This window comes from Aegilops tauschii, chromosome 4 (assembly GCF_002575655.3).
Source record: "Aegilops tauschii subsp. strangulata cultivar AL8/78 chromosome 4, Aet v6.0, whole genome shotgun sequence".
In the NCBI taxonomy this organism is placed as follows: Eukaryota; Viridiplantae; Streptophyta; class Magnoliopsida; order Poales; family Poaceae; genus Aegilops; species Aegilops tauschii.
Window position 1 is genome coordinate 501,121,206 of NC_053038.3, and position 70,544 is coordinate 501,191,749.

The window sequence follows — 70,544 nt, forward strand, 5'->3', positions numbered from 1 at the left end:
TAAGATAGACCCGCTTGAAGACTAACTCAAATTTCTCCCCCTTTGTCATCAAATGACCAAAAGGGTCGAAAATGAGGACTAACGCCCCTGAAGAATATCAAGGTGATGAAGGAGCGTCAGCGTTGTTGGGGTCGTTTGTTGTAGTAGGGCCTGCCGCCATGTCGTCCAAGTCTTCATGTTCATCAGTGTCACATGATGAAGAATAGGAGCTGGCCACCAAGGAAAGAACCTTGACCTTCTTGTACTTCTTTGGAGGAGGTGCAGCCCAGTTAAGATCTTCCTTGAGACCCATTTTCTTCAGATCTTCTTCACCATATATGTGTGACAGAACAGCCCAGGTGCGGTTGAGGGTTTCATGAAGGTAGTAGTGGTTTTTCTTCACTGCATTGTGGGTAGCAGTCATGTTGTGAAGAATTGAACCAAACTGGTGTTTGACCCATTTGTGATTGCGATCAACCTTCTGGTGAAGACTAAGGAGAAGCTCACGGTCAGTCATCACCCTGGGTGCTGTGCCTTGAGGATTTTGCTTGGGTGCATTGGCGGCAGAGTCATGGGTGGCAGAGTCATCATTGGTGGAGTAGGATGCAGCCTTGCAAAATTGTCCATCCAATGGACGAATGCCTTCATCAATTACAGCAGTAGCCTTGCCCTTTTCATCAGCTGAGGAAAATGTCCATTTGAGGACTTCGATCGGGGGCAAGTAGCTGCAATGGTTCAGTGTATCAGCTTTATAGTTGAGTGAAGACCTTGTTCTGATGAATCTCATAATCCATGGTGCATAAGGCTTCAACTCAAATGGTGACATTGCGACATTGGCCAGAGTCCTCATGAAGAAATCATGGAAGTTTACGGGAATGCCATGAATGATATTGAAAAGCAGATTCTTCATGATGCCAACGACTTCTTCTTCATTCGAGTCGTGGCCCTTGATTGGACTCAATGTCTTCGTCAAAATGCGATAGATAGTCCGAGGCACATACAGCAATTCCTTCACAAGGAATTTTGTTCTTGGGGCCTGACCTGGCTTCAAAGGCTTCATCAGCACTTGCATATAGTGATCGGTAAGCTCAGGTTCATTGTAGACGCAACAAGCACCTTCAAGGGGCGGACTGAGAGGCAAAGCACGAAGCAATTCAGTAGCTGGTGCTTTGTAGTGAGTGTTTTCAGACATCCAGTCCAGCACCCATGAATTCACATCTTCAGAATTTCCGGTGATGTGCAGCGTCGCATAAAATTGAAGAATAAGTTCTTCATTCCAATCACAGATGTCAATGCAGAAATTTAACAATCCAGCGTCGTGAAGAACACTTAGGACTGGCTCGAAGCATGGCAGAGATTCCATATCCACGTGAGGAATGTGCTCATGATCGAAGACTTTGTCCTTGTCGAACAGCACTGAGGAATAGAAATTTGCCTGGCTGGCAGTCCAGAAACGCCTCTTCCTTATGCGAGCAGAGTCATAAGGGTTGTCAGTGAAGAATACATGCTCGCCAAAGAAGGCATCAGCCTTGAATTTTTGCTTCCTTGAGAATGGATCCTTTGGCTTGGGCAGAGGAGTGTCAGTCAGTTGCATGATGACCTCAGGAATCGCAATCTCAGGTTCTTCAGGCTGAGGAATTTCTAGTTCCTCTTCAGTGGCAGTCTGGTTCTTCAATTCTTCATTCTCATTTTCTTCAGCAGTGGTGGCTGGAATGTCTTCATGAGCTTCATCAGATCCCATTTGAACTGTAGTGACTGGGGACTGAGGAATTTGCTGTAGTGGAGTGAAGAGTGGAGAATTGGGGTGCTGACTTTCCCAAAAGTCATCATTCACCATAGGTGTGGTACAGCCAATGTCCACATCTTCATCTTCAATTTCTTCAACGCCAGCCTCTTCAGCAGTAAACTGAGGCATGGGCGAGGAAACAACTGGTGTTGAAGGGATTTGATCCGCTTCAGTTTCTTCATCCATCTGCTCTGACGAAGCAGCAGAAGGATTTTCTTCATCAGATCCGCTAGGGATCTCATATTCTTCATCAAAAGGGATAATTTCCTTTGATGGCATGGAGGAAACTGGAACAGCATCAATTGGATTTGCAAACGAACTGGTCAAAGGCTTCATCTTCTTCGGAGCTGAAGAATCTGAAGTAGCTGATGCTTTCCTTTTCTTCACAGCTGCACGCTCTGCAGCCTTGGTCTTCTTCACATCTGATGCAGATGGAAGGATCGGAGTTGGGGTAGGCGCAGGAGGAGCAGAGGAATTTGGTTCAGTTTCTTCAGGCACAACTGATGCAGTTGCCCTGACCTCTTCATTTTCTTCAGGCGCACCGCTAGTGGATGCCCTGGCATTTTCTTCAGCGGCTGAATGCAGTCTTCAGCCCTGGAACTCACATTTTCTTCAGCAGCCTGATTATCATCAGCGGTGCTGGCATGTTCTTCAGTTGGCTGAGCAGATGCATCAGCCTGAGGAATTTCTTGTTGCGATGGGGCTGCAACATTGGTGGTGAACTTCTCAGTCAGTTTGACAAACCTGACCTTGGCTCCTTTCCAATCAGCATAGTAAGCGTTGAAATCATCGCTGAGGACTTTGATTTCAGACTGGATCTTTACAAGTTCATCAGTTGTCATAGAGACAACGTTGTTCTTCAGGAACTTCTCCTTCCTGTACTGTGCTTTCTTGAGCTGCCTGGCCTTCTCATATTTCCATTTTTCTTCTTGGATGAAATGGGTCAGCATGTGACTTTGGCCAGGTGTCAACTTGAAATCAGGCATAGGAGTGTTTGGGTCCTTGTGCCAGAGGTCAATGTAGTCGAGGATCAACTTTGGATCCAAAAGCAGTGGCACATCTGTGCCCTTGGCTCTAGCGGCCCTGACTTGCCTGTCTCTGATGATTTCAGCAAGTTCTTCATCATTAGCTTCGTCTTCTTCAGACCGCACTTGGAAGGCGACTTACTTCTTGTGAGGACTTGGGCGAGAGCCTCGTCCAGCAGTGCTCTTTGTCTTCAGCAGAGAGGGTCCTGTTGAAGAATTAGGTGCAGCTGAGGAACTAGCTGAAGCTCCTGAGGCAATGGAGATGCCTGTAGTCCTTTGGCACGTGGCAAGATGCACAGGTGCTGAGGATTTTGTCGGAGCAGCTGAGGACTTTGGAGGAGCAGGAGCGGCTTGAGGAATTGGCCGTGAGGGCTTAGCTGAGGAAATTGGCCGTGATGGCATTGAAGAAGAAGCACTTGGCTTGTGCGCAGGCTTCTTTGCCATGGATTTCTTCGGCCTTACAGAGGCCTCAGCAGCAGCAGTGGAGTCTTCGTTGAATTTCCACACTGCATCTTTTGCCTGTTTGGCCAACTTGGCCTGGCGCTTGGCCCATTCTTCAAGAAAATCCTCACCGCGCTTGATGCTAGTGGGATCTGCCTCTTGGCCAGGTGCCAATGGTGGTCTTGAGAATGGAGGAGTAACAGCGAATTTCTTCATGTATTTTGGAGTCACATACCTGTACTCCCTCCACTCTTTTGCCCATCTCCTTTCTATCCTCTGAATGCGCACCTTGCGCTGATTTTTATCTTCCTCAGGGGGTGTGCAGTACCCAGCATAAATGTCCTCAGGGATTTCAAAGGCAGTATTGACCTCAGGCCTCTTTCCTCCTTTCTGTGGCTTCTTTCCATCAGCCATTTTCTTCAGTTGAGGAATTTGAACAATTGAACTCTCTGAAGAAGTATGCAACTTTTCTTCAAGGAATGCTGCAAATGAGTTAAGTTGATGAGAACCTAGTGATTCAGCAGTGGACATGAGTACCTATGAACAGAGTATAGTCGCGAGGAATTTGGAGAGGTCATATGCGTTCTCAGAAGGTTTTTCAAAAAGAACATGTTTGAGGAATTTGACCAGACGAGTCTTGAAAAATTTCACTAAGCGTTCTTTGTCTTAGGTTCCAGAGTTGTATAGATCGAGGATCCACACAATTGAAGAATCTTGAAGAAAAATTATTGCTTAGAGAAACGAATCAAGAACAGATGATATGTGAGGTGTTTAGTGTGTGAGGATTTGAAGAAAAACACCTTTGAAGATTTTGTAGTAAACATTTGAATCAAAAAGGGCAGTAAAAGTAACTTTTAATTACCCTGAATGAAGAACGCAATGGACTGGGATGTGGAGAAGTGAAGCTCGTCTGTGCAGATCTTCCACGCCCTAACTTGGCGGAGGAAGACGGCTACGGCGGCGGCGGAGTGAAGATTTCCGCGGCCGGCGCGAGTACGGCGGCAACGAGGTCGAGGCAGTGAAGCTCTTCCTCACCGGCGACGATGATGTAGCGGCGGCGCTAGGCTTTGAGAAGCTCGAGCTGGAGAGAGGTCGAGCGGAGTAAAAGAAGTGAGGAAGGGGAGAGGGGGTATTTATAGCCATGCTGAAAAACGGTTCGCCCGAAGAAATTGGACGAACGTGCCCCTGACCCTTCTCATTCGCATGACATGTGTCACCCACGTACTGAGAAGTGGAGATCGTGTTAGATCGTGGGTGAATAGATAAGTATATCGTGGGAAGCGGAACGGTTTGAGCGGCAAAGCCGAAAATTTGGATAAGATAAGTTAAAAGTTCCGTTCGCAAATTCTTCAGCTGACAAGGACACACTGAAGATTTTGAACGAGTTTCAAATAGAACGCACATGAAGAATTTATGAATAGATTGGGTTGAGTATAGCATAGAGGGGGAAGGGTCCGATCACATTCACTTAGCAGAAAAACCAACTTGAAGAATTAGCCATAAGTGAATGCTGTAGAGGACATAAACTCGTGTGTGTGTGTGTGTGTGTCTATATATATATATATATATATATATATATATATATATATATATATATATATATATATATATATATATATATATATATATATATAGCACGGCAGTTTGGGACACCTAGGTGCCCAGGCTCCTTGATTTTCCACCACTCGATTGCATTTAGATGTGTGCTATTCCAACGGGTATCTGTATTAATGCATTAATCGCTAATTGGATACCATAAATAAGGCTCATGCGCACCATGCATGGGAATTATTCCGTAGTAGAAAAAGGAAAGAGAATGGCATGCATGTTAACGTTGCATATTTGGAGTCATTAATAGAAATAGGAGAGAGAGAGAGGGAGAGAGAGAGAGAGAAATCAGAAATAAATGCCTCTTGATTTGTATATATTCATGTTCTTAGGTATATGGAGATATTTTTCATGCGTATAATAATAGGAGGTATATAGTATTATTATGTGGGACATATTTTCCAATATTATCGAATTTAAACAAATGGTATTAATGTGTTCAAGGAGAATAATTCGTAGTTCACTTTTTTGCGGGTTCATAGTTCACATATTAGACCAAAAATCTCAAGCATATCCATAAATTTCACATACCCACAGTTGTATTGTGGCTGTAACATTTCCCCGCTTTTACTATCCGATATCTATTAGAAAACTATTGTGCAAAAATGCAATGCATTCTTTTTTCACATTAGAAAAGCATGCCAAGGAATCGAATACCCACAAATAATTTTAAATATTGTGGGTATGTCATATCCAATGCATTTTACATTATAAAAGTAAATAACTGTGATATACCCATAAACCATATTCCATAAAATATATACCCATTTTATGTGACACACGTAGCAATCATATAGCGCAAAAATAAAAAGTTGTTATATTTAAAATATATAAAGATTGGTATAACCAGAAAACTAGCAAAACTATCGACATACCTAGAAATTAACAACACACAATATAAAAAAGGACATACCCATCAGTTCTTTATACATAGTGGAGAGTATGTGATACGTAAGATAAATATATCATACAAAAAATGGCTATCTAGTAATTAGGATATAACATCATTTTTGTGTGGGGATAGAATATAACGTCCATACGGAAATTTGAGACTCAATGTAAATGTTTTCAGAAATTAGAAGGTATAATATGCCCACATATGTTTAAGACTTTTAAGAAAATTATAAGGTATCATATACCCACAATACGAGACCATACGTATGTGGGTATATGTTTTTTCATCGAGCCCAACATATCGTGTATCTCCATCAGTTCTTTATATATAGTGGAGAGTATGTGATATCTATGATAAATATATCATACAAAAATATGCCTATACAATAATTAGGATATATTTTCCATTATTATGCTGGGATAGAATATAATGTCCATGTGGAAATGCGCAAGTATAATAAACACACGTATAATCTCATGGGTACGAACCTACATATGAAGTGGAATGACCGTTCCATACTCACAAATATTTCTTGGGTATATCAATTTTGGCTATGTAATTTTTGAGTATATCACACCTTAATTATCATCTTGGTGTACATAATTTTTGGGAGAAATATTTCTTAGGTATATCATTTCTCTTTATCATACCTCGGGTATATCATTTTTGGGATGTATATTTATTTGGTATATCATTTTCATCTATCGTACCTTGGGTATATCAAGCATGTCATTTCTATTATGGTATGTATTTTTATTTTTAAATGATTCAAAGGACGATCATGCATGGAACGGAAGTTATGGATGCATGTATTGTTTGGAAACAAATGCATGCGTGCTAGTATCACATATGGAAAATCTTGCATGCAAAATTTAATGGGTTTGAATCCACGAGGTATCACATACCAGATGTTGACTTGCGATCCACACGATCACCAGCATAGTCAGAGTCAGAATATCCAACGAGATCAAAAGCCGAGCCCTTGGGGTACCATAACCCTAGTGTTGGTGTGTGAGTTAGATATCGAAGAATATGTTTCACAGCCTTATGGTGTGATTCCTTCGGTGTAGCTTGAAATCGGGCACACATGCAAACACTAAGCATAATATCTGGCCTAGGTGCACATAAGTACAATAAAGAACCCATCATGGAGCGGTATACCTTTTGATCGAAGTCAATACCATTTTCATCAGTGCACAGATGGCCATTTGTGGGCATCGGAATTTTGACGCCTTTGCAATCTTGCATGCCGAATTTCCTCAGTACATCCTTGAGGTATTTCTCCTGAGATATGAATATGCCATTGCGCTGTTGACGAATTTGAATACCTAAGAAGAATTTCAACTCTCCCATCATAGACATTTGATATTCTTCACTCATCATATAGGCAAATTCATCACTATAACGTTAGCCAAAGATGATATCATCAACATATATTTGGCACACAAACAATTCATCATCATATGATTTAGTGAAAAGAGTAGGGTCGAGTGAACCGGGTTTGAAGCCTTTCTTCATGAGGAATTCCTTCAAAGTATCATACCACGCCCGAGGGGCCTGCTTGAGGCCATAGAGGGCCTTATTTAGTCTCAAGACTTTGTCAGGATGCTTAGGATCTTCAAAACCTGGGGGTTGAGCAACATATACTTCTTCCTCAAGCTTACCATTGAGGAATGCACTTTTCACATCCATTTGATTTAAAGTGATATCATGATGGTTAGCATAAGCAAGTAATATGCGAATAGCTTCAAGTCTAGCAACAGGTGCAAAAGTTTCATCGAAATCAATTCCTTCAACCTGTGTGTAGCCTTGAGCTACTAACCGTGCCTTATTCCTCACCACAAGGCCATTTTCATCTTGCTTGTTGCGGTAGATCCACTTTGTGCCAATGATATTGTGTTTGCGAGGATCTGGACGATTGACCAGTTCCCAAACGTTGTTGAGCTCGAACTGATGTAATTCTCCTTGCATGGCCTGAATCCACTCAGGCTCCAGAAATGCTTCATCTACCTTAGTGGGCTCTGTGATAGAGACAAAAGCATAGTGCCCACAAAAGTTAGATAAATGTGAAGCTTTTGAGCGTGTGAGAGGACCTGGTGCTTCAATGTCATCGATGATCTTCTCAACTTGCACTTCTTTTGCAACGCGAGGATGAGTAGGTTGTCATCGAGGAATTTGATCAGCATTTTCTTCAGCACCATTTTCTTCAGCAATTTCTTCAGGTGCATTAGGTCAACGTTCTTCACGTTCTGGAATGAATTCTTCAGCAGATTCTTCAGTCGGAATGACATCCTCAGTAGCCTTGAACTTGATAGTTTCCTCAGGTGCTGGTTCATCTATCACAGAGGGTAGGTGCTCTCTTTGCGAGCCATTAGTTTCATCGAACCGCACATCTACAGTTTCAACAACCTTGTGAAGAATGGTGTTGAAGACTCTGTAGGTGTGCGAGTCCTTTCCGTAACCAAGCATAAAACCTTCATGTGCTTTCGGTGCAAATTTATCATTGTGATGAGGATCTCTAATCCAACATTTAGCACCGAAGACTTTGAAATAACTCACATTGGGTTTCTTGTCAGTGAGGAGTTCATAGGCAGTCTTCTTGAAGAATTTGTGAAGATATACCCTGTTGATGATGTGGCACGCAGTATAAATTGCCTCAATCCAGAAGTGACGAGGCGTATTGTACTCATCAAGCATAGTGCGAGCCATCTCAACAAGAGTTCTGTTCTTGCGCTCCACGACGACATTCTGCTGAGGAGTATAAGGAGCAGATAACTCATGAGTAATACCAAGTTCATCAAGATAGTCATCAAGACCAGAATTCTTGAACTCAGTTCCATTGTCACTTCTGATGTGCTTGATCTTCACACCAAAGTTGGTTGAAGCCCTCGAGGAAAATCGTTTGAAGACTTCCTGCACTTCATGTTTGTAAGTAACAATGTGTACCCATGTGTAACGAGACTAATCATCAACAATAACAAGCCCATAGAGAGATGCGTCATTTGTGACAGCTGAGTAATGGTTAGGACCAAAGAGGTCCATGTGAAGCAATTCGAATGGTCGAGTAGTGGTCATGATAGTCTTCGTTGGATGCTTAGCCTTGGTCATCTTTCCAGCTTCACAAGCTCCACACAAGTGATCCTTGAGGAATTTGACATTCTCAATGCCAATGACATGCTTCTTCTTTGCAAGAGTGTGCAAATTCCTCATGCCTGCATGACCAAGTCATCGATGCCATAGCCAACCTTCTGAAGCTTTTGCGAGTAGGCACACGGCCGGTTGCGGTCCTGTAGAGAAATCAACAATATACAAGTCTACTCTCCTAAAGCCTTCGAAGACTTTGGAATTGTCAGCTTCCATAACCACAACACAACGATACTTGCCAAAGACAACTACCATATCAAGATCACAAAGCATTGAGACAGACATGAGGTTGTATCCTAAGGACTCGACAAGCATGACTTTGTCCATGTGTCGATCCTTTGTGATTGCAACCTTACCTAGACCCAATACCTGACTTTTGCCTTTGTCAGCGAAGATGATATGCTTTAGATGCGATGGTGATAAGGGAGCATCAATCAATAGATTCTTGTCACCAGTCATGTGATTTGTACATCCACTATCGAGGACCCACTCAGTGGCTTTGGGTTGATCATCCTGCAGATGAATTAGTGCAGCTTACGAACTTCATATACTTCATCAGTGAAGAATATGACATCACAATTCATCAGACCAATTTCATCAAGCAATGTAACAGTTAAAAATAGTATGAGGACGTGAGAAATGAAATTTCATTTCTTCATGATTAGCCTGCATCCTTTCAGGCACTCTTCAGGTCTCCAGCAAATTCTTTAGACGTTTGAGCACGTCTGGAGACCTGACCCTGCAGAAGATATTAGTTCTTTTTCTTCACCACCCACATCCGAAGGGGTGGCAAAGAGTTCATCACTCTGCGAGCTCCATACGAAAAAGGTGGCATAGAAGCCAATCCATTTCGTTTCACATAAGAGAAGTTAGGGTAAGCATATGAATAAGTAGAGAAATTCTTCGAGGACTTATGAACATAATGATTAGAAGAATAATGCTCATATTCATAGCCCTTGGCTCTTCCCTGCGAAACAGAGTTGTTAGCACGATGATGTTCATATGAGGACTTTGATCCTCTTGAGGAATTTGATCCATGTAAGGAATTTGGTCCGTATGAGGACTTGGATCCATATGAAGAATTTGATCTGGGGTTCCTATTCTTCACAGGTGGTGTCATGAGGACATTCACTTGAAGACTTTCAAGGCACCTTTTGGGGACCCAGATTTTCTTCATAGGGGAACCGTTCATGCAGTCAGTGCCAACATATCTAGCAAATGTTTCACCATTCTGATTTTTAAACAGTTTGTAGTTGGAGTCAAATGACTCATCAGAGGAATGAGAAGATTCACATGTAAAGTCAGATAAATTAGATGGATCAACTGGAGGTCCCTTTGCAGCAACCCATGAGGTTTTGGGATACTGCTCAGGCTTACAATATGTACTATCAGCATTGAGTTTCCTCTCAAAGGCAATACCCTCTTTCCTAGGGTTCCTGTGGAGGATTTGCTTTTTAAGCACATCACAAAGAGTCTGATGCCCTTTGAGGCTTTTGTACATGCCTGTCATGTACAATTCCTTCAGCCCTGCATCGTTAGTGATACTAGCAATGTCCTCAGATGAGGAATTAGTGATAGCAGAGACAGTTGAAGAATTTGTAGCATTAGAAGCATTTGAACATTCAGGTGAAGAATTAGCAAATTCACGTTCAATGCATTTCAAACATGGAGGAACAAATTCTTCCTGAGCAGCGCTGATTTGTTGAGCAAGTAATGAATCACGCTCCTTCTGAAGATCTTCATAACTCACTCTTAGCTTCTCAAGATCTTGCTTTCTTTGAAGAAATTCATAAGAAAGCTTCTCATGATCAGACAAGAGAGTGTTATGTGACCTTGAAGGGTGTCATACTTAGTATGAAGTCTCTGAAGACTTTCAGTCAAGGTTTTAGTGCGATCCATTTCTTCACCCAACATATCATCACTTTTGTCTAGCATGTTTTGAACCTTTTCAAGGGCCCTTTGTTGTTTCACAGCAATCTTAGCAAGTTTAGAATAGCTGGGCTTAAGGTTTTCATCAGATTCATTTTCACTTGATTCAGATGAGGAATATTTGAGTACCTTGGCACCCTTTGCCATGAAGCAGTAGGTGGGAGCGTAGTCATCATTGCCTTCATCAGCCTTGTTGGTGAGGTCATTTTCTTCAATGTTGAAGATAGACTTGCTGACAAATGCAGTAGCGAGGGCTAGGCTCGCCACACCGGATTCGGAATCCTCAGATGCCTCCTCTTCCTCATTTTCTTCAGATTCAGCCTCAGAGTCCATTTCCTTGCCAATGAATGCCCGAGCCTTCTTGGAGCTGCTCTTCTTGTGAGATGAAGACTTTGAGGATTTTGATGATGAAGATTTTGAGGATTTCTTCTTTTTCTTTGCATCATCAGAACTGTAATCCTTGTATTTCTTCTTCTTTGATTCCTTTTCCCACTAAGGACAATCTTGAATGTAGTGTCCTGGTTTCTTGCATTTGTGACAAAGCCTCTTCTTGTAGTCACTGGATGAGGAATCATTACTCCTTGAGGGTCTTCCAAAGCGACCACGTCTTGAGAACTTCTGGAATTTCTTCACTAGCAGTGCTAGATCATGGCTCAGTTCTTCAGGATCACCAAGGCTGCTGTCAGAGTCTTCATCTTCAGACTCAGAAACTGCCTTGGCCTTCAGTGCACGTGATCTGCCATAGCTCGAACCATAGAGATCTCTCTTTTCAGCAAGCTGGAATTCATGAGTATTTAGCCTCTCGAGGATATCAGCGGGATCAAGTGACTTGTAATCAGCACGTTCTTGTATCATCAAAGCTAGAGTATCAAATGAGGAATCAAGCGATCTCAATAATTTCTTCACCACCTCATGGTCGGTGATGTCAGTGGCACCAAGTGCTTGAAGCTCATTTGAGATGTCAGTGAGGCGATCGAAGGTTTGTTGAACATTTTCATTGTTGAGTCTTTTGAAGCGGTTGAAAAGATTGCGAAGAACATCAACTCGAGAGTCACGCTGAGTTGAGACTCCTTCATTCACTTTGGACAGCCTATCCCAGATAAGCTTAGCAGTTTCCAAAGCACTCACTCTTCCATACTGTCCTTTGCTCAGATGGCCACATATGATATTCTTCGCTTGAGAATCGAGTTGCTTGAGTCTCTTCACATCGGCAGCGTTCAGTGAGGGTGAGACAGAGGGAACACCATTTTCCACAACATACCAGAGATCGTTATCAATTGCCTCAAGATGCATTCGCATCTTATTCTTCCAGTAGGGGTAGTCCGTCCCATCGAAGGTAGGACACCCAGCAGAGACCTTGATCATACCTGCGGTCGACATAACTAAAACTCCAAGCGGTTAAACCAAAATCACACAGAACAAGGGAGTACCTTGCTCTGATACCAATTGAAAGTGCGTTATATCGACTAGAGGGGGGTGAATAGGCGATTTTTATGAATTCTTCACTGAGGAATTTGTGGGTGAGGAAATTCCTTAGCGAAGACCTACTTGCAGCGGAATAAGTACTCAAAAGTATGCATAGCAGAACACAAGCATAGTCATCATGATGAAATGAAGACAAGCACAGAGTACAGAAAGCGTAAACACAGGATAACACGGGATGAAGACAAACAGACTGAAGAAATTGAACTGAGGAAATTGAGAAAGTCTTCAGTCAAAGTCTTCAAACACAGATATGAACAAGCATACAACACAGTAATGAAGAAATGAAAGAGTTGAGGAAATAGAACCAGTTAGCTTGGTGAAGACAATGATTTGGTAGACCAGTTCCAACTGCTGTCTCAGTTGTACGTCTGGTTGGAGCGGCTAGGTATTTAAACCTGAGGACACACAATCCCGGACATACAGTCCTCACCGTATTCTCCTTGAACTAAGGTCACACAGACCTCGTCCAATCACTCGTGGTAAGTCTTCAGGTGACTTCCAAACCTTCACAAACTCGGTCACTCGGCAATCCACAATTTCCTCTTGGATGCTCTAGACCTTGACGCCTAACCGTCTGGAAGAAGCACAGTCTTCAAAGGTAACAAGCGTCAGATCCACGCAGGATCAATCTCTTCAGTGATGCTCAATCACTTGGGGTTTGTAGGTGTTTGGGTTTGGGTTTTCCTCACTTGATGATTTTCGCTCAAAGTCCTCGGAGGATGGGATGCTCTCAAATGACAAGTTTCAGTTTCTCTCGGAGCAGCCAACCATCTAGTGGTTGTAGGGGGCGGCTATTTATAGCCTAGGGAGCAGCCCGACATGATAAGACATAAATGCCCTTCAATGATATGACCGTTAGGTGGATAAGATATTTTGGGACAGCTGGCGCATAGCACAGCAACGGTCGTAAATTTGAGGCTCAGATTCCTCGGGGCTATCATGTTCCTCACTGTGTAGGCAATCCGCACTGGCGAATTCCTAACTCCTCAGTCAGAACAAATTCCTCAGAGACCAGAAGAACTTCGTCTCTGTCACTGAAGAATATGACTGAACTGTATGAGATTTCCAATGGCTTCACTCGAAGGGATTGGTAGGTGTAGGATTTTGAGTTGAGCATCACATGGAAATTTTTCCTTAGTATTTCCTCGACCCCCTTTAACAGTACGGTGTTTCCTATGACTCAAGAAAGAGAAAATGAAACTACGAAAACAAAAGTCTTCACGCTTCATGTTCCTCAAATGAATACCAAGTCTTCAAGGTCACACCAATTTCTTCACTTTAAAAGTCTTCAGAAAGTCTTCAGAAATACCAAAGTCTTCAGTCGAAGAACTTCATTTTTAGGGGTCGACTTTCTTTGTAAATATCAAAGTCCTCATAGACTTATAGACCTGTGTATACTCATAAACACATTAGTCCCTTAACCTATAAGTCTTCAATACACCAAAATCACTAAGGGGCACTAGATGCACTTACAAATGGCTTTGAAGGCTCAATTCAACTTGGGCAGAGAATGCTACGACGCGATGATGACAGTATTCGGACGATTTCTACCCAAAGACCATGTGCTACCTCCAAACCTGTACCAGTCAGACAAAATCCTCCGTGCTCTTAAGATGCCCTATGAGAAGATACATGCCTGTGAGAAAGGATGTGTCTTATTTAGGCTTCAGTATGAGGAATTGAACTATTGTCCCATTTGCAATTGGTCTAGGTATGTTGTGGTAGACAACGGTATGGGTGAGAAGACGCAGACCAAAATACCCGTTAATGTTCTTCGGTATATGCCAATCGTACCAAGACTTCAACGTCTTTTCATGGTCGAAGAGACGGCCAGACAGATGACATGACACAAACTGGGCAAAAGAACCGAACTAGATGCAGATGGGAATGTGATGATGGTGCACACATCGGATGGTGAAGCGTGGAAGCGCTTCGATGCATTACATAAGGAAAAAATGGCAGATCCAAGGCATCCTCGAGTCGCCGTCAGCACAGATGGGTTCAGTGTGTTTGGTCAGATGGCAGCCCCATACAGCTGTTGGCCCGTGTTTGTCATTCCACTCAATCTCCCCCCCCCCCCCGGGGGGGGGGGGGCAGATTATGTAACGAAAGAATATTTTCCTGACGTTGATAATTCCAGGGCCCAACTATCCGGGGAAGAATATGAATGTGTACATGCAGCCGCTTAAGGACGAATTGCAAGAAGCTTGGGATAATGGGTTCAATACATACGACACCTTTAGCAAACAGAACTTCATAATGCGTGCCTGGTACATGTACTCGACGCATGACTTGCCGGCGTATGCGCTATTCATTGGCTAGTGTGTGCATGGAAGGTTCCCGTGCCCCACATGCAAGGGAGCTCTTGAGTTTCGTTGGCTGACGGCAGGGCGCAAGTATAGTTGCTTCGACTTGCATAGACCGTTTCTACATCCTGGCCATAAGTTGAGGAAAGACAAGAAGAACTTCATCAAAGGTAGAGTTGTCAAACACTCTGCACCACCTGCGTTGACAGGCCAACAGACCCTAGATCAGTGAAACGCTCTCGAGCCAGATCCAGAGCGTCCAGGGTATTTCAAGGGGTATAATAAGGAACACGCCTAGACTCACAAGACATGCTTCTGGGATCTGCCTTACTTCAAAGACCTCCTTTGCCCACACAACGTCGACGTGATGCACACTGAAAAGAATATCGCCGAAGCCATTTTTTGGTACATTGTTCGGCATAGAGGGGAAATCAAAGGATAATACTAAGGCTAGAGTCGATCAAGAGGAGCTATGTGATAGACCGTTACAAAACATGAAAGAACCAAAAGGAAAGGGGATCAACTGGACGAAGCGAAAGGCATGGTTCAATCTTGGAAGGCCAGCTATGAAGGAAATTATTTTGTGGGTGAAAATGCAGTTGATGGTCCCTGATGGGTATGCAGCAAATCTAAAGAGGGGAGCGAGTCTTCAAAAATTGAAAATATTTGGTCTAAAAAGTCATGATTGGCACATATGGATTGAGCGGATAATGCCGGTGATGTTGCATGGCTTCATCCCTGAGGAGGAATGGCTAGTACTGGCAGAGCTGAGCTATTTCTTCCATGTTCTTTGTGCGAAAGAACTATCACCTGGCCTCCTAGAAGAAATGAAACAGTTGGCGCCGGAGTTGATCAGCAAGTTAGAGAAGATCTTTCCGCCAAGCTTCTTTAATCCAATGCAACACTTGATTTTGCATCTCCCGACCGAGGCACGATTGGGGGGGGGGCGTGCAAAATCGTTGGTTCTACTCAACTGAGAGGATGCAGAAGAAGCTTCGAGCAAAATGTAAAAATAAACGTAGAATAGAAGCATCGATGGCGGAGGCATTCATCACTGAGGAGGCGGCAAACTTCGTGACAACACACTACAAAGCCAAAAATCATCATTTCTATAATCCGAAGCCTCGGTACAATTCTGACGAACCTCAAAAGGGTCAATCCAACCTTAGCCTATTCAAACGGAATCTCGCACCAGCCAGTGGTTGGAAACCAATAAGGTTGGATGTTGAAGAATGGCGGACCATTTCGTTGTATCTCTTCAACAACCTAACAGAAGTGCAGCCGTACATCGAGTAAGATCTCGGTACATTGTTTCACAACTTCTAATTCCTTTGAACTTCTCTTATTCCTGGATATTTGATGCAGTCGATATGTCGCCATATTCTCATATGGAGCGGTGATCCAAAAGGATTCCGTCGAAGAGCATGAGCTTCTGGCAAAACAAGGAGACGGATATCCCGGTTTCATCTCTTGGTTCAAAAAACGGTAATTTCCATTAGACCCTTTCTTTTCTTTGGCTAATTTGCGACTAATGCAACAATCCTTTCGTATTAAACTTGTAGGCTAATTCAGAGATTATGGATGCCGAATTGAGACAAGTAGCTAATGGTTTTGACTATAAGGTCCGTTCATTTGACAAATACGACATCAACAGGTATCGCTTTCGTACCTATGGCAAAGAGCTATCTATGGCCGACCGAAAGTCTACAAATTGTTGTGTCTCTGCTATCGGCGAAGGAGGTATCGAGTATTATGGAAGAGTTGAAGCAATTTATGAACTTGAATTCTATGGTGAAAACCCACCAAACGTCGTAGTCTTCAGATGTTATTGGTTCCAGCCGAGGGAGACTAGAAGGACTCATGAACATATAGGGCTATTCGAAATCAAACAAAGCACCCATTTGGATGTTCCCGATGTCTATATTACGGCTCAATAGGCAACCCAAGTTTTCTATCTACCGTGGGCCTGTCAAAGTTATCCAAATCTCAATGGTTGGGACGTCGTTTATGAAGTGCCGCAACGTGTTAGACCACCTCTCCCCAATGAAAAGGTTTATGAACCTCACATTAACGAGGACACATATGACAAAGGAGAATTCTTCCAAGAAACACATCTTTCCAAAAAACGTTTCAGGAACCGTTCTACTCCACCCCAGAACATTGAAGTAGACAACGATAGTGAATCCGACTTCACCCCTGAGCCGGAACAAGAAGAGCCGGAAGAAGAAGAAGTTACTGCTGCAGATGACCTGTCAATGCTTGAACGATTACGTAAAGGTGGCCTTCCACATGATGATGCATTTATTAATGATGATGATGAGCACGTCATTACCGATAGTGATGATGATGATGCTTTTATTAATGATGATGACGAGCACGTCATTACCGATAATGATTATTAGGTATTCAATTTTTTATGTTGTACTTGATTTATATAGTTATTTGTATGATTGTATGATTTATATAGTTGGTATTTATAATTTTCTTACTTTGTATGATTGTTTCTTATACATAGTGCCATGGTCTTGATTTCCATCCCGGTCGGCCCTCGCCCGCTTTATGATTCGGATGTGGTAAATTCTCTTTCATAACTATTTGTTGCATTTCGCATTTATGCAAATTATGGCCATCAAGTTGACATAGAGATATTTTAATCTAGGAGGTATGTGAACCAGAATTTGAAACGGACCCTCTTGTCGAGAAGTTAAATTTAGTTGAAAAAGAAAATGTGTATTTGAAAGAAAAAATTAAAAGAATTGAAGAAGAGAAGATGATATTGGAGTTGTATGTTGCCGATGCCATCGATGATCACAAGATGAAGATGAATGCAATGCGCTTGAAGATGGATGCAATGCGCCTGAAGCTTAAGAAGATTAGAAAATATGCCATTGATAATGAGGCTTGGTATCATTATGCCGTTGGATCAATTGCTACCTTAGTTGTGATCTTCATCACACTTGTTGTGATGAGGGTAAGTTTTCTCTAGTGTTTTGCTTTACAAATGGATACTTAGCTTATTTTCCTCCTAAATGGCATAATTACCTAAGTTAGATAAAAAATAAGCTATACTTAGCTTATTCAGTTCATTTATGACGTACTTAGCATACTTAGGTAAAAATGGCATGATAATCTTTGTTAGCTCCAAAATGGTATAGACTTAGCTTATTTGCCTCGAAAATGACATAATAACCTTACTAAGCTCCAAAATGACCTATTTACCTACCTTAGCTCTAAAATGACCTACACTTAGCATTTTTACCTAGCTTAGCAATAAAATGACATTTTTACCTACCTTAGTTAGAAGAAGAAGAAGATAAAGAAGAGGAGAGGAGAAAAAGAAAGAGAAGAAAAAAACCTTCTTCTTCTTCTTCTAACTACTCTTATTCTTCTTCTAACTAGTCTTCTTCTTCTAACTTTCATCTTTCTAATTTGCAGATTTGCTTTACATGAGGAAGCTTGGATTCATGGAGTGTACTATTCTGATTATGTTCAATATGTATGCATGGATATGTTGTTGGAAACTAGTTTCTGGTTATGCATGTATATATGGATATGTTGGACTTTGTTGAACTATGTTGGATTTGATGAAATATGATGTTGGATATATATGTTGTTGGATTTGATGAAATATGATGTTGGACTTGCTGTTATATGTTGTTGGATATGTTCCATATGTATGCATGTATATCTCTGTTTGAAACCCTGTCAAATTAAATGGATTAAAATAAAATCAGGGGATATGTAGCCTCTTTGTCGTCCGCTAGCGGATGGCAAAGAGGACACGTGGCAGTCACCTGTGCAAACTAGGAACACTGGCTGCCTATTTGGTCATTTTGCCTTCAGCTGGCAGACGGCAAAGTGACCAGCTATGCCGTCAGCCAGTGGACGGCAAAGATACATACCTCTTTGCCGTCTGCCGGCGGAGGGCATAGCTGCACACGTGGCAGCGTCCCAGTTCTGCCTACCTGAGCTCTTTGCCGTCCGTTGGCGGACGGCAAAGAGCGCCGTTAAACCCCTAACGGCTCTCACGCCACCGCACTGCCGTCCGTAGTCTTTGCCGTCTGCTGGCCTCGGATGGCGGACGGCGTAATCTTTTGCCGTCCATTTCTGGGAAGCGGACGGCAAAGAAGGCCTTTGCTGGCATGCGTTCATCCGGACGGTTTGCCGTCCGCTAGCGGACGGCAAAGAGTTTTGCCGTCCGTGAACCAAGCCTTTGCCGTCCGCCATGGCGGACGGCAAAGAAGCTGATTAAAGTAGTGATAAGGTCTCCCTTTATGGTACTCTAACATCTCTTGTAAACTCTGCTGGAAAGCCATCCATTCCTGGTGCCCTATTATTTTTCATTTGTGCTATCGCCTCAAACACCTCTTTCTCTGTGAAGGGCGCGGACAAAATCTCATTCTCGTGAGTCCCAAGTTGAGGTAGATCCCCAACCACATGTTGCAACACAAAATTCTTCTCTGGTGCTCCAAAAACGTTTTTTATAGAAGTTAGAGATATACAATTTTAGGTTATCATGGCCTAATTGTACCCTCATCCTGTTCTAACTGAATAATTTTCTTCTTTCTGTGTTCTCCATTCGCAATCATATGGAAAAATTGTGTGTTATTATCACCCTCGACCACCTGCCGCAATTTAGCTTTAAGTTCCCATTTCATCTATTCTTCTCGAAGTATGTTTCGTAATTTCTCCTTGGCTTCTATCTTAGTAGTCCGACCACTCACATCTAGCAAGCTGGATTCACCTTTAGATCCAACTCATTAATAAGTTCTTCCCTCTTCCACTTTATATATGCCACTTTCAATTTTTTTTCCCAGCCACTCAAGAACTGACGCAAATGTCTAATCTTATGTTGCCATCTTTCTATGTCCGACTGGCCTCTGGTCTCCTTAACCCATTCCCGGGCTTAAAGGTCAATGAAACCCTCCCTCTCGAACCATGATAGTTTGAAAGAGAATATATTCTTGTTTTCTACATGGGTCGCATCCCCCTAAGTCAACAAGTAAATGAGTGTGAAGGCTATATTAAGGATCCTATGGGTTTCCATCCGCATGACAGGGCACAAGCAAGTGACAATAATATTATGGTGAGCTATATATCCATGGGAGAGGTGTGATGGCTGACTCAAAGGATTTGAAGCCACTCTATGATATCCTGCACCGCATCTACTGCTCCATTCTCATCCCAAGGTGGGCATCCGGGACCAGATTCATTTTCTTTTTTTGAAAAGGAGGATGTACCTCCGGCCTCTGCATCTGGGCGATGCATGCAGCCATTTTATTAATTATTCATAAAGACCTTGCAAGGTAATACATCAGTAAGCCTGAAGACACCATCTTGACAACACCTGTCGCTACTCCTATCCCCGTGATGAAGGGGTGCCGAATGTCCGAGCCTAATACCGAACAGACATCGCACCAACACCTAACATCTAATACCGGATGCCCCATCCAAGACACAATACTTGGACTGGGTTACACACCGGTCCGGCGCACTTTTAGTGGGCACCACATGTGCACACTGCAAGGTCCGTCACCTCCTTCATCCATCGATCCATCCTCAGATCAGATACTGACGCATCGACTTTGCCAGGCCTCTCTGCCATCAACACCACTGCGACGTCAGACAGTGTCGTCCTCGTCCGCAAGTCCATCGCCACCTGTCGGACGCCGAGTCTCCACTGTGCCACGCCGCCGAGATCCGCCACCGTCGCCTCCAACGAGGAAAACAACACCCACGGGCGCCGGCGCCGATGGTCGCATCCTCACCCACTTCAGCAGCGAGGCCACCATCTCCTACTCCAGTTGATTCGCCGCCGGGAAGCTACCGCGAGGCAACACCCACCTACCAGATCCCTTTGGACCGACGATGAAGACAGCCAAAGGTAGATGAGGTCACATCGCTACGTGACCGGCGCCATGGCCACACACACGTCGGCCCAGATTCATGGCTATCTTGTTGATATCATGCTTGACACTCACAAGAGGAAGGGAAAAGGTGTGCCACTTGACGTCCCACACTTTTGTGGAATGAGATGTTCTATTTGGTGATGAACATGAAATGCACCTTATATCATGGCATTTCTGAATGCAAAGTGGGTTCTGCATAGGCCCCGTGTGCCTTTGACCTCTCCTGAGAGACTTGTGGTCGATGAGGCCAAGAAGCTGGAGAAGAAGAAGAATAACTCTGAGCCCATATTACTAAGGATGAGCAGGAGGTGTTTGCTGAACCCAGTGATAGTGACTTTGAGTTGCCCCTAGGGAGGAGCCTAGCTGGGCTGCCAAACTGAAGAACGTGATCAAGAATTCTGTTTGCAAGCTAACATTCAGCAGAGGTTGTATCATTTTCTTTTGTGCAAGCTCGTTATATTGTGTTTACTCTTTAGCTTGCACTCGTGTTTTGTTGTGCTTGTCATATAGGTGCCCACCTAGTTGCATATCTAGATAACCTATTTTATTGTTGAGCCTAAAATTTGTAAAAGAAGTTAAAATCTGTTAGTCGACTAATCAACCCCCCCCCTAGTCGACAATACTGATCCTTTCATGAAGTTTGTTAGCTTTCTAGTCTCTCTCTCTCTCTCTCTCTCCTTCTCATGAACATCCTGCAAGTTATGCTAAAATCTATGTAAATTAGATTTTTATGTTTAACTCATATAGAATTTTTATTTTAGAAACATGCAAGAGCTCTTGTATACAACAGATACCAGATGAAACCAAACGTCCAGATGAGTGTACCAAATAAACAAATGGTATGTAATCATAACTAAATTGGTTATATGATTATGTTCATGGAGGATCAGTGATATTTCAGTACCATGCATATGTTAAACTTGCTATAGAATCTAACTTGCGACACATTTGCAAATGATACAATTTACACGAAGGTTGTATAAACGTGCACATCTAGTAATACACTAAAAACACTTTAAGATAGGACGCTCATAATTGACAAACGTTCACCAGGGAGGTGGCACATGCGAACGCTTTAGGTGGCATTTTTTGTTTTGACGGGGTGGCAGTCTCTTCAGAGAAGACATTTTTTGCTTAAAAACTGTCGTTGTTTGATTTCTTCACAGCTAAAACAGCTATCAAATAGTGTTCGCTTGCCACCCCTCTCCCAACGAACAATTGGGTAACATCACCTTAAGATATTAGTTGGATATTATTCTTTAGATACCTCTAGCATGATATTTTATAAAACTAAACTATACATTAACATATGGGCATACATACAAATACACATCTATGCACTATATAATTTGTGGCATTGTCACAAAAATCATTCAAATATAATTTCTGTTACATCACTTAAATTAAATTTAGCACAAACAAAGTGATCAGTGATATATGTTACAACTGATAACAAAGAACATTGGTTAACTATGTCAACTGAACTATGTGGTTAAATATACCAACTAAATAATAAACTTTGTAATGCTTAATATTGTAGTATGATAAAAAAATAAGTACAAAATTTTGGTACAAAAACTATTTATTTGACCATCAGCAACAATATTGACTGACATATGATGATCGCTACATTGTCTTCATGATTTTGAGGTTGTATTGGCTCGTTCGCTTTTACAATGAGCAAGGTTATTTTCAGATGATGTTCGAAAATGATAGGTTATACATGGACGATCCATATGTCATGTTGACCGACTTCATTGGAAAACCATGAAGTGACACTTGGGAGGCAATAGGCAATGGGTCTGGTGACCACAGAGTTGGTCGTCCTGACTTGTCGGCAAAAAGAGGGAGAGGTGTTGTACAACAGCCAAGGATGTCTCCTTCCATGGCCAGGATGCGTGATCCGCAAAAGAAAAGTGGACCTAGGGGAGGAGTAGACACTCCAAGTTGGTTCACAAATTGGCATCAAGGAGACGATAATGTAAACTGTTTTCCTGCCCCTGTTGCATTCTCATCTTGTATCAGCTTAGATAAATTTTGAGATGCTCATCAGCTTACCGTCATACTAATTTTATTGCATGAGAAGGAATGCACTCTGGTGGTGTCAGGAGCAAGAAATATGGGACTGAATGTTATTGAGCAAAAGCCATTCCTGAAGAACTCCCCCAAAGAGACTCAAGAGACCAAGTTGAGCAGCAGCATTGAGGATGCTAACACTACCAAGACCTTAAGACCCAGAAGTTTATTGGCAACGTCGAGGTTGGCAACAAAAGCAAGAAATCTAGCAGCAACATCAGGAATTGCAACAATACCAAGAGCTCTCCAAAGACAGAAACAGTACCTGCAAGTGCAAGAAGTCTAGCAACAACATCGTCAACGATGCCAGCAACACATAGAGCAGCAGCATATGGAATTGCAACAATACCAAGAACTTCAACACGAGGAGCTCCTCCAAAGACAGCAATAGTACCTACAAGAGCAAGAAGTCTAGCAACAGCATGGTCAATGATGCCAGCAACACACAGAGCAACAGCATGGTCTTGGCAAGAGATGTCCAGGAGTTGCAGGGTCCCAACTTTCTAAGCGACACAAACATCAATAGATTCTTCCGTCATTTGTCAAATTTGGTCGGAGGAGGTGCGTCAATACAGTTTGTTGATGTTGCGACTACTCAGCTTATTGCGCACTGCCCCTTCCTCTCGCATGAAAGGATTGATTTGACCTCACTTGATATTGGCCTGTTTGCGGTCAATGATAATGAGAACCACGAAGCTGTAGGCGGAACCCACTGGTCCCTACTGGTTTTTGATGGAACTCAACAACCACCCAGGTTCGTGCATCATGACAGCTCCGGTGGTAGAAACATCGAGGCAACAAACCGCCTTGCCACATCTCTTCGACGCCTATACCCTGGGATGGAAGAAGACGTTGTTCAAGCGCCGACCCCACAACAGAAGAATGGTTGGGACTACGGAGTGTATGTGATGGCGATTGCACGGGCCATCATGTGTTGGTGGTCGGAGGGTGCAATTGACAGCTGGGTGGACAGATTGTTGACGGAAGTGGACTCACAACTCAGGGAAGATCTTGTGAGGCTACTGATGGGCGAGATTGAGTTTGATGATCTTGTTTGAGTGGCTCATTTGCTGCTTTGAAATGGGTGTGTGTGATTATGTCATGTTGTTGCCACATGTACTCAGTGCTTGAGATGCCATTGCTGTATTGTTCATCTTGTTGTGACCAAGATAGTCAACTTAAGGGTTTGGCAAGACAAACAACCCCCTTTATATGCATCTTTCTTTTCTTATCTGCATCTACATTTGTTTGGAACACCTTATAATTGCCGCATTGCCATGTTCCTTGAGCTCTGAATTCAGGTAGACCTGCTTTGTTAGCCCATGAGTTGTTTAAAGTTGAGTTTTCAAATCTTGCCTTGCTTATTTGATTTGTTCCTAGTCAAAGAGGTTCTGAACAATAGAGACAGTGCTCTTTGCTACAATCTTTGCACATGATTGTGTTGGAAAATGTGAGTGCTTCTCTACACCCAGGAACTGGGCATTTCTTTTTGTTTGTTACTCTCTGGTAATTTGATGGATCGCAATCAGTATTAACATGAGACGGCTCCCAAGTGATGTTTGCCAGTAGGTGCTGAGCTGCTTGATGACTGTACCTAGTGCTTCGCAGAGGAATGGCCATGTTACTGATGCCATCCAGCTAATTTTTCACACCAATAGGTAAAGTATCAAAACTCATCGTTTTGATATGAAATGAAGTAGAATCGTTCGTATTATCTGCACCTGTGATTATCTATCAGAGAGAGCCACATCATATAGCAGAGAGAACTTTAGGTGTGTGACAGTATTTACTATAGGGAAGCCTTAATATTTTCGTGCATTTGATTTCTTTTCGTATATTTATTTGACAAGTGATATAAACAACAGTTGGAGAGGGTCTAGACAGCTGTGACTTGAAGTAGTGCAGTGCTAGGTGAAGAGATAGGGGAGGAACAAGTGTGAACCAGCTTGTCAAAATGAAAAATTCAGAAGATGATTTTAAGAAGTATGATATAGTTATCTTAATTCATGTTTAGTTTAAAGAGGAGGAGAAGATGCAATATAATCCCTGTAATATGGATGAGTTGACTTGACTCTTGAGAATGGGTCTGTCTAGGACACATCTAAACTGATGTTCACTCTGTTTGTGTTCTTTTTTTTTGTCCTAGTTTTTTTTCCTTTTTTGTTGCTGCATTATATATTTGTGGGCTTAGATGTGACATCCTTCAAAAATATCTAGATGTGAATTAGACAAACTGCTTGAGAATATCCAACTTGAGGAGGAACTCTTCCGGGGAAGTGGTGACTGGCAGGCGGCGGAAGCAGGTGTTTTCTCCACCTCAGACGGCGGCGGCGGCATAGGCCACTCGCTGCGCAGGCAATGGCAGCTGTAGTGTTATGTTAATTACAGACAGACCGCATGCAACGTGGTTGGGAGAAAAGACGCGATCATGCTCTTGCCAAGCCCAAGCGTGCAGTGCAGCAACGACGGGAACTGAAGATGGATGGCGTCACTGTTACAGAACCTGAAGATGAAGGAGGCGTCCAAACCTGATGAAACTGAACAAGAGGAAGGTTTGCTCTGTTTCGCAGGGCAACCATCAGTTTCTGCCTGCGGTCCCGATCGAGCAGCCTCTGATTAAGAGAAAGAGATCGGTCTCAAGTGGGTGCCATTGTTGCTGAAATCAAATCGTTGTCGAAACATTTTAGTTCTATAGTTTTGTTCATGTTAGTCGTTGTGCAAATAAGGTGGCTCATTTGTTGGCAAGGTTGAGCAAGCTCTCTGATCGTTGGTCTACCGGCTTAGTGTTCCTGGATGTATCCAGGATGTTGTCAGCTTAATCATTGTTACAAATAAAGGTTAGCTTATCTAAAAAAACTAAATCAATTGTACAAACAGAGAGTTATTGGGTCCTTTTGAGAGTAAAGATTCCAAACTAAACCGGACAAAGTAGAGGGGCTAAATATGCCATCATCTGGGCCAGGAAATATGCTGAGCAGAAACATGGTACGGTGAACAAGAGCATAGCAAGTTTAAATGTCACACTAAACTATATGCAGAGTAATTAAAAAATTGACAACTCATGATACCACAATCCATTCATATTGTCATGAATTAAGATCATAAATGTTTGGAACCAGGATTGGATGATTATGATTAATGATCATCATGCTCAAATCTTCGCTAATAATATATTTACTTCAACCATGCTGTACAAACTGTCTTCCTATTTTTCCATGAACTGACCACCATAGGCATTCTGCCAGCACTGTAATCAGCAACCAATGGATTTTGGAAGAAGTGGCAGTCACACAATACAGGCACTATATATGGAAGCCTGCTTTACAATTCCTTTGCTTCACGATCCTGAACGTGAATTATGACACCCAATTAAAATACCCTATTTAAGAGATTCCAACATGCCCATCAGACAAAAACTTCCCGAAGGATACAAATATATGTGATGAGTAAATCCAAACCAGCAACTATAAATAATTTCTGCACCATGAGTAAATCTGAAATAACTACTCTCAGCTACTTTTGCATACAAGAGATATAAGAAAACATGCATATCTAAGGGTTAAACATGCAAAAAGAAATGAATATGATACTCAATAACCATATTAATCAGTAATTCTTACTTGGAATAGTTGATAAGAGCACTGGATCAGGAGTTCACCATAACAACATTAATCATAGCATGCTGATAATACACAAATTGCTGACAAGGCACTACAATGTTGAAATTGCAAAAAACTGAGAGCAAAGAGCAACTACGAAATGGCATAATGTTGTTTTTGCTATGATTTCATTACTGAGCCATTTGGTGGTTAGACAATTCTTGAGTGATATAGAATGTACGAGAGGATCAAAGAGCTTCTTCCCTATGATATCATATCATGTAGTACAAGGGTGGTGCTTGAAATGCTAGTGCTTAGCAATTAAGAAAGGTATCCAAGCATAAAATGGAAAGAGCATGTGCAAGTTGAGGCAAGTCATTTAGGGCTAGTTTGGATGGCTCCCTGGGGTCCGTGCCTGAAAATATCAGGTGCCTGGCCTGAGCCTGGTAAGAGGTGCTATTCGTGCCTGTCCAGGCTAGCCTGGAAGTGGCTTGTTTGGTTTCAATGTTACCTGGTGATGTGTCAGGTAGGGAATAAAAAATGTTAATTACACGCCAGGCGTGTTGCAGCTTGTCCAGGCGTAGTGAACTGGACGCCTGGTCCAGGCTAATACCACTGCCTGGGAAAAGATATTGTTTTCCTTCCATGTTTTTTTACCCTGGCCAGGCTAATCACACCGCTGAGTCTGCCAGGCCAGGCATGCAGCTTCTTCACGTGGACACAAACAAAACAACCGCCAGGCAGAACCCAGGGACCTGTCCAGGCCAGGCTTGTGGTGGCATGGATGCCATCCAAACACGCTCTTAGCTGCAAATAAATTCCAAACATGCAGGAAGCCTCTGAAATGTTAAAAACTGCCAACACCTGAAGGAATCAGATATGGCATGTATTAAATATAAAACTAGGAGAACACATAGAAGGCTTGAATATAAACTAATTCAAGCAATCAGTAGCCTGCCCGTATGAGGGCGAGTAGAATCAGGAACATAAACAATAACACACCTAATCATTTACATGCAGAATGAATTCTTCAATCCAAAGCTCATAGGTCATGCAGCACAAGCAAGAAACAGAACCACAGTAGAACAACAATGATGGTCTTGTATCCTAAAAATATGCTCAGTATGTTATACTGTACATAACCAGATTCGTATTCATTTAGAGCACCAACGGCCCAGTATGAAGAATGGTTACTATTAAATCGTAATAGTATTAAGATGTTTCCTCAGCCCACACGACAGTATATATTAAAGGAAGAAGTAATTATTAAAAGATAATCTAGAACAGAAGCAATAAATGCCTTGCCAAGTCGCAATTTTCTAAACTAATAGGTTCCAAATGGAAGGGGGAAATGAAACAGCTGGCAAATTCTTGCAGCAGATACCACTTGAAACATTTAAAATTGAGAATCATCTAGATCAAACTAACACCCAAGCAATTAATGGAAAAGGTAAAACCATCAATTGAGAAGAAGAGATGCGAAAGGTATGGATATCTTACTGCCATTTCAATATATTCTTTGGGGCGTCTAATTCTCAGAGTAGACCCATTGAAAGATCTTCCATCGAAAGAAAGAGCTGCTGTAGCATCCTCTGGTGTAAGAAATTCAACAAATGCCTGGCGTTTTTCCTTATTTATCTGCATTGAAGGAGCATAGGATGTGGATAAATGTTACAAAGAAAATGTGGCAAAGTAGTATGAACAACCAGATGGTAGATCACTCACCGTACAACTGAGGCATGGTTGTTTAGACCTCTGGATACGGTTAACACCCGATGACAGCAAGAAGTCATTCAAGCAACCAATCAACATATCCTCTGAAGTTGAACTAGTTAAATTCTCGATGTGCAACCTCCTAAGTGGGCGTGTTGCTTGTGTTAGCTGGACAGAATCAATAGACGAACTATTCCCTGACAATATAGTGTCAAGCGCAGTAGCAGGGTTCTGCTTTGGTGCGCTAAAACTGACTGAAACAGAAGAGGTTTGACTAACAATTGGCTGCAAATTGGTGAAGAAATTAGATTGGTCTGCTGCTGTGGGAGGCTGATCCCACGTGGCTGGTTTCTTTTCTGGTGATCGAATGACTGGTGGGGTAATCGTGGTAGTCAATTGTTCGTCTTGTGGTACTGTTTTCCATTTCCTTGGTGAGTAGCCACCAAGCCGACTTTCATATCTCTGGTACGACCCACCACCTTGTCCAAATTATCAGATGTTCTGTACCTGTCATTTTCAGCATACTTCCTTCCAGGAGGATAATTGTCATGATCATTTCCATGGTAGCTACGCCTTTGTTCCCTTGGGGATAGTGAGAGAGATCTGTCACGTCTTCCTTGATCATGATCCCTGCTTCTTGACCTTCTCCTTTTTGACCTGGGCTCTTCACGGTATGGTTTTCCGTACTCTCTCCTTGCATCATTTATGTCATAGTGTTTGGAAACTCGGAATCGCGCGGAATCATGTTTCTTCAGCACCGGTCGATCAACATATGAAGGCTTTTCCTCATCAAAACTATGGATTTTCCTTTTTGCTTCATTCCGGAGCTTGTCGCTCCTCTCCATGATTCTATCATTATGAACAGGTTCGCCATTCCATCTCTTCCCCGGTCCCTTTAGAGACTCAGATCTTGTCACATCACCATTTCTTGCTCTGATTTCACCATGGTTTCCATCCTTGCTTTCAGCAGGCCGGCCTCTCATGCTTGTGCTATGTTTATGCGGATCATGAGCATCTTTGTCTTTGCCAGCTGACTGACTATCATCTCTTACAGAGGACCTCTCTTTCTTGGAGCCCTTGTTTGGTGCATCTCTGTGGTCATCCTTCCTTGGAACCTTTGGTGTATCTTTCAATTCATCCACCTTGGAGCCATCTTTTGGCCTCTCTTTCAAGTTTTCCTTCTTGGAGACCTCCTTTGGTGCGTCTCTAATGCTCTCCTTTTTGGAACCCTCCTTAGATGCATGCCTCGCATCATCCTTCTTGGAGGGTGCATCTCTAATGCTCTCCTTTCTGGAACCCTCCTTAGACGCACGTCGCACATCATCCTTCTTGGAGTCCTCCCTTGTCGCATCTCTAACGCTCTCCTTTTTGGAACCCTCCACAGGCACATCCTCGAGATCCTTTGTGCTCTTGTGCCCTCTTCCCGGCTCCGAGTGGTTAGGTTTACCCTTATCATTGCCCTGGAGCTCTTCCCTGGCCTTCTTAGCTTCCGCGGCGGCCTTCTTAGCCTCTGCGAGGGCCTTCTTCTCCCGCCGCAGCAAGATCTCATGGATGCTCAGAGGCCTCGTGCGGGCGGCTGACTCGGAGCCCTTCTCGCCCTGCTGCGCTCTGCTGCTCATCCTGCCCCTCGGAGCAGCAACCTCGTCGGAAACAGCGAGATCCTAAATTATCAGGAGCATAATCGGAGGACCGGGGCGCGGAGAGCGGTCGGCGCCACCATGCGGGTCTCCTCCCTGCAAAAATCGAACCAGCGGGGATGTCAGAATGGCGCGAGATAACCACGCGCGCCCGCCCCGAGCCTTGCCCTGGCGGCGGGCCCGGGGGCGGGAGGGCCGCATCGCGCCGAGCGTCGAGCGCGGGCGGCGGGGAGGAACGGGGTTACGGGCGGGGAGGGAGGGAGGGGGGGGGGGGGGGGGGGGGGGGGGGGGGGATCTGTGAGGGGCGGGCGGAAGCAACCTGGAGGAGCGGCGAATCCGGGCGGGGCGGGGCGGGGGCGGGGAGGCGGGACTCCGGCGGTGGCGGTGGCGGGGGCGGTGGGTGGCTCGCCGGGGTGGTGGCTGCGGCGTGCGGGGATTGGGGTTTTGGATGGTCTCTCTCTCTCTCTCCTCCTCGCCGTCTCTCCGGCTCGTGGTGAGACGAGAGACACACCCGGGGACGTATCTGGTGCACCGGGGCACCGGTCGCCCGTTGCACATTAAAAAATATTTGAAAAAATCTGGAAAAAAAATCTAGTGCATTGACACAACATCAATATACGTTATCTCAAAAATTTAAATCAATATTTGAAACATTGCTTGAGATACAAAAATAACAAATTTGACACTGAATAGTACATAACACAAGTTGGGCTTCAGTTTTGGCCCATTAGCACATTGAGGTCAAATTTGTCATTTTTGTATCTTGAGCATTGTTTTGAATTTTGATTCGATTTTTTGTGACAACATACATTGATGTTGTGTCGATACACTAAATTTTTTGAGGATTTTTTTGAATATTTTTTTATGTGCAACAGGGTCCGGTGCACCGGTAGCACCAATTGCCTTGGTGCACCAGATACGTTCCGGACACACCCAACCCGAGATGGTTGCTCGAGTTGGGCTATGCCAAGGCCTCGGGCCCCGGCACTTGCTGGCGAGACGGGCCGGAAATGTTAGGATGCGACGCGCAGGTGTGTGTGTGTGTCATCATTAGAAAAATTGAGATTTTATGTGTTCCCCTTTAGCTAGGGTTTCTGTTCCTCTCGGGGCGATCTCGTCGCCGCCATTGAGAAATCTCCTTCCCTACCCCGATTGCCTCCCGTAGGATTGACTTGGGTCGATCAAGGGGTGATCTTCGATCACCGCCCGGCCTCGGTTGATTCCAAGGACGCTTGACGGGAATTAGGGCTTCTGCAACACCCGATCGTCTCCGTCGGGTTAGGGTTCCAAATCTATGGCGTCGGATGGATCGGCTTCAGCAACGGCTGCGGGAGCAGACCCCGCCGACGAGATCGAGAAGATGATGGCAGAGCTGGGGCTGCGTGAGGAAGATCTGGATGATGTTGTCTATGATGAGAAAGAAGCTCCGCCTGATGCGATGCGATGGACAGCAGTGGTACGTGTGCATATCGGCAAGTCATACAGTCAGTACTGGTTCTTCAAGAACATGCGGGCGGCCTGGGATCTTGCCCAAGATTGCAAATTTCGTCCACTGGAGGACAACCTCTATACGGTGCAATTCTTTTGTCTAGGAGATTGGGAGCGTGTGATGCAAGATGGTCCGTGGCATTTCCGGGGAAACGCAGTAATAAGCACGCCCTATGATGGAGTGACGCAACCATCTATGGTGCCCCTTGAGACTCTTGACATATGGGCTCAGATACATGATGTTCCAGACAAGTATGCGCATCTTGTTGAGGCGTTGGCAGGCAAGGTTGGAGAGGTTTTGTTCATAGAGAAACAGTCCCAAGATTTTGCCGGAAACTTCTATCGAGTTTGGGTTAAGATAAATGTCTTTAAACCGCTCAAGAACGCTGTCTCGATGATCAGGGACGGCAGGAGACAGATTTATAGGGTGAAGTATGAAAAGCTCCCCGATTGGTGTGCGGTCTGTGGCCACTTGGGCCATGTCTACAAGGAGCATGGAGACGGCATGCATGCCCCAAGTTCTCTGTACTTCAAGGACCTGCGCGCGTCCTGGTCAATGCGCACTACTACTGGCTCGGGCGGGGAAGAGGACGTAGTGGAGGAAGGGGAAGCCGTGGTGGTCGCAATAGTGCAAGGGGTGGAAGGTACAGCGATACGGGAGCGTCTGAAGCTGTCCAGGAAAGAGACACTACAGGGTACGATGATACTGATATGCTGGAGGGGAACCGGAAAAGGGGAGATAGAAGCGATCTTAACTTGATCAACAAAAACCTGCTTGAGCCTAACGTCAATCAGTTGGCAATAGTTCCGGCAGGGGCAAATCCAGTCAGCCCCCCTCCCAGTGACCTGAAGAGGGTTAAGGCAAGTGATGACAAAGAGGGCTTCGGATCGGCAGCAAAACAAAACTTGGCAGGCTCTTTCGAGGAGCGCCGCCGATCCCAATGAGTATCTTGGTGTGGAACTGCCGCGGGGTTGGCAAACCCACGACAGTTCGTGAGCTTCGCGATATGGCGAAGCAGTTTGCCCCCTCTATTGTATGCATAGTTGAAACTCAAATAAAGGGTAGTCGAGTGGAGAACTTAGTTGATACTTTGGGTTACAATAAAAGTTTTGCTGTCAGTAGTGCTGGTAGGAGTGGTGGAATAGGGATTTTTTGGAATGATTCAATAAAGCTTGATATTATCGGTTACTCAGAGTACCATGTAGATGTTGAAGTTGATTCCTTACTTGGCATTAAAGCAAGGTTTACCTTTGTGTACGGAGAAGCTCAGGTGAATGAGAGATATAAAACATGGAATATGTTGAGAGGCATTACCAGCTTGAGTGCTCTTCCATGGGCAGCGCTGGGCGATTTCAATGAAGTTTTGCATGCTAATGAACATGACGGAGTGGGCAACAGGAGTCAAGCGCAGATGGATGCGTTTCGCGACGCCCTAGATACGTGTGGTCTAGCAGATATTGGGTACCGGGGGAACCCCTAGACTTTTGAAAAAAAGGTGGCAGGAGGGACTTTCACTCGAGTGAGATTGGACCGATGTGTGGCGTCACCAGCATGGTCGCTGGCTTTCCCGTCATCACAACTTGAGCACAAAAATACCGCGTCTTCAGACCACGCGGCGATTCTGCTAAATCTTGTTGTCGATCAAACAATCAAGCTCGGGCCAAGATCCTTCAAGTATGAACTTATGTGGGAGCTGTGGGGGAACGTAGAAGAAATTCAAAATTTTCTACGCATCACCAAGATCAATCTATGGAGTAATCTAGCAACGAGGGGAAGGGGAGTGCATCTACATACCCTTGTAGATCGCGATGCGGAAGCGTTGCAAGAACGCGGATGAAGGAGTCGTACTCGTAGCGATTCAGATCGCGGTTGATTCCGATCTAAGCGCCGAACCACGGCGCCTCCGTGTTCAACACACGTGCAGCCCGGTGACGTCTCCCACGCCTTGATCTAGCAAGGAGAGAGGGAGAGGTTGGGGAAGACTCCGTCCAGCAGCAGCACAACGGCATGGTGGTGATGGAGGAGTGTGGCACTCCAGCAAGGCTTCGCCAAGCACTGCGGGAGACGAGGAGGGAGAGGGGTAGGGCTGCGCCAAAGAGAGAGATGTTCTCATGTATATGGCAGCCCCAAAACCCCCACTATATATAGGGGAGGGGGAGGGGCTGCGCCCCCATCTAGGGTTCCCCCCCAAGGGGTGCGGCCAGCCCTAGATGGGACTTGGGGGGCGGCCAAGGGGGGAGAGAGGGGGGCGCACCACTAGGTGGGCCTTAGGCCCATCTGAGCCTAGGGTTTCCCCCTTCCCCCCCTTCCTGCGCCCTGGGCCCCTTGTGGGAGGCGCACCAGCCCACCTAGGGGCTGGTCCCTTCCCACACTTGGCCCACGCAGCCCTCTGGGGCCGGTGGCCCCACCTGGTGGACCCCCGGGACCCTCCCGGTGGTCCCGGTACGTTACCGATAGCACCCGAAACTTTTCCGGTGACCAAAACAGGACTTCCCATATATAAATCTTTACCTCCGGACCATTCCGGAACTCCTCGTGACATCCGGTATCTCATCCGGGACTCCGAACAACATTCGGTAACCACGTGTATCTATTCGCTATAACCCTAGCGTCATCGAACCTTAAGTGTGTAGACCCTACGGGTTCGGGAACCATGCAGACATGACCGAGACGTTCTCCGGCCAATAACCAACAGCGGGATCTGGATACCCATGTTGGCTCCCACATGTTCCATGATGATCTCATCGGATGAACCACGATGTCAGGGATTCAATCAATCCCGTATACAATTCCCTTTGTCAATCGGTATGTCACTTGCCCGAGATTCGATCGTTGGTATCCCGATACCTTGTTCAATCTCGTTACCGGCAAGTCTCTTTACTCGTTCCGTAACACATCATCCCGTGATCAACTCCTTGGTCACATTGTGCACATTATGATGATGTCCTACCGAGTGGGCCCAGAGATACCTCTCCGTTTACACGGAGTGACAAATCCCAGTCTCGGTTCGTGCCAACCCAACAGACACTTTCGGAGATACCTGTAGTGCACCTTTATAGCCACCCAGTTACGTTGTGACGTTTGGTACACCCAAAGCATTCCTACGGTATCTGGGAGTTGCACAATCTCATGGTCTAAGGAAATGATACTTGACATTAGAAAAGCTCTTAGGAAACGAACTACACGATCTTGTGCTAGGCTTAGGATTGGGTCTTGTCCATCACATCATTCTCCTAATGATGTGATCCCGTTATCAACGACATCCAATGTCCATGGTCAGGAAACCGTAACCATCTATTGATCAACGAGCTAGTCAACTAGAGGCTTACTAGGGACATGGTGTTGTCTATGTATCCACACATGTATCTGAGTTTCCTATCAATACAATTCTAGCATGAATAATAAACGATTATCATGAACAAGGAAATATAATAATAACCAATTTATTATTGCCTCTAGGGCATATTTCCAACAGGAGCGCCACCCAGGATTATCAGACTTGGTTTCAAACAGCTGGAATGGCTCAGTAGCAATGACAATAGCAGAGTTGCATGGGAAGTTAAAGGGACTTTCAAGGGGATTGGCTGCATGGGACCGGACGGAGTTTGGTTCGGTGATGGGAGAAATAAAGAAATTAAAAGGCGAACTTGATAGTCTACGAACTCAACCGGGGAGGACTGGTCCATCCCACACTGAAACAAAGATCATGGACAGATTGGTGGAACTGTACCATAGAGAGGAGATTTTGTGGCGCCAACGAGCACGCTTGGAATGGCTATCCCATGGGGACAAGAATACTTACTTTTTCCATCTCCGAGCCAGCCGTAGGAGAAGAAAGAATAAGATCAAGGCGCTTATGCGTCCAGATGGAAGTCTTACGGAGGATAACCAGGAGATGGAGGGACTGGTGAATGCGTTCTATATGAATCTGTACTCCTCGGAGGGGGTCCAAAATATGGAGAGAGTTATTGATGCAGTTCCCCGCAGAGTGTCAGAGGAGATGAATGTTAAACTGAATGCTGCCTATACACAAGAGGAGGTGAAGGTGGCATTGTTTCAGATGTTCCCGGTTAAGTCGCCCGGTCCTGATGGATTCCCTGCACACTTTTTTCAGCGCCATTGGGGTGTGTGTGGGGAAGAGGTAACTAATATGGTGTTGCGTATTGTCGAAGGAACTGAGTCCACAGAGAGCATCAATGAGACCATCCTAGTTTTGATCCCAAAGGTAAAAGATCCAAATCAGTTGGCTCAATTCCGTCCAATAAGTCTGTGCAACGTTTTATACAAAATTGCATCTAAAGTGATTGCAAATCGGCTGAAACTCTTGTTGCCTGATATTATCTCTCCAGAACAGTCTGCTTTTGTGCCTGGCAGGTTGATTACTGACAATATAATTGCAGCTTATGAGTGCTTGCACTTTATGAAGAGAAACAGAGCTAAAAAAACCAGTCTTGTGCCCTTAAGTTGGATATGATGAAGGCTTATGATCGGGTGGAGTGGCCATACCTTCAAGCCATTATGCTCAAATTGGGCTTTACATGGAGGTGGGTAGATATTGTCATGGGAATGGTTACATCAGTGAAGTTCTCGGTTTTATTCAATGGGAAAAGGTTGCAACAGTTTATACCATCAAGGGGCATCCGACAGGGGGATCCGATCTCTCCATACTTGTTCTTGCTAGCAGCAGAGAGGGCCTTTCGTGCCTGTTAAAATCCAGAGATGAGTCATCAAATCTTCATGGAATACAGGTGGCACCTTCGGCGCCACATGTGAACCATTTATTGTTTGCAGATGACAGCCTGCTGTTTTTCAAGGCAAATAGTGAGGGAGCAGAGGAGGTCAACCAATTGTTGGACATCTATTGTCAAGCAACGGGGCAGAGAATTAACTATGGTAAATCATCTATTTTCTTTAGCAAGGGCGTCCCTGACACTATCCGTGCTAAAGTTAAAAGTTTGATTCATGTTCCCAATGAAACGTTGAGCGAGAAGTACCTTGGAATGCCATCTGATGTTGGAAATTCAAAGAATGGGGCCTTTAAATTTTTGAAAGACCGCTTGTGGAGTAAAATACAAGGATGGATTGAAAAAACTTTGTCGACGGCGGGCAAGGAGGTTTTGGTGAAGTCGGTGGCGCAAGCGGTACCGGTCTTCTCTATGTCCTGCTTTAAGCTTCCCCGGGGACTATGTGAACACCTAAACATGCTCATCAGAAAGTTTTGGTGGGGTAGCAAGGATGGGCGCCGAAAACCTAGCTGGGTTTCATGGAAGGACATGACACAACCCAAAGCTATGGGAGGCCTGGGTTTCAAAGATTTTGAATTGTTTAATTTGGCGATGCTGGCAAAGCAGGGTTGGAGGATCTTACAAGAGCCAGACTCGCTGAGTGCCCGGATTCTGAAGAGTGTCTACTTCCCAAACACAACCATATTGCAAGCTCAGTTGGGTTCAAAACCTAGCCAAATCTGGAGAGCCATAGTGGAGGGGGTCCAAGTCCTCAAACTGGGACTTATTAAGCGTATTGGCAATGGAAACGATACTGATGTGTGGCTGGATAATTGGATACCTAGAGATGAAACGTTGCGCGCATATGGGAGCAGAGTGGCGAACCCACCTAGGCTGGCTTCGGACTACTTTGATTATACAATGGCTACCTGGGACAAGCAAAAGATTGAGCAGACGTTCATGCCTATGGACGTCCCTGCTATCCTCTCGATCCCGCTCAGTACACGGAACTTTGATGACTACTGGGCATGGCACTTTGAAAGAAACGGCGTATTCTCCATTCGGTCGGCGTACAGAATGCTCGTGGCTACTAGGCAGCGAAGGGAGGCTTGGCTCGAGGGCAGCGCGGGCACCTCCAATTCTCGAACTGAAGAATTATCTTGGAAGGCTTTGTGGCGAACACAGGTTCCGGCGAAAGTTCATATGTTCATGTGGCGTTTGGCAAGACAATCCCTCCCTACAGAAGATGTACGAGCACATAGAAACATGGCTGTTACTAGCTCCTGCGGTTTATGCGGCTCTCGGGACTCATGGAGACACTCCCTCCTCGAGTGCTCCATGTCCAGATGTGTATGCGCGCTGGAGGAGGATGAGATTGTTGATCGTATGATAGCCACGCAGGAACCCAATGCGAAGCAGTGGATTTTCACACTTTTGGCAAACTTACAACACGACAAGTTTGTTTGAATGGTGGTGACACCGTGGGCGATATGGACGGCCAGACGCAAGTTCATTCATGAAGGAATCACACAAAGTCCGCAAGCAACACACTCGTTTGTGGCTAGATTTATATCTGAACTGTCAATGATCCAGGTGAAACCCAATGCGAATTTACAAGGAACCCCTCATGCAGATGGAGCGCCACATGCAAGGGCCTTGGCACCTCCAACGAGCTTCGCGAAAATCCACGTCGACGGCGCAGTTTACAGGGACCGACGCGGATCAGCTGTTGCAGTGTGCCGTGATGAAGCTAGAGACTATCTTGGAAGCTCAACATTGGTTATCGAGGACCAACATGACCCGGCGACGCTAGAGGCGATTGCTTGCAGAGAAGCATTAGCCTTGGCTGAAGATCTTCTTCTCCAACATTTTGTTGTCTCCTCCGACTGCAAACAGGTGGTGAGCGACATCCGCAATGGAACTCAGGGCCGTTATGGCTCGGTTATCAAAGAAATCAACCTTCGAGTTGCTAGTTTTAATTGTAGTTTTATGTTTGAAGGTCGAGCCGTTAATGGCGAGGCCCATAGTCTAGCTAAACACTCTCTATTCCTAGATCGAGGGAGGCACGTTTGGTTGTCAAACCCCCACGACCCGGTTTGTATCCCACATCATGTGGACTATCATCAATAAAGTTTAGCTTCTGCCCTCAAAAAAAAAAGAAAAATTGAGATTTACCGGCAATCCGGTTCCTTTTGTTTTGTCCCGGTATGTTGCCAAAATTGAAACTGCCACTTAAAAGTTTCAAAAAATTCCAAAAAAAACTGCAAAAGCAAATTCATGTTCTCTAGGTATAGTTGAGTTTAATAAAATAATAAAGTAAATTTTAGGCGAGACAAACAAGACATAATTCCGGCCCAAAAACAACAAAATACAGGCCCATTTTGCTTCATGTAATAGTCTTTCTTATATATGCCGTGTATAGATCCATATTCTTCTAAAATTTTGCAACACATACAACACATCTGTATATACCTGTACACAAAATTCAGAACTTCTTGAGATACAAAAAGTACTCCCTCCGTTCCAAAATAGATGACCCAACTTTGTACTAGGGAGTACCATTTTCCAAAGAAAAAAATACCGGGCTCCACGGAGCCCGGCCACCAAAGTGCATTATCACAATTGCACACACTCGTGGCTTAGCATGGAATAGGATTTACCGATATTCTCAAAAAGAAAACAATGACGAAAAAATTTGTGTGCTAGCTATCTCTGGCAGCTCTCAAGTAACAAAAATCATGCACACTACAACGGTACTATGATTGCACCGCAATTTGTGAATATCCAATTGTGCACTGGGGAGCATTTGTCTCTATCATGAGTACATTTTAAAAATCTAAGATTAATTATTATTATTATTTACCATTTTCGTGTTAGTGTCCAACAGAGTAATATTTGGCAACATTCATTTGAAATGGAACAGTAGTGTTCAGTGCACACTAAAGCTCCTAGGGGAAAGGGGCATTTCGAAACAGGTTACCACAAACTAATACTACAAATTCATTTTGATGTGAACCAACATGTGGTTGGATGGTAGAGGGACATGGAGCTTTTGCACCCGAGCTCACAAACTACCCCATGAACAGTAAAATAAAAAAAATAGTAAAAAATCCAAAAAATTATGATTTTTTTGTGATAAACATTGATGAATGTTTTCGTTGCACGCAAAAAATTGTGACGAAATTTGTTTTTTCCCACATTTCCACGAATGTTATTTCATCACAAACTTTTGCACGCAATGAAAACTTTCATTAATGTTTATCACAAAACAAAAATCTGAAATTTTTTATTCTTTTTACTATTTTTTTGATTTAACTATTCATGATGAAGCATGTGCGCTCGGGATCAAAAGAGCACTTTTGTGGTTAGAGCATCTCTAACAACAGCCTATAATAGGGCACGAAACATTTCAACAACAGCCCAATAGCAATTTTTTTGCAAACAAAATTTTGGGCGGCCCAAAAGTAAGGCACTGCGTGTGGCAAATTTGAGGTAGACGGGCTGCCACCGCAAACAGGTGCGGCTGTCGCAAACACCCCGCGCGCAGCTATTTCTATCATGCGCCCAGCCGGAAGTCGCAGGATCAGCGCGGCCGCCGCCGCTCCCATGCTACTTCCCTGAGTGAATTGCACATGCGGTCCATGTAGTCGCTGGTTTGGTCTAAAACAGTCCTGGAGCTTGCGTGTTGCCTCGTTACGGTCCTGAAACTTGCCAATATGGTCCATCGACGGTCCTCAGGCGGGTCCCACGTACGTATCATCTACACGTCCAGCCACGGCAGCACAGGCCGAGGCGGGCCGAATCAGTTTTTTGCAATGCGGCCCCTTACTTTGAGAAGAATACAGCCTGCAGTACATCCTCTCAGGCTGGACGTACGCTGATTGAAACAACGAACAGGGGCGGCGGCGGTTGGATTTGATCGGAGGCGATCGGCGAGGAGATAGCAACCATTTTGAGAGAAAGTAGGAGGCGATCGGCGACGGTGGCGAGGACATAGCCACCGTGAGTCGCCATCGGTGGCGATGGCTCCCGTCCGGCGGCATGATAGGGGCCCCGTGCCCAAATATGGTATCTCATAGCACCATTTTTTCAGATGTGTTTTTTAGTCCAAGCGGAGGATTCCCATTGGAGTTGCGGGCATTACATGTTCTAGGATCAATAGTTAGGAGTGAGGCTGCTGTTTCCTTTTCGTGAACAGAAGTGGAGGTTCCATTGTTCTTGGCTTTCCATTGGTAGTATCTGATGAAACTAATAGTATACTCAAATATTCTAGCAGAAGCATCAAGTTCATGGCCATTCTGTTACACACCCTCTTGAGTGCACTGATCAAAACCTCCTTAAACTCTTCATTAAACCCTCTCATAATCAACTAGCGGGTATGGAGCAGATTGGTTTACCACGGAGGGATTCAGAAGTGCTGCCACCTCAGAGCAATCAGTTTCCACACACAGCCAGCTGATGTACACTTTACTAACTTTCGACAGGCCACAAATTATTGAACTCAACTCTGCTTCTTCAGGGCTATTACATTTTGGCAGGCGTCTGCAAATAGACAGGCCCACTTGGCCTTTTTTATCTATGAATATTACACCAGCACTCGCCTCTTTGGTGCTCGCAAGAACCATTTGGTTTTTTTTCAGAACCATCACATCTGCTGCTTAGTTTGATTACAGCCCATAGCTGATTTGGTTAAGGTTTTCATGTACAATTATGTTTATTTTGAGGCTCTGCACTGTTCTGGTCATCAGTTTAGTTCAACTTGTTACTGATTGTGTTCGGGTTTCGATCAGCATAGGATTTCAGTACGTATGAACTGATAATTTTGATTTTTCTTTGTTTGTCAGGACATGAGACTGATCACTTCACTATAGCTCAAGAGGAGAAATTTGCACTTGCCGAGGCGAAAAGGTTAGCTATGCAAGCAAAAAAGAGAGAAGCGGCAGAGGCAAAACAACGGAAGGCAGAAGAAGAAAAAAAGGATTCAAGAAGAGAAGAAGAGAGAGGCAGAGGAAGCATATGCAAGGGAGGAAAGTCAGTTCATTTTGATGCAACAAGAGGAGCAGGAAAGGCAGCAGAGATGGAGAGAATATCAGCAGCGAGAGGAGCAAGCAAGGCAAAAGGCTGCTCCACAAAGTGAAGAGGAGGTTGGTAGGGCTCAAGATGCTCCAGTAAGGCAAGATGAGCTTAATAGGGCTCAATTTGCTACAGCAAGGCTAAACCACACTCATGAGGAAAAAAAAGCTAGATGATATGAAAGCATTGAGATTAATGGCTGATGAGGAAAGGTACAGGGCATGGCTGCAAAAACAAGACGAGATGGAGCAAGCAAACAGTCAACAAGGCACTTCCAACAAAAGAACTCTTCCCAGTCAGCAAAACACTCAATTTAAGATGCCAAGAAAAGTTAGAATGTTTGATTATCTCAAGGAGTAGTTTACTTCATTGTGATGTGCCAATTTCAGTTTATTTTGGACCACTATAAGTAATTGAAACTATGTTTATTTTGTCACATATTCTCATGAACTGATCATGTGTAGTGTTCATGAGCATGTGTGCCAATTTTTTGTTCAAGCTACAAAACTCATCACAATCATAGCACTGATCACAACACAGTACGTACTATGCAATTACCAAAATATCACAGACAGCCCAGATCATCTGGCTTAACTAACATATTTCACTGCATTTTGTCCATTGAAATTCAGAACAGTACACTGCATCTTGTGCAGACAGTGCCTCCCCGCAGCTGGTCCAGGCTTCCGGACGGCGTCTGACAGCAGCGACGCACGGACGTATATCGTGCCGGAATCCTCCAGCAGCATCTTGCGCTGCCGCCGACAGCCGCACCACCTGCGGCTCCATTGTCGCCGTCCGCAGGGGCTCGAAAGACAGTGTCCCCTTCAGCCCCGCGCCGGCGCTGCCCCCTTCTCCGTCCTCCCGCGCAGCCGCGGAGCACTAGCACGGCTTCCACTCCGCCTCCGCGTCATAGTCCGCCGCCTTGTACACCACGCGGAGCAGCCCTGCCGCCGGCCGCTCCGCGTATGACCCACGCAGAGCACCCCGCCACCGCCGTTGTTCGACATCCTGCACTCGCCAGCCCTGCCACCAGGCGCCATGCCCATGGCCGCTGCCTTCTCCAGCGAACGCCTGTGGTGTCGCACCGCCGCCGCCACGCATGGTTCTCTACAGTTAGGGATTGAAGAAAGAATTGGGGATCGAACAGAAGAAGGTTCCGCTTCTCGCGCTCGACTGTAGAGAAAACGATTCGGCCCGCGAGGCCGTGATAGCCTGCGTCGGCCCGCGTTGACGTGGCTTGAGGCGTAGACGCGTATGTACGTGGGGCCCGCCCCAGGACCGTCGACGGACCATCTTCGCAAGTACCAGGATCGTAGCGAGGCAACGCGCGAGCTCGAGGACCGTTCTGGACCAAACCGACGAGTATGGGGACTGTACGTGCAATTCACTCCTACTTCCCTACCCTCTGAATCAAACTTTTTTTTGCCATAATGTGTCGTTGCTATTATTACCCGTTGTCCCTCTTCCGGCCGCCCGCGGGCCATCGCCGCTCTGTCATCCGCCCCAATTTCGTCTCCGCCCGCGTCGCCGCCGCCGCGTCGATTGGCCATCTTTTCATCGTCGACTGGCCACCATCGTGTACATGGTTGTTCGGCTGTGTCCCCCCGCGTTGTCCTAGCGATCGCCAGAGCTGCACAACCAGTCGCACCGCCGCCACGGCCGAGCAGAGGTCGGCGACATTGGGCCGGCCACGGCGTGGCGTCTCGTAGCTCTTGGACGGCAGAGCCGGCTTTTGCACGTCGAGGAGCACTTCGGGTGGCTGTTGCCCACCCCCACCCGGCAGCCGCAAGCGACTGATGACTCACCGGCCGGATTTCTCCTCCTTGCACACAAGGTGTTCGACGAAATCACTGCAAAGGTAAAAAATCATTTGCGTTTTTTATGCATTTGTAGAAGTATAGTTTGATAGATAATTTCATATTGTAGATGAGTTTGTGTGACTCCAACTATTACGATGATTCCTCATCGGATGAGGAATTTGAATTAACTGATGAGAAGATATTTTTGTGATGATGCACAAGAACTAGAAGCCCAAGCACAGTGGTCCGGTTTTGGCCGTGAGTTTCTAGGGAGAGAGAGGAAAGAGGCGGTGACCGATTTGTGGCGCAACTACTTTGCCCCAAGACCTCGCTATCTAGAGAAGTATTTTCAACGCCGTTTTAGGATGTCCACGGGCTTGTTTCTTCACATTTGCAATGTTGTGAAGCAACAGGATTGGTCCTTCGTTGAAAGGAGGAACTGCGGCAGAGATCTTGGGCATAGCACTGAGCAGAAGGTCACTGCCGCATTGCACATGGTGACATATGGTATTCTATTACATTGATAACAACTTGGCAATGGGAGAGAGTATTTCAATCTTCTTTGTCAAAAAATTTGCAAAGCGGTTGTGGAAGTGTTCGGTCTAGAGTATCTAAGAGCACCCAATGCTCAATACACGATGAAACTTTTGGAGATGAATAAGGGCCATGGGTTTCCAGGCATGCTTGGCTACATTGATTGCATATGCACTGAAAGTGAAAGAATTGCCCTGCATCATGGCATGGACAGTACAAAGGACACAACAAGGATGTGACCATCATTTTTGAGGCAGTGGCAGATCAAGAGACATGGATTTGACATGGCTACTTTGGATGTCTGGATCTTGTAATGATATCAATGTGTTGCATCGATCTCCTCTCTTCACCAAGTTAGCCAACAGGGAACACACACCAGTGACCTTTCAAGCAAATGGTCGCACATGCAACTTTGGGTATTATCTTGCGGATGCCATTTATCCAAACTGGGGCACTTTCATCAAGCCGTTTTCAAAACCCCGAGGTAAGAAAGAACTTTCACAATGCTCAAGCGGCTGCTAGAAAAGATGTGGAGAGGGCTTATGGGATTTTCAAGCCCAATTTGCTATTGTGCGAGGACCGGCTAGGTTTTGGGACAAAGATATCCTATGGTACATCATGACAACTTGTGTGGTCTTACACAATATGATCATAGAGAATGAGTGTCGACAAGATTTAGATATAGTACCTACAACCTCATTGGGATCCCGGTTCGGCCGTGTCAGGTGCAAGATCGTCTCCGTCGCTTTCTTGAGGTCTATGGTGAGATTCGAGATCCCGATACACACGACAATCTCCAAAAAGATGTGATGGAGGAGTGGTGGGCATGGCATGAATGACAACGAGCATAGTTTGCACCTCTATGTTTGTTTCATTTGTGTGCTAAACATTGTTGTTGAGGTCGTGAACAATTTATGTTGTGAATTTGATGAACTATGTAATAATTTGCAGAACTATGCAACAATTTGTAGTTTGTCTGAAATTCATTTGAGATGCAATATTTATTATCTGTGTGCAAATTCTATATGCAAAATGTGGTTCGGCGGCTGCACTATTTTAGGCGTTGTTGGATACGACCACTTCTCGTATCCTAAAGAATCAGTTTGGTGCCCAATTTTTTTTACCGCACCACTTTTTTGTGCTCTAAAATAGGAGAGCTGTTGGAGATGCTCTTAGGAGGACAGTGGTATTCCAGCCAAGCAGAGTTCAAGTCTGTAACTTCTGTGGCCTTAGGGCCATGGAGGCACGGTGGATCCCGGCCCCTGCCGGTGGGAGGCTCCTGCAATATTTTTAGGTGTTCTTTTGAGTCAGTTTAGGGGTTGTGTCCTACTCAGGAAGACGAGACAGCGGCGGCTCCTTGATGTTCAAATAAGATTCTCTCCACTTAGCCCCCTTTCTAACAGTGCGTCTAGTGCAATTGGAAGGCATGTGGAGGTTTGTCTCATGTGGATCTCGTGGGATTTGGTCAGCGTTTCTTTCCAGTGATCCATTTGGATCCGGTCTTCGTTCGTTTGTGTTCGTGTATCTTCAGGTTGGATCCTTATGATCTACGCTTCTCTTCATTGGCGGTGGTGCTGTTCTGGTGTGCTGATCCTATTGGGTCTTAGCACGACGACTTCCCGACTGTCTACTACAACAAAGTTTGCCGGCTTGGGTGAGGGAGGGGCGATGACGACGACGTGCCTTTGACTCGCTCATGTGCTTGTAGTCGTCACTAGGTGATCTACAAATCTGGATGTAATTTTTTACTTCTGGTGTTCTTTACACTGCCTTGACAAATGATGAATAGATCGAGAGTTTTCCCCAAAAAAAACAGACCCGAAACCTCCCCAAAACGGTAACTCTATTGTAGCTAATTGGACCGGTCAATCCAACCGTGGCTCCTTTTGCTCCCAATTTATATCTATACCTACTAATAAAGGGTAGTGCGTTTCTTAGAATTTTTGTTCCGTTCACCGTATAGAATTATTTCCCCCGTCTATCTTAGGTAGTACTGAATTTTTTGTCCGTCTACGCATAAACAAATTTTTGGGTTCAGCCTCCAAACCGTGTAGTCAAGGGGTCAGCTCCATATTTCTTTCCCTTTGATTGGGCTATAGGGAGTCGGTCTTTTACATGGGTAAAGGGGCCTGCTACACTCCGAGTAGGCCGACTACACTCCGCGGGGCCTACTACAGGGAGTCAGTCCTTTATGTTGCGTTGAGCCTCTGCTATTCCTAAAACAACACTAACTCAATTAGTCAGATCTTTCTATTATCAATAAATAGTACCACCTCGTCCTCTTAGAACCAAAGCCATCAATTTATATACGTCTTTGAGTTACCTATTATCGATCAACTCAATAAGTCAGCTTGAGAATCGATAAGTGGAGGATGAGGATGATGATGTGAGAAGAAGAGAATGAGTCCCACTAAAGGAAGAAAGGGATATGATATCATATGTGGGCTAATTAAACGGTGCGCAATAGCGGCTTGCTGCATAAATAAAGAAGGTTGCACTCTATGCATATTAGGATTCAGTAAGTGATGGATGATTAATGGAGGTGGAAGAAGACTTCATTGATGAATACGAATAAGAGGTAAATAGGAATTGATGTATATGTGAGTAGACTTGCTTGCACGTGAGAACATGGCTTTGCTCCCATAGTCTGGCAAAAATCAAATAAAAACTGCCCACACAAAAAAAATCTTCCCAATGACTTAGCATGATAGCGTCATTTATTTGAGAAAATAGAAAAAAAATGGAAGGGTGTTACTTTTTTCTTGTGAGATCAATAGTGTTTATTGCAATAGGGTAGAGCTACAATAAACGGACCACATCCGATTTCCGTGCGACGCACGATAGTGTAGGTCTTATCACGTACACATCGACGAAGCCACGAGAGAAACCCATCCCTATCATCGCCGATCATTACATGGCTGTCACGAGCTTGATCCTAGCATGTTGCTAGTTTTTAGGGCCTATTCGGGAGTGCTCCAGCTCCTGGCTCCTCCAACTCCGTGGCCGGAGTTGGACCGAACGGTTTTAACTCCAGGAGCTGCGATTCAGAAGCTGGCCAGGCGTCTAGTGCAAAAAATGAGGAGTTGAAGGAGCTGGGATTTCCCAGATCCGTAAAAACGGGGAAGCTGGAGTTGAGCAATATTCTCCGAGGATGCCACCGCCAAGTGAATTCGAGGCAGTGTACCGGTTCGCTAGATGCATTATCTCTCCTCCAGCGCACCTCTTCCGACTGGGCCTAGCCCAGGCCTCTCTGATTTGCCTCCCGAGCGGGCCACTTCCACGCTTAATGGGCTGGCAGCCCCAGGCCAGCGCCACGATCAGGAGTCAGCGCTGCCGAACGTTCATGTGGTCGCTACATGAAGTAGAAGCGAGGAGGAGAAGCTGGATATGTGGAGTTTTGAGAAGTCAGAGGAGATCCGAACAGGCCCTTAACATTCAACAAAAACACTAGATTACATATCAAGAACATTATAAAAACAATAAAAATCTTGATAGAGGTGAAAAAATAGGCGAGTATAGGTCAGAGGTAATGCACCATGTTCTTACCAAAAGTTACAAATATTTTTTTAGTACTCTTGTGCTTGTAAACACCTCCATCATACCCTTTCTTCTTTGTGCCTCTTGCGACTCAGGCGGTTAGGGCTTCCTTGCCTTCCGGTGGCGCCATCGCTGGTCCGCCTTGTCTCTTGAGGTGGGTTGGACCCCGACCTAGGTCGGCAGAAGGGCTCCTGCTCCTTTGTAGGCATCCTTTTGTGTTTGTTTAGGATTTGTGTCCTGGAAGACTCTCCGCCTAGCACCCATTCCAGCGATGTACTCCCTCCATTCCAGCGATGTACTCCCGCCTAGCACTCGTCATTGGATGGCGTGTGGAGGTTGTCTCCGGTGAATCTCACGGGATTCGATTGGCGTCTTGGATCCTGTTTTCGCTGGTCTGCATTCGTGTGTCTTCATCTACATTTTTCACGTGAGCATTGTGTTCAAACCATGTTTAAAAAATCAAATCAATATCCATTTTTATAACCAAACAAACAATATCCTAGTGTCATTCACATCAGGATCATACAAAGAAGGAAAGTTGACAATGAGGATATGATTGCCACCCTGGTTATCTTGATTCAAACATGTTGCTCCCTCGCGGGAGTAATTTTTTACAAATGAAAGTTGGATACACGTACAAGAATATCCCCATCATCAGTAAAAATAAAAATTCAGTTATAAATAAACAGGAAGTAAAGGAGATCGTAACAAGGAACGGAAGAGACAGGGGAGGGAGGTCCGGTCCGGTCCGGTGGTTATTTGGCTGGGGGAGCCAGCCAAGGAGAGCCAAGGACGCGCGGGATCGGGTCTGCCGTCACCACCACCGCCTCCGCCCGCCTGCGTCGCTCTCCGGCCCCGTGCCGTCCCCCACCCCCACCATTCCTCCTCTCCTCTCCGGCCCCTCCAATCCAATCCCGCCGAATCCACTCCTCCTCCTCCTCGTCCCCCTCCCGCGGCCTCGCCTCGATCCGGAAGGAATCTCCGGCCGGCCTCCCTCCCTCCAATTCCGCGCCCAACTCCCCAGGTCCGTTTGCTCTTCTTGCCGTCCGCAGATTCGGTTCCTCTGCTCGTTTCCGCCTCCGAGATTCACCGATTCCCGTCCATTCCGTCTTTGTCTATCAGCTTGGGGCCATTTTGGAATCGTCCTCCCTCGAGGCGTCTGTCTCGGCCCCAAAGATCCAATTCGGTTGGATTTCTGCTCCCGAGCCGGAGCCCGTCCGGAGGCGCACGACCTGAGACCGGCGCGGAGGGAGTTGATGCCACCCGGCGATGGATCGCCGAGCCTTCAGGAGTAACTCGTGCAACAGCAAGAACACGGCGCCTCCCCCCTCGCCCTCGGCGGCGTCGGCGGCGGTGTACCGGACGTCCTCGGCGCCGGTGGGGGGCTCCAAGGACAACGTCGGCGAGCGCAAGGCGCTGCTGCCCCGGCGCCCCGAGGGCGGCACGGCCCGCAAGGCCTACAAGGGCCCCAAGCGGCGGGTGCAGTGGAAGGACACCCACGGGAAGAAGCTCGCCGAGGTCTTGGAATTCCAGCCTAGGTAAGCAAACCAAGCAACCTCCGTGCATCATTTCAATATTAATTTTTGTGCTGCCGTAAATGTGCTAGATAGACGCACCATGCTTCTTTTGATCCTACACTACATGATGCCGATGCCGATGAGTTCCATGCGATGTTTCCTTGTTTGGCTACCCAAATTAGCTGCATAGGGGTTGCTTGGATAGTTGGAACTCTTAGGTGGGCGTCTCTTGTCAAGCAGGAAAGAGGGAAATGATTGCTGTAGTCACGAGGTTCGGTGATCAAATGATGTGTATCCTGCCAGGATACCACTTTAGAACATGTGATCCATTTGGGGTGTCACAATCTGCCAATGTCAGCTAGCTAGGCGAACTGAATTATTGTGCCTGGGGGCTTTTCAACATCCAATTCAAGTAACTGGGGTCTATGCTTCCCTTGAACTCTTCTGAAGTAACATGTGGCTATAATTTCAGTCTTAGTTTGTCGTTTACCTGACCTATAAATTCACCCCGAGTCCGCTGTGAACTGATTAGACAGAAACATGTTCTACTTGTGGTGCCGTAAAAGTTAAGTACGAACTGGTGTTGCAAAATGATTGCATAAAGTCTTAGGCAACTAATCCATAATCGTGCTGGTGCGCAATTATGAACCATTTGTTGGAGTAGTGATTGGTCATTATTGATGTATCAAGGACTGGAAATGAAACAGCCCTTCAAAGTGGAAAAGGATGAGAATTTATGATGAGGCTGCTGCATTTCTTGGCCTCAGTGGCAGTATTATGTCTCCATTAGCCTATAAGAAAAACTGTGTATTGGTCTACTATTACTTTTGATACGCTCTTCTTACAGGCATGCAAATGATATGTGCTGTCATATGTGAAGCTGGTTTGTATATGTTCCTCAGTTGATACTGTAGATTTTGTCAATATAATTCAATCTGTATGCTAGTTCCTTATTTTTTTAACTTTAGTTCCTGATTTCTAGTCAAGCCATGATCAGTAGAGTTTTGGCGATTTTATTTTCTGAGAGTAGACTTTGGCGATTTGATTAAACAAATTGTTGAAATTTTGATCAGTATCAGTAGACTTTTGGCAATTTTATTGAAAATTTAGACGAGTTGAACCTCGTCATTTATCAAAATGTATTTATTAATTATGCATGTTGGGGTGGGGCTGCACATGTTAATGCTAATTAGCAGTAGATTATTGAACATCTGATTCCTCAAATTTTCAACTAATAAATTTAGATCCGAATGTAATTATTAATGTTGATTATTATGATTTATCTTCAGTAAATTGGGCAATTATACATTATACTGTTATGAGCTAAAGTGGTAACCTATCCCGTTCAGAAGCCACTCTTCCACGTCAGGGGTTATCCCTGTCACTGTTTTCTAGTGCCCCATCATTGGTCTTCGGACCTTTACCCTACCCATAACGGAGACTTCGTTAAAAACCTAGAATTGATGACACATATACCTAACAAGGAAACAGTTTAAAGTGGCAATACAGTATTGGTTTATTTATTTCCTTTCATAACAGCTGTAGTTATGTAACTTGTTCTAAGGCCTCCTGCATTGGAACAGGAAATGTTTAACTTATCCGTAACATTTCTGGATGCAAAATTCGGTTACGCTGCAAGCAAGTTTAGTAATATAGCAGTCTAATTGTCGGATTGAGGTAATATGTGATGTCTGGCGGTTCAGGACTGAGGACTTGGACCACCTGCATATGAATTGAGGACAGTCCACCTGAAAATGCCCTGTTTCCGCCTACACAAGACCATTCCATTAGTCCAAATTAATCTGCATCGGAACATTTATTTATTTTAACAACCATGAAATTACACAACTGTAATCTGATCTCAGTTGAACAAGCTTAGGTAAGCTCTGTTACTTTGATATGGATATTTGGAAACCCTTGTTTATGTTCTTCACAGTTACAGTTTGATTAGTCCGTGGTGGTACCCTACCCTACATCTTTGTTCGGTGTAAGTTCAGTTTAACCAAGTGGAACTTGTTGGCACATGACTTCTTTTGTTCTCAAGATATTTGCTTCGCCTTTTATTTCCATACGACCCCCAACAAGGGACAGGGTTCTCATTTGTCACACTGTGTAGCAATTGCTTACAGTTCCAAATTGCTTATTTTTACACGAGCAGTACCTTTTATAGGCTTTGGAGTTGCAGAGGCGTAATGAATACTTTGTTTTATCAGTCTGTAAGTTACAGTGGACCTTAATCTTTACCGCTGAAGTATACTTCTGTAAGAACTTTAATTACCTCAAGTTGTCTTTCTTTGTACTGGCATCAGCTTTACAATAGAACCCACATAAGGTGCGATGATATGTGTTAATTGAAAATGTTGTTCTCTTTTGGGATGCTAGATGGTATTAAAAGATTTTGAAATAGACCAGATTACAATGCATTAATATAGCCCATGCATCTAAAGAGGTTGTATCTAGAAATCTTGAGTTACAGTTTCATGGGGCCAGTATAATGACAGCAGTATTAGTGTATTACACATTATCACAGTGAAACTTGTTGGCATATGATTTTCTCTCTCTCTCAGTATATTTACTTCGCCTGATTGCAGTTGCATATTTGTTGCACCCTTTAGTCCTCGGAGATCAGTTTACAGTTCCAAATTTTGCTTATTTAAAAAAATGAGCAGTACCTTTTATAGGTTTTAGAAATTGCAGGTGTGTAGTAAATAATTTCTTTTATCAGTATTTCTCTCTGCTGGCATCAGCTGACAGTAGAATCCACATTGGGTGCAATGGTATGTGCTCAAAATGATCTCTTTTGGAATCGTAGTATCTTGGCCGAGATACAATACGTTAATAACCCCATGCATCTAGAGAGGTCGTATCCGCGTTGAACTGTAATTATGTTGGTTGCTCAAGAAATTCCATGCACCCATCACAGAAAAAAAGTCGATGCTGACATTTGCTTGTCTTGATTTTCTTCCTCTAATTGCTCTGCCATCTTTTTTGCAGTGATTCAAGTGACTCGGATGATGATTATTTGGATACTTGCATATGCTCAGTCATGTAAATACCGCAGGGCTGAATCTCCGGTGCATCTTGCGCAGGTGGAGAGTACGAGTGTTTAGCAAGAGCTGTATCTTAATGTTATGCATTGGCCTAACAGTCTTGTATAGAAAAAGGTTCACTCCAACAGGCTCAAACTATCTCATGTAGAGCAAGTCAGGGCTGCGACCTAGCAAGGACTGGCGACGACGAGCCCATATCATCTGTTGAATGCGCAAGCAGCAGGAAGTTGCGTCAGAATTTTGAGATATCGCCACGCAGCAGTTAGAAAGGAAAAAAAAAGGACACGCGGTGTTCTCAGCAGCAGCCTTGCTCTCTTCCTGACGAGTAACGTTATGTGTCATAAGCAAAATGCTCTTAGAATCAGACACCGGCATGTCTTGCGCGGCTGGAATTGCGACCGATTTTTTGTCAATAGTAGTGTCTGCCTCTTGGCATGTTAACTAACTAGCTGATGTTCCTGTCTGTCTGTCAGTCTGATGCTGTCATCACACGCTTAACATTATTCTTGCATGACTTGATGTGTGATGGATGCTGTAATTCCAAAGTGCAAGGTTTGTCACATTCCTGTGCCCTGTTGGGCAGTTCACTGTCATCAAAAGGGGCCTCTCTTTTTTATTTCGGCAGAAGATGAACTTCTCATCAAAGCTCCAGTAATTTACCGCCTTGTTCACCTCAAAAGAAAAAAAAAACACCACCTTGTATGTTGTCATACATTTTTTTACACCTTTTATTTTAAACATCATGTGTATTGATTTTCTTCTTGTAAATAGTTACTTCCTGACATGTGATACAAGAAAGCTAAATTCTGTACCCGCAAAAAATAAAGCTAAATTCTACACAGAAAAAGGTTTATTTTAGGCCAAAAAAAGGGTAAAACAAGTTTGAGGGAAAAAAAGAGAGAGGCAAATTTATGCCACAGGCCTGCATGGAACGCGATGCAATTCCCGCCACGCAACACACACACACACACAGGATTCCGACGGCCCGGCCCGGCCCGCGGCCTCGGATTCCTTGCTCCGTCATCGGATCCCATCCGTTCCGTCCGCCCATCCAACGGTCACATGCCAGCTGGGTCAACACGACCGTTACCACTCGGGCTTTTGCCCTTTTCCCCCAACGGCAGCTTCTCCTCGCCCCCAAATGCCGCGCCCCCTTCACTACTACTCCTAAGCCGCCGCTGCCGCTTCTCTTCCATCTCCCCCAAACACCCACCCGCTTCTCTTCTCGCCGCCGACGAGCCACCGACGAGCCACCGACGCGCCCGCCGGGCCGGCCATGGGCTGCTTCCTCGGCTGCTTCGGGGGCGCCAAGTCCAAGAAGGAGCGCCGCCACCGCCGGCGCAAGCAGCGCTCCCCCTCCCACTCCCCCTCCAAGGCCGCCCGCGACGCCGAGGCCGCCTCCGCCGCCGCCCCGCTCCTCGCCACCCTCCTCGAGCTCAGGTTCGTTCCTTGTCCCATCGAGGATTACTGCCAGTCTCTCTCTCTCACTGATCGGCTGCTGTTGATCCGCCTCGTGATTGACCGATGGATTCCGGCTTGATTTTTGTCTGGTTAATTAGGGGTTCGATCTCCGTTTGATTTTTTCTGGTTGATTAGGGATTCGGCCGATGACCTGTGCCTGGCCGTCGTCGCCAAGAAGAAGGTGACGTTCGACCCCAACGTGACCGCCTACGAGGCGCCGCCGATCCCCGAGGGCGAGGAGGCCGCGACAGAGGAGGAGGAGGAGGGCCGCGCCGCGGCGGGCGGCGAGGAGGCGTGGACGCTGCTGGGGCCCGAGTGCGCGAAATCAGAGGCGTTCCCGCTCAACCACAGGTACGGCAACTGCGCCGGCGCCGACGACGACAGCGACTACGAGGACTGCTACGACGACGACGACGACGATGAGTACGATGACGATGAGGACGACGAAGAGGAGGAGGGCTTGGACGGGATCGACGAGTGCGCGGTGGACGACGACGAGGAGCAAGGCGGGCTTCTGGGCATCGCGCGCGGCGAGGAGGAGGCGTGCGAGTCGCTCTTCCTGCTCCCGGCGCCCAGGACCACCAAGGACAGCGCCGCTGCCGCTCAGACCGGAGCAGCAGCTGAGGCAACCGCCGCGCTCAGCTCGGTGGAGAACTTCAGCCAGTGGAAGGACGCCAAGCCACACACCGCCGCGCCCAAGGATTCAGAGAAGGAGAACATCGTCAGGCTCTCCGACTCGGCGACGGCCCCTGATATGAAAAAAGAGAAGCCGGCGGTGAGCTGGGACTACACCCCCAGGACGCCGAGCAAGCAGGAGGCCTCGGTGGACGCGAGCCTCTCCACGTGGCTGGGCTCCTCGGGGACGCCGGAGAGCAACTACTCGGTGCGGTCCTACTCGCCGATCAGCCGGGAGGACCGGCCCATCCTCGGCGCCCTCACCGTGGAGGACATCAAGATCTCCTCGGCCAACTCGTCGCCGAGGCGGTCGCGGTCCCCGAGCCCGAGCCCCGACGACATGCCGATCCTGGGCACCGTGGGGGCTTACTGGAACTGCAGCGATGCCAAGGGCGGCAGTGATGATTCGGTGACGAGAGGCGGGTTCATGAAGACCAGGAGCAGATTTGGGCAGGTGAGCTCTTAATTAGCTTCGGCGATTTGAGCTTTGGTTGATGATGCATTTTCCAGGCTCCAAATGTGTGGTGCTCATGATGTTTTTACCCATTGCAGAACTTGGCATGATGAAAATGGTGAACCGCCCTCCAGAATTATGATGAAATAGGCTAGAAAGAAGAGCTGTGAATTAAGAGATAAGATACAGTGTGAGTGAGTGAGTGAGTGAGAGATTGTTCCATGAGTGAGAGATTCTTTTATGTGTTTGTAAACATGTCATGTCAGCATTCTATATAGCATGGTATTCTTTTTGTGTGGCATTGTCAATATGATGTGTACTATTATTTCACCCTTTGTCAATAATCAATATTTTGTACTACTGCATTTGAGTTCAGTTTCACCTTTCTGAACTGTGACTGCCTGCCTGCTTTTCTTCTTCTGAACTTTTGTTATCTGCAGCACCTCACAACACTATCTTGGAGGCTTAAGATTAACATCATGATAATCTGTACATACATGCAAGCTCTGTAGCTCACATGAACATGGACCTAGGTTTATCATTAACATATGAGCAGAAGATTTCAGATAATATCATGCAAACTTGTCTTGCCCTGCAGTGGAAAATGAGAACTATACAGCTTTTGCATTTCAGAGGTGTGGCATTGTCAATATGATGTACTATTATTTCAGTATGATTACATTTGAGTTCTTTTTCAGTTTTCACCTTTCTGAACTGTACCTGCCTGCTTTTCATGTTCTGAACTTCAGTTATCTGCGGAACCTGACAACACTGTATTGGAGGCTTAGGTTTAGCAATCATGATAATCTGTAGTACATTACTAAAGCATAAATGTAAGCATACAACTCTGTAGCTCACATGAGTAAGGACCTAGGATTCCTATTAACATCTGCAAAGAAGAAAGTGCAGAAGATTTCAGATGTCTTCTCTTCCCCTGCAGTGAAAAAATGTGAACTATACAGCTTTTGCAAACGCTTCAAGCGATCAATTATTTGCCTCCAACACACACATAATCCACTTGTCCACACAAATTAGAGTCGAGTCTGCAGTAGTAGCGGTACAAACTGCAAAGCCTAGCGTCACCGCCTCTTGGGGAGCTGGAACGCGCGCTTCAGGAACTGGCTCGCGGCCTCGTCGTCGCGGTGGCAGAGCACGCGGAGGATCGTGTCCGGGTCCGTCCGGCACCACCGCCTCGTCGTCAGCGGCATCGGCAGAGCGGCCCGGGGCGACCCGCCGCAGGCCGCCGCCGTCGTCGTCGCGATGCTTAGCTCCTCCACGACCCGCTCCGCCGTCTGCCCCATGAGCGCGACCACGCCCTCGGCGGCCTCGGCCTCGCTCTCCACCACGTCCTCCGCCACCAGGCCCTCCCCGCGCGTGCAGAAGGCCCGCTTCAGGCTCCGCAGGTCCTCCTCCACCATGCCGTGGTCCTCCCTCGTGAAGCTCCGGTGGTTGCCGCCGGCCAGCAGCACCATCAGGAACGCCTGGAACGAGGCCTTCATCACCTCCCGCACCGCCACCGGCTGCGCGCGGTCCACCAGGATGGAGACGAGGAGCGACAGGTTCTGCTTCAGCGTGCGGAGCGCCGGCCGGATGCGCGCGTCGGCCACGCCGCCGGCGTACAGCCCGTCGTAGAACGAGTGGTGCGAGTCGAAGAAGATGAGCCGGTACGCGGCCACCTCGGCGACGTGGGCGATCGCCGTCTGGGCCGCGGTACGCGCGTGGTCGAAGTGGCAGCACGGTGCGGCGAGGAGCCGGCTCGTGGTGGACGGCGAGGTGCATGCTCCGCCGCCCGCGGAGAAGAAGGAGAGCGACTTGTCCAGCGCCTGGATGTGGCTGAGGATGTAGTGGATCGTGTTGAGCCGGACGTAGAGGCGCTGCGTGCCGCGGCTGGTGGACGGCCGCGGGTTGTGCCCGCTGGCCGCGCTCACGCTCTGGCCTCCGCCGTGGTACGACGCGTTGCCGCGCCCGCCGCTCGTCAGGGGCACCCGGCACGGCGCCACCGCCGCCCTCTTCCACAGCCGCTTGATCGTCGAGTCCTGGTTGCACCTCGTCAGCGCCGGCAGCGGCGGGAGGTAGCTCTGCTTGTTGCCGCAGGAGGCGAGGAAGGAGACGTAGTCCTGGAAGACGGCGCCGAGGCCGTCGGCGAGGTCCTGCAGCATGCCGTCCCTCGCGCTCACCGGGATCGCGAAGAACTCGTCAAGGGTGGCCTTGGCCAGCTTCATCAGGTCCACCGCCGACTGCGCGTACGGCTCATTCTTGGACCTCGCGGTCCAGCTCTACGTGACCATGCCATGCCACGGCAGAGTTAGTTTGAGGCACTTTGCAGGAATGGAGCGTGAACATGTGTGATCAATGGAGGCAAGCTCACCTCGGTGTCTTTGGCTCTGAGGAGGCACTCCCTGGCGACCCTGAGCCGCTCCTCGACCCACGTCCGGAGGAAGCCGACCACGACGGACTCGACATCGTAGGGCACCACCTCCCGCACCACCGGCTCGCCGTCGTCGTCCGCCACCATCTGCACCAGGGCCTTCTCGAGCCTGCCCGCCGCGTGCAGCACGCGCACCAGCTCGTCGGTCAGGCAGACGGCCTTGCCCAGGTACTGCTTCAGCACCACGCCGTAGCAGCCGTGCAGGGTCACCGCGGCCACCGCCGCCGGGAACGGGTGCCACCGCCTCAGCTCCCGGCTGAAGCACTCGCGCTCCCACTGGGCCAGCTCCTCCGTGTCCTTGGCGAGCTGCGTCAGGATCCCGCTGGTGTCGTCCACGTCGCGCTGGTGGCCGGAGAGCATGCCGTGCTCCTGCCCGAGCCCGCTCTCCAGGACCTTGGTGAAGGCGCTTCTCATCGAGCAACGGATGTAGTAATCGACGCGATCGCCGCCGCATTCGTGATCCGTGTGCACACTTTCGGCGATGATCTTGCCCGCGCCGAGCGCCAAAGACAGAGCGCACTCCAACGCCGCGGTGCCGGTGCCGGTGCCGCCATTCCCGTACCACTCGTGGTAGTCAAGCAGGCGCTTCTCGGACCAGTCACGTATCGCGCCAAGAGCGGTGGAGAAGACCCGCGCGTACACGGGGTCACGGGGGTTGTCCTGCCTGGCGCCGGCGTCAGCGGCCACCTCCGCGAGCACCGCGAGCGCCGCGCCGGCGAGGTCCGGCTCGACCTGCCCGGTGGCCACGTACTGCTGGAAGAGGACCCAGGCGAAGCACACGTTGTGCAGCATCCGGTTGATGCCGAGCGTCGCCCACGTCCTCCTCATGAGCTCCAGGAGCTCGTCCACCTCGTCGAGCACGACGGTCTCGTCCCTGAGGTCGAAGATGCCCTGGAGGAGGGAGACGTAAAGGAGCACGTTGAGAGGGTACCCGTCGGCCCAGTGGCAGGCCTCGCCGGCGGGGGCGGAGCGCCAGGCGAGCGCGAGCACGGCGTCGCAGAGGGCGCGCATGGCGTCGGAGGCCTTGCCGGTGTCGATGGCGCGGGCCTCGGCTGCCTCCACGACCTCGCGGAACCGGAGCACGGAGGCGCTGTGGCGGTGGTCGAGCGGGACGGAGCTGTGCGTGATGAGGCCCGCCTCGAGGAGCTTGAGCTGGCGGCGCTGCCACTGGTGGTGCTCGGCGCCGTCGGCAAAGTCGGGCAGCTTGAGCTGCCGCAGCAGCTCCAGCGGCAGGATGATCGTCTCCGCTCTTCTGCCCACCTGCATTGCGATTCAGAAGGATCATGGCATGAGCTCGAAATCTCGAACACATGCATTGCGCGCAACCGGCGCGTCAATGGAGGTGCAAGCATGAACGGACCTGTCCGACGAGGGTGCGCATGAGCGTCTTGCGGAGGCGCGCGTCGCCGTGCTCCGTGACGCGCATCTGCTGCCGCATGATCTCGGCGGAGGTCATGGGCCGCCTGGCCCTGGGCGACCCGGCCGGCGCCCGCACGGCGCGGCCGGGGGAACCCGGCGCGGACGAGGCGTTCATGCTGCCGCTGCGCAGGGCGGTGGACGGCTGCGTGGCCCTGCGCGCCTTGAGCCCGAGCGCGCGCTTGACCCGGCTGTTGACGACGTTCATCCCGGTGCCGCCCCTGGGCCCGGCGCCGATCCTGGGCGAGGCGTCCCCGCCTTCGGCGCCGTCACATGCCGCGCCCTTGGCGTTGCCGCCGCCGCCGGCGCGGCAGGACATGAAGAAGACCTCGTAGGCGGCCTCGCGGACGTCGGCGCGGGAGAGGCCATCGAGGCGGCCGAAGGGGCAGTCGAGGGCGTCGGCGGCGGCCGCGGTGCCGGGGCCGGGGCTGCCGTGGAGGGCGTCGGCGTCGGGCGAGCGCGCGTAGGAGGCGGAGCGGGAGCGGTAGTGCTGCAGGAGGCGCGGCCCCATGGGCATGGATGTCCGGCCGAGCGCGTGGTGTCTCGGGCCGAGGGAGAGGCGGGGGCGACCCAGAAATGGTGGAGGGGAGGGAGAGGCCACGCCACGGCCACGCGCGCGGGAAGGACGGAGGCGCCCCCCGCAACCGCCGCTCCACGCTTCCATGCCCCGTTATTCTCGGCTCGTTGCAACATGGCAGCAAGGCAGTGTTAGGAAGTGCAACATGGCAGCAAGGCGCTAACTAATGACATGAGTCAACCATATATGATTGTCGCTCAAGTGTCTTGCCCAGATCCCTAGAAAAGAGTGTCTTGATCAGATCAGACTGAGAGCGCTCCGTTTTTTAATTTATTTCTGGCTTCTCTTTTATCTTATGCCTCGATGGTTTCATTTTTTTTATGTTCAATGGTCGGAGCATATATAATTAGTTTCTTTTAATAGACACTGCACAGTGCACACTCGCTGAATGAAATTATATCCAGTAATTGACCAGAGTTCCAATTGCCAGCTGCTTCTGCATTATCTTCTTTTACAAGATATATATACTGGTATAAAAGAAGCTATCACTCGAGCACGCATGCATGGATGGAGGAGCAACATAAAAAGAAAGAAAAAAGATTTCCATCAAACTAAGAAACCACAGCTAGCTAGCTACTCCCCCTGTACATAAGTGCTTCTGCCACAGCACACAGGAGCAAAACCACCAAGGTTCCGAGCCAGTCCAAGTAAGCAAAACAAGCAGGAAGGCGACCTAATGATAGAACATGGGGAAGAGAACATTGATCAAGTCCAGGCTAGCAGCAGGCAGCACACATTCTGATGATGATAGAAAGAAAGAAACATATGAAGCATTCTTTTCGTCTGCTGTATTTTCTTGTGTTTTACACTTGATCAGTGCTGTCTTCCCCATGCTTCATATCTTGCTTGTGCCCTTTTTTGATGATGATACAAACTGGAATTCAGCATCTCCACCTCTCCAGAGCCTCACAAAGATAACACTGCAAACAAGAGGAAGATGCCAGATGGAATCTGTAGGTAGGGGTCATGACCAAGTAAGGCTTCCCAGCAGGCTGCAGAAACACTTGATCCCTTCATCTGGATCGACCAGACCAGATAAATTATTCTAACTAGGACAAGGATAAATTTCATACTAACGCCAGAATTGCCAATGTGGCTTCACAGCACAAAACAGAGTTATAAATATGTTCTATCTTGCATATGTAATTGCCACCGAATAGTAAACCATTCGCCATATTATAAACAAGATAGATCTGTGCATCAAAAGCGTTCAAGCAGGAATAAGACTTTTATGGGCATACAGTTTTCCTTCTCAATCAAACTACCACCAAGACTACTTAGGTGTTTCGTTGATTCTACTCACCAAGACCTGATTGGTTGACGCAAAATCACGTGCTTGACAAGCAGTGTAACACAACAAAGCGCTACAGTCCAGTATGAATTTTACCTAGCCTGAATCTGTTTTTGGAATCGTGCAGGAGATCACTTCTGATTTTTTTCATCCTGCTCTACTCGATCAGCAAAGTCGTGTCTCAAGGTATGGACATTCTCTTCGGTCACGTCTGTCTGTATCATTTGCATCCAATGCTTTGTGGACTCGGTTCTGCTTTTCCACCATGTAATGATACTTTTTGCCAACGCCATGACATATATTGCACAATCATACGCATTTTTTTGTCTTGGTGTGGGCACCTGCACAACACCGCGTGCATCAGGGAAGACTGCACCGAGTGCTGTAGCAAGACGATCTGCAGCAGAACGATTTAGTCCATCCAGAGAATCCATGTGGTAGAACTGTGGTGGTGGCCCGTTGATGGCATCAATAAGGAATAAAGACCAATGTGTGCCCAAGTCAGCCCGCCCAAAATTGGTGTTGTTGTTAACCGGCAAGAGCACAAGGCGACTGCGTCGTAGTAACTCGACATTGATGGATGAAGCATCGTGAGCATACGCCGAAGACACAGTTGCATCAGCAAGATACACTTCATCATCATTGAGCTTAGTAGAAGATAAATGCTTCAAGTACTTGGTGATAACACCGTCTGCTACGAAATTGTCGGAACGAAGATCCACAATGTCTGAGCTGACCTTGTCCACCGCCACTTTGTCTCCTTCAAATTTCTTTTCCTTCTCACCACTAGTTTGGCTATCACCAGTAGCTACCAACCAATCAAACTGAAAGTTGGCTTCTTCTTCTTCTTGATCCAGAGGCACATTTTCCTTGCCACCACTAGTTTGGCTATCAGCAGTAGCTACCAACGAATCAAACTGAAAGCTGTCTTCTTCTTCTTCTTGATCCAGAGGCACATGCGGCAAACCCCATAGACCTCCCCTCAGTCCTACCCTCATGCCCCTGTCAATGCGCTCCTCGTCGTCCGGATGCCAAATCTGCGATCCTGGTTTGTTTACATCCTGTTGAAAAAGGGACAGCCTATAAGATCAAGAACCATCTTATTTTGTAAAAGTGCGCCTAGCTTTTGAACTACCCAAGTATACAGACATGATACAAATTTATGAACATTTTTTTTTCAACATGAATGATGGCGCAATTTAACTCCGCCTATGTTGTCTCAACATAGCCGGTCCCAAGCCCGGGTAAAGGAGGAGGGTTGTGATAGGCTTGGCGAGCCAACGTAAAAACTCAGCCACTCTTATGGAGATGAAACCCAAAAGATTTTCGTTGGGGCGTAACCTCTCAGCGACGCGCCACATCGGAACCCGGGTGTGGTGTTAAATGGGCAAGGGCCGGGCCGTCACCCCCTGGCGGCGCGCCGTATCTTGTTCCGGATACAGTGGCAAGTGAGCGAGGATCGGGTCGTCGCTTCCTTAGTGGCGCGCTACATCGGCGTCCGGATGTAGTGGAAAATGAGCAAGGGTCTTCGCATTTGACTCGACGAGTGCGAAGGGTAAGGACGCTAGCCGAGCCTAGGAGGATTCGCTTAGGTAGCTGGAACGTAGGGTCTCTAACAGGGAAGCTTCAGGAGCTAGTTGATTCAGCGGTGAGGAGAGGTGTTGATATCCTTTGCGTCCAATAAACCAAATGGAGGGGGCAGAAGGCGAAGGAGGTGGAGGATACCGGCTTCAAGCTGTGGTACACGGGGACGGCTGCAAACAAAAATGGCGTAGGCATCTTAATCAACAAGAGCCTCAAGTATGGAGTGGTAGACGTCAAGAGACGTGGGGACCGGATTATCCTAGTCCAGCTGGTAGTTGGGGACTTAGTTCTCAATGTTATCAACGCGTATGCCCCGCAAGTAGGCCACAATGAGAACACCAAGAGGGAGTTCTGGGAAGGCCTGGAAGACATGGTTAGGAGTGTACTGATTGGCGAGAAGCTCTTCATAGGAGGAGACCTCAATGGCCACGTGAGTACATCTAACACAGGTTTTGAAGGGGTGCATGGGGGCTTTGGCTATGGCATTAGGAATCAAGAAGGAGAAGATGTCTTAAGCTTTGCTCTAGCCTACGACATGATTGTACCTAACACCCTCTTTAGAAAAAGAGAATCACATCTGGTGACTTTTAGTAATGACCAACACTCTAGTCAGATTGATTTCATCCTCTCAAGAAGAGAAGATAGGCGTGCGTGACTAGACTATAAGGTGATACCTGGAGAGAGTGTTGTACCTCAGCATAAGCTGGTGGTTGCTGACTTCCGCTTTCGGATTCGTGTCCAGCGGGATAAGCGTGCCGAAGTCGCTAGAACGAAGTGGTGGAAGCTCAAGGGGGAGGTAGCTCAGGCGTTCAAAGAGAGGGTCATTAAGGAGGGCCCTTGGGAGGAAGGAGATGCGGACAATGTGTGGATGCAAATAGTGACTTGCATTCGTAAGGTGGCCTCGGAGGAGTTTGGAGTGTCCAGGGGAAGGAGAAGCAAAGATAAGGATGCCTGGTGGTGGAATGATGATGTCCAGAAGGCGATTAAAGAGAAGAAAGATTGTTTTAGACGTCCACGCCTGGACAGGAGTGCAGACAACATAGAGCAGTACAAGATGGCCAAGAAGGCCACAAAGCGAGCTGTCAGTGAAGCAAGAGGTCGGGCGTATGAGGACCTCTACCAACGGTTAGGCACGAAGTAAGGCGAAAGGGACATCTATAAGATGGCCAAGATCCGAGAGAGGAAGACGAGGGATATTGGCCAAGTCATAAGGACGAAACAGACCAACTCTTGGTGAAGGACGAGGAGATTAAGCATAGATGGCGGGAGTACTTCGACAAGCTGTTCAATGGGAAGAATAGGAGTTCTACCATTGAACTGGACGACTCCTTTGATGAGACCAGCATGCATTTTGTGCGGCGAATCTAGGAGTCTGAGGTCAAGGAGGCTTTAAAAGGGATGAAAGGAGGCAAGGCGATGGGCCCTGATTGTATCCCCATTGAGGTGTGGAAAGGCCTTGGGGACATAGCGATTATATGGCTAACCAAGATTTTCAACCTCATTTTTCGGGCAAACAAGATGCTAGAAGAATGGATTAGTACCAATCTTCAAGAAGGGGGATGTTCAGAGTTGTACCCCATGGAATTAAGCTGATGAGCCATACAATGAAGCTATGGGAGAGAGTCATTGAGCACCGCACAAGAAGAATGACAAGTGTGACAAAAAATCAGTTTGGTTTCATGCCTGGGAGGTCGACCATGGAAGCCATTTTCTTGGTACGACAACTTATGGAGAGATACAGGGAGCAAAAGAAGGACTTGCATATGGTGTTCATTGACTTGGAGAAGGCCTATGATAAGATACCGCGGAATGTCATGTGGTGGGCCTTGGAGAAACACAAAGTCCCAGCAAAGTACATTACCCTCATCAAGGACATGTACAATAATGTTGTGACAAGTGTTCGAACAAGTGATGTCAACACTGATGACTTCCCGATTAAGATAGGACTGCATCAGGGGTTAGCTTTGAGCCCTTATCTTTTTGCCTTGGTGATGGATGAGGTCACAAGGGATATACAAGGAGATATCCCATGGTGTATGCTCTTTGCGGATGATGTGGTGCTAGTTGACGATAGTCGGACGGGGGTAAATAGGAAGTTAGAGTTACGGAGACAAACCTTGGAATCGAAAGGGTTTAGGCTTAGTACAACTAAAACTGAGTACATGATGTGCGGTTTCAGTACTACTAGGTGTGAGGAGGAGGAGGTTAGTCTTGATGGGCAAGTAGTGCCTCAGAAGGACACCTTTTGATATTTGGGGTCAATCCTGCAGGAGGATGGATGAAGTGGCGACAAGCTTCTAGCATTCTCTGTGATAAGAGAGTGCCACAAAAGCTAAACGACAAGTTCTACAGAACGGCGGTTCGACCCGCAATGTTGTATGGCGCCAAGTGTTGGCCGACTAAAAGGCGACATGTTCAACAGTTAGGTGTGGCGGAGATGCATATGTTGAGATGGATGTGTGGCCACACGAGGAAGGATCGAGTCTGGAATGAGGATATACGAGATAGAGTTGGGGTAGCACCAATTGAAGGGAAGCTTGTCCAACATTGTCTAAGATGGTTTGGGCATATTCAGCGCAGGCCTCCAGAAGCTCCAGTGCATAGCGGACGGTTAAAGCGTGCGGAGAATGTCAAGAGAGGTCGGGGTAGAACGAATTTTACATGGGAGGAGTCGTTAAGAGGGACCTGGAGGATTGGAGTGTCACCAAAGAACTAGCTATGGACAGGGGTGCGTGGAAGCTTGCTATCCATGTGCCAGAGCCATGAGTTGGTCACGAGATCTTATGTGTTTCACCTCTAGCCTGCCCCAATTTTTTTGGGACTAAAGGCTTTGTTGTTGTTGTTGTAATGATGGCGCAATTTTCAGTAAAACTGAATGTACTGAGTTGAGTCATACCTTCCATTGTCTCCCGGCCAACCACTTATATAATGTATCCTGTAGATACTCTGATCTCACGCCAAACTTAAAATCAAATGAAGTTCCACATTCATGAACAGATCCAACAAGGTTTCCATATGTATCGAAGACGGGAGCTCCAAGAACCTGATCTCTGAGGAAATCAAACAACACAGAATGATCTTTATTTTCTTTATTGTGTTCTTTTCCTGCCATTGGAAGATTGAAACTGAAAGTCTGCTCACTTCCAGGAACCTTGCGGCCATTTGCAAGGACAGCAATGCATCTTGGCGAACTGCAATACAAATTCAACAATTAACTGATGTTTTGAAATAAAAGTCATAATAATAGATGACAAAACATATGGACATTTGAACGTACATAATGCGAGATACACACGGCAATAGCCTCGTGACTAGAGAGAAAATGCAAAGCACAATCTGAGAATGTCCTTCCTCTTTGATTTGATCATACCGAACCGCTTTCCAATCACCATGAGGAATATTTGCCACAATTAGGTTCGTGGGCCCTTTCAGTCTGATCACCCTTGTATTGGTAGCTATTGTTTCATCACAGAACTTCACAATTGCCTGCTGCCCTTGGAACTTGTAGGATTGATCCACCGTTACAACTGTAAAATTATCACTACAGTGCACAATAAATCCAACACCAGCTGGTTCCCGTTTGGTCTCCACCTTATTGACGTCCGGGGCATCTCTGCATTCCTCTGCCGGTGGCAATGATTCCTCTTTCATGCCACCCTTGACTTTCTTTGCTGGTGTCCATGCTTGAATAGAAATGACACATGGTCTTACTTGGTCAAACAGAGGACGTATGACATTCTTATAGTCAGCTGGAACCTGAAAATGTATCGAGAGAGAAAAAAAAACACCTCAGTTAGCTGAATCTGAGCCTTCCAAGAAGGGGAAATCCACTAATGAAACCTAATGTGCTAATTAAATATGCTGGACCTAAGTTGACACAATAATCTATAATACTCAAATAGTTAATCCCCACTATCCTATTTCTCTTGACATGCAGCCTATCCACATCATCAGCCCCACTACCTCCAATTATTTTGACATGCAGGCTTCCATGTCACTATGCCATGTCATCATTTTGTTTCAAAACATTTAGTTTACACGGATGGTGTATCAACTGATTAGTTTAAGGCTTTCAATAGCGTGATACACTTCTAACCCTTCACCTTAATCTTTACTTCCCCTCCCTGTTCAGTTTCCTTCTTTCTTTCTTCTAATAATTGGTAACTAAAGGCAACCACTATTTCTCTCCTTCATCTAAAGATTTCTTCCACACAATCATGGAACACACCAATCCCTCAGACATGGCCCCTCCTCTTTGCCATCACCCCATCAATATTCCACTCTGATCATGCCATGATCCTTACCACTGTGCGTGCGCATGCCTCGCACACGACAAGGATTAAGATGGGATGACAATCGAGATGGTGATGACGACAATGCAGACATAACCTAGGATGGAACCTTGTGAGTGGGAGAAGGCAGCCTACCCATGGCATACTACAAGAGCCCGATCTTTCCCGCCGCTCCGCCATGAAGACCACAGCCAAGGCGTCATCCCTCACCACTGCATCCATCAATGATATTCTAACCTCTTTTGTTTCCTCCTCTGCCCCATGCACCCACACAGGTTTGTCTCCCTCCCCTCTCAACCTATTCCATCCAATTATTGGGGTGTACATTTTTTAAATCAAGCATTCTGCACGTGTTTGATAAAATGTCCAACTGAGAATCGGTTTGCCTTTAATGTCGCATCACAATGCAGTCTATTTGCATTGGTACTTCTTACTGTTGAAGACTTGTAGGCCGAAGATGATGTCTGAATCACCATTTGTAAAGGGATGATATACAACAGGTGCAATCCCGAAATTTTTGAGTTTCAGTTATCGTAGAACATATGAAAGAACATTAGACAGATTTCAGAACTTTATAACTTTTTTCTAGAGCACAAGTTTCAGAACTTTAGTTGGCAGTACAATACAGATTGTCTTCAATAGAACATGGATCTGTATGTTGAAAGCAAATGGCGAGATGTTGAACATAAAGCGATATGTTTATTAAGTTTGCTTATTTTAGAACCAAGTCAAAGGGTTGTAGAGTACAGTTACAGCACAAGTTTCAGAACTTTAGTTGGCCATACAATATGGCGTGCCTTCAATAGATCATGGATCTGTCTGTTGAAAGCAAATGGCGAGATGTTGAACATAAAGCGATCTGTTTATTGAGTTTGCTGGTTTTATAACCAAGTCAAAGGGTTGTAGCGTTATAGTTATACGACACTAGGATTACATCCACAAAGGCTCGCCCCATCTGCCGTTTAGAGGATCTGCATGCACAGAGCCACCCCCTCTGGTTTTGAGCCAAGGTTAGAGCATTGTTGCCTCAGTGTTTATGTTTTCGTAGTGATTAACATTCTATACTTCTAACTTGGTGCTCTAGAATACCCACTCTGATCACGGTTTGTGCTTTATGTACAACCAGGCGAATTTATATATTGTACAGAAACAACAATGAAGTGTCTTTTCTTATCCCCATTCAAATTGGCACCCACTTCCTTTTCATGTCTCTTTTGATCCCCATAAGCTTCCTCACTCTCCATCTAAATTTTAACTCTAAATTCCTGCAGCAACGCGCCAGGCTTCATCTAGTTAAATAGAATGAGGTACTAGATTGAATGCGCTAAAAAAAATGAATTACTACTGCCAGTGGTTTACTTCCAGGAGGGAAATGTGCATTACATATACCCGGAATCCGCAAGGACACCGATTTACTTGAGACATTTATGTCCCTATATATCTGCCCGAATTTTTCTTGTAAGAAGACATTGTGGTTTCTTTTAATGGAAATCCGGGAGGGAGCTCTCTTTATCAAACAAAAAAAAAAAAACTGTCCGAAGCACACCGACGTACCAGAGGCATTGACGACGAGTTGGGGGAACCACGAAGAGCGAGGAAGAGGGGGGCGGCGGGGCAGGGGAGTCGCTGCAAGAGGGGGGCGGCGGGGCAGGGGAGTCGCTCCAAGAGGGGGGCGGCGCGGCAGGGGAGTCGCTGCAAGAGGGCGGCGCGGCAGGGGAGTCGCTGCAAGAGGGCGGCGGGGGCAGGGGGAAGGAGAGCGGCGGCGCGGCTACAGGTTAGGAGGAACACGAGCGTTTTTTTTTTCTTCCTTTTTTTCTTTTAGCACCACGGGCGTTTCCTATTTGCTCTTTGCGAATTACGGAGTTCACGGCACACAATCTATACTCGGCAGGCCAGCCCAATAACGCCCCACACTTCTCTTCCTTTCTTCTTCCCGTTCTTTTTTCAATTTTCATTCCATTCCCTTTCTTTCTTGGGGCTAGCTACGCGTCCCCGGCGGATCTTTTTAAAAGATCCGCCGGTTTGGCGGTCGTTAGATCTGGCGCTATCCAGCGGCCCAGCCCCGTCCTCATCTTTTCAACAAAGGTAGTGTTGCAGAAGCATTTGCAACAGAGCTTGTGTTGCGGAAACATTTGCAACAAAGATTGTGTTGCGGATCTTTGCAACAGAGCTCGTGTAACGGAAACATTTGCAACAAAGATTGTGTTGCGGAATTTATTTCTCATGGTCTCGTGGACTTCTGCAACATAGGCCATGTTTCAGAAACATCCCGCCATAGCGGTTACCTTGTCTTGCAGCTCTGCCGTTCTTGTTGAAGCACGAGGGATGTTTTTGAAGCAGCTATGTTTTTGCAACACTGACTATGTTTCCGCAACACCGGTTATGTTGCAATAATCATAGTGAATGGCTCGCCTGATGTATATGAGGATTTACTGATGAAGCACGCGGTCCATGGCAGCGATGGCGCTTGCCCCGTCCCCAACGCCTCCATCACAGCAACACGGGGCGTCCCCTGATGCATCTAGGTGGCGCTCATATCCCCTTCAGTAGCGCCAATCGAGGTACGCCATGCGTGGGAGCGAAGAGCTTGGCAATTGGGGGAAGATGTAAGTGAAGGAGAAAGGTAGGAGACAGAATGGAGAGATAAAGTTGGAGGCGAGCAGCTCTCAGGCGGTGCGTGGTCCACACCAGGACGCGTGGCACCCGGCCGAGGCGGCGGATTTCTTTCGAGAAATCAACCGGCTGAAGGCAAGCATTTTCCTTCTTTCTTTTACCGTTTATTTCATTTTCCAGTTTTATATTTTTTATATTCTGCAGGAGTATTATATTTGTGCATCCTTTTTTCGTTATTTTATAATTGTATCTTTTATTTTTTCAGATTTTAATGTTTTATTGTTTTGCTTATTGTTTCAGGAAAAATACACAAATACATTTTAAAAGTATATGAACATATGTTTAGACATGCATGAACAGTTTTTCACCTATATATTTTTAAATGTATTTTTTCTGAAATACATTCGTATATTTTCCTTATATATGAACCTTTTTAAACATGGGAATTTCCGTTTAAAATATGTGAACATTTATATTAACTTAAACAAGTATGCCAGCAAATATGTGAACATTTACATTAACTTTAAAAGTATGCCAATAAATATGTGAGCATTTATATTAACTTAAGCAAGTATGCCAGCATATATGTTGGCACACATGAATTATTCTTTCGTTAAATGGACTTTTCATGAATATCAAAAAAGTTACATGATTGGTTTATTGTATACACTAACATTTTAAAGAAAAGGACCTCTAAACACTTATATTGAGGTAGTTGTACAATTTTCAATATATAAATATTTTTATTATTGAAGTACAACTTGGCAATGTTTTTGTTCTAGTGCCCATTGAGTGGTTTAAAGATTGTTGGACAAAACAGTTGAGAGGCCAATATGTTTGTTAGTGCACACAGAGTAAAATGGTAGCTATCAAGGAGTTTGTTATCGAGAAGATTGCGTGTCGGAGATGACCCCAAAAAGTTGTTGTGTGAAATAGTTGGTTTGGTGTGCGGTTCAAGGAACAATTTACTGCAACGAAGAAGATGAAGACAACGAGAAGACACACTCCCTACTATCCACATTAATTGATGCAACTTTAGTACAACTACTTTTTTTCGTAGTTTCATTTCTTTCATTTGAGTCATATGGAAACTACACTATTAAGGGGGGGGTCCAAGTTAGTCGAGATTTAGGTTTCTGTTGAAAGCTCAATAATAAACCTATCTCCGAGTGAAGTCGTAAGAAATCTTGAAAGCGCAAGTTATCAACCAGAGGAGGAGTAAATGGCAGAACTTTAACAAATTCTTTGAAGGAAACAATTTCTTCGAAGAAGCAGAAGCTTAGCAGGAAGACGAAATACTTATATGAAGAAAAACTACTCTAGGTGTTGGGGATATACCCCACGGTATGACCCGACCAAGATATGACTGGGCTATCGTTTTGGCGGCTCATAAACAACCTTGTTTTTTGGGTCACGATGAGTCATAGAGTTCAGGGCCCAGGAGGCGGCTTGAGCAGAAGGCCGGCTCGTAGCCCAGTATCTGGCAGGCTGGCTCAAGAAGGAAGCCAAAAGGAATCTCCCTTGCTTGAGGGACAAGATAAGTAGGAAATAGACTTAGGCACGGGTTGTAATACGATTCAGAGTCAGTTGTAAACAGGTGGACTCGCCTGTTATATAAAGGGGAGCCCCTAGGTTAGAAAGGACTAAGTTACAAGCTCTCGAGTACTAGGTTAGCCAAAGTCACACCCTTGGAATCGAGATCTCAAGCAATAATCAATCACATAGGAAGTAGTCTTTTACCTCCGCCGTGAGGGGCCGAACCTGGGTAAACTCGTGCCTCTCGATTCTGATCAACCCTGTTTGAGCTACTACCTAGCTGCGATGGCCTCACGACTAAGTCCTTTTTCAAGGACATCTGCTGTGACAACCACGACAGTTGGCGCTCACTGTGGTGCCTACGCACGATAGTGTTGAGTTCTTGGAGGGAGCTCTCTGATGTCTACTACGCAACCTTTCTTCTTGTAGACTCGTGTTGGGCCTCCAAGCGTAGAGTTTTGTATGACAGTAGCAATTTTCCCTCAAGTGGATGACCTAAGGTTTATCAATCTGTGGGAGGCGTAGGGTGAAGATGGTCTCTCTCAAACAACCCTGCAACCAAATAACTAAGAGTCTCTTGTGTCCCCAACACACCCAATACAATGGTAAAATGTATAGGTGCACTAGTTCGGCGAAGAGATGGTGATACAAGTGTAATATGGACAATAGATATAGGTTTTTGTAATCTGAAAATATAAAAACAACAAGGTAGCAAGTAGCAAAAGTGAGCAAAAATGGTATTGCAATGCTTGAAAAAAGGCCTAGGGTTCATACTTTCACTAGTGCAAAGTCTCTCAACAATGATAACATAATTAAATCATATGGCAATCCCTCAACGGGCGACAAAGAATCACTCCAAAGTTTCTATCAGAGAACGTAGGACGAAAACACGCATCAAGCCCTATGCATAGATTACCCAAATGTCACCTCGGGAATCCGTGAGTTGAGTGCCAAAACAT

At 46.3% G+C, this 70,544-nt stretch overlaps 6 protein-coding genes and 1 pseudogene across 7 annotated transcripts; 4 read left to right on the forward strand and 3 right to left on the reverse strand.

Moving 5' to 3' along the window:
- The first annotated feature begins 23,005 nt into the window (after positions 1–23,005).
- LOC109754257 (NEDD8-specific protease 1-like) lies at positions 23,006–23,641 on the forward strand. The gene has a single exon (XM_020313164.1). The coding sequence runs from the start codon at positions 23,006–23,008 to the stop codon at positions 23,639–23,641; it is 636 nt and encodes a 211-aa protein (XP_020168753.1).
- A 2,007-nt stretch (positions 23,642–25,648) lies between these two features.
- On the reverse strand, positions 25,649–30,045 carry LOC109754265 (uncharacterized; annotated as a pseudogene).
- Positions 30,046–34,553: 4,508 nt separating this feature from the next.
- On the forward strand, positions 34,554–37,212 carry LOC141022014 (uncharacterized). The gene is made up of 2 exons (XM_073497888.1): positions 34,554–35,246; positions 35,632–37,212. Exons 1-2 carry the CDS (start codon positions 34,554–34,556, stop codon positions 37,210–37,212), a joined length of 2,274 nt encoding a protein of 757 aa, XP_073353989.1.
- Positions 37,213–47,413: 10,201 nt separating this feature from the next.
- Positions 47,414–51,857, forward strand: LOC109754252 (uncharacterized). 2 transcript variants are annotated; one of them, XM_020313160.4, is made up of 4 exons: positions 47,432–47,715; positions 47,814–48,229; positions 51,203–51,297; positions 51,407–51,857. In XM_020313160.4, exons 2-3 carry the CDS (start codon positions 47,961–47,963, stop codon positions 51,258–51,260), a joined length of 327 nt encoding a protein of 108 aa, XP_020168749.1. In that variant the 5' UTR covers positions 47,432–47,715; positions 47,814–47,960; the 3' UTR covers positions 51,261–51,297; positions 51,407–51,857. The 2 variants fall into 2 exon arrangements, with proteins under 2 accessions (XP_020168748.1, XP_020168749.1); XM_020313159.4 differs by having other exon boundaries at positions 47,414–47,715; positions 51,203–51,857.
- A 535-nt stretch (positions 51,858–52,392) lies between these two features.
- Positions 52,393–54,208, forward strand: LOC109754259 (uncharacterized). The gene is made up of 3 exons (XM_020313167.3): positions 52,393–52,698; positions 52,855–53,848; positions 53,947–54,208. The coding sequence occupies exons 1-3, from the start codon at positions 52,535–52,537 to the stop codon at positions 53,956–53,958; spliced, it is 1,170 nt and encodes a 389-aa protein (XP_020168756.1). The 5' UTR covers positions 52,393–52,534; the 3' UTR covers positions 53,959–54,208.
- A 383-nt stretch (positions 54,209–54,591) lies between these two features.
- Positions 54,592–58,203, reverse strand: LOC109754262 (protein unc-13 homolog). The gene is made up of 3 exons (XM_020313171.2): positions 57,637–58,203; positions 56,217–57,536; positions 54,592–56,124 (listed from the first exon to the last, which is right to left on the reverse strand). Exons 1-3 carry the CDS (start codon positions 58,201–58,203, stop codon positions 54,928–54,930), a joined length of 3,084 nt encoding a protein of 1,027 aa, XP_020168760.1. The 3' UTR covers positions 54,592–54,927.
- Positions 58,204–59,334: 1,131 nt separating this feature from the next.
- Positions 59,335–67,092, reverse strand: LOC109754269 (uncharacterized). The gene is made up of 4 exons (XM_020313175.4): positions 66,991–67,092; positions 64,422–64,900; positions 64,041–64,335; positions 59,335–60,621 (listed from the first exon to the last, which is right to left on the reverse strand). Exons 1-4 carry the CDS (start codon positions 66,997–66,999, stop codon positions 59,692–59,694), a joined length of 1,713 nt encoding a protein of 570 aa, XP_020168764.1. The 5' UTR covers positions 67,000–67,092; the 3' UTR covers positions 59,335–59,691.
- Positions 67,093–70,544: the final 3,452 nt, after the last annotated feature.

Bases quoted from the DNA above. Each gene is read 5' to 3' on its own strand.
- LOC109754262 (XM_020313171.2), bottom strand. From the start codon at position 58,203: ATGGGGCCGCGCCTCCTGCAGCACTACCGCTCCCGCTCCGCCTCCTAC. The intron at 57,537-57,636 runs GTCCGTTCATGC...ATCGCAATGCAG, and splicing joins TGCGCACCCTCGTCGGACAG to GTGGGCAGAAGAGCGGAGAC. The intron at 56,125-56,216 runs GTGAGCTTGCCT...ATGGTCACGTAG, and splicing joins TCAGAGCCAAAGACACCGAG to AGCTGGACCGCGAGGTCCAA.
- LOC141022014 (XM_073497888.1), top strand. From the start codon at position 34,554: ATGACAATAGCAGAGTTGCATGGGAAGTTAAAGGGACTTTCAAGGGGA. The intron at 35,247-35,631 runs GTAAAAGATCCA...CAATGGGAAAAG, and splicing joins TCCTAGTTTTGATCCCAAAG to GTTGCAACAGTTTATACCAT.
- LOC109754257 (XM_020313164.1), top strand. From the start codon at position 23,006: ATGGTCAATGATGCCAGCAACACACAGAGCAACAGCATGGTCTTGGCA.
- LOC109754269 (XM_020313175.4), bottom strand. The intron at 64,336-64,421 runs GTACGTTCAAAT...TTTGTATTGCAG, and splicing joins CCGTGTGTATCTCGCATTAT to TTCGCCAAGATGCATTGCTG. The intron at 60,622-64,040 runs GTATGACTCAAC...CTTTTTCAACAG, and splicing joins TGGCCGGGAGACAATGGAAG to GATGTAAACAAACCAGGATC.
- LOC109754259 (XM_020313167.3), top strand. From the start codon at position 52,535: ATGGGCTGCTTCCTCGGCTGCTTCGGGGGCGCCAAGTCCAAGAAGGAG. The intron at 52,699-52,854 runs GTTCGTTCCTTG...CTGGTTGATTAG, and splicing joins GCCACCCTCCTCGAGCTCAG to GGATTCGGCCGATGACCTGT.
- LOC109754252 (XM_020313159.4), top strand. From the start codon at position 47,961: ATGGATCGCCGAGCCTTCAGGAGTAACTCGTGCAACAGCAAGAACACG. The intron at 48,230-51,202 runs GTAAGCAAACCA...TCTTTTTTGCAG, and splicing joins GTCTTGGAATTCCAGCCTAG to TGATTCAAGTGACTCGGATG.